This window comes from Anguilla rostrata, chromosome 6 (assembly GCF_018555375.3).
Source record: "Anguilla rostrata isolate EN2019 chromosome 6, ASM1855537v3, whole genome shotgun sequence".
Taxonomy (NCBI): domain Eukaryota; kingdom Metazoa; phylum Chordata; class Actinopteri; order Anguilliformes; family Anguillidae; genus Anguilla; species Anguilla rostrata.
In genome coordinates, this window is record NC_057938.1 from 23,913,630 (window position 1) to 23,985,718 (window position 72,089).

Below are 72,089 nucleotides of genomic sequence, written 5' to 3' on the forward strand. Positions count from 1 at the left end.
ATTATCAGTTACTCATAACAAACACAGTACAAAAATAAATGATATCTCAGCAAAAACACCTCTTCATTCAGATGGTAAAATTAAAAAAAAAACACAGGGCCAAGTTATAAGAAATTATTTAGGAAGCATTAATTTTGGAATAGAGTTTGTTTAATTTGTGCAAGCTAAGATAGCCAATATTGTTTGTAGTAACTTAGCCTCATTATGATGTCAAAACTTTTAACAGAATCACTTATAGACAATGTTTTATATGTGTGAGTAACTAGGCTGATGAACATGGCGAACCTTTTTTATACGGTACAATTTATGGGGGGGGGGGGGTTACAAGCTTAACTGTTTCCTATCTTCTGATAGGCTACATGTCACAATTGTGTCGGCTAAAAATGGTTGTAAGTTCCTGTTTGTCCTGTATGGCCTCGAAATTGTAATGGCCTATCTTTTTTTTTAAATTTTTTTTTAAATTAAATTATTTTATTTATTCACGTGAGAAAAAAAAAAAAAATCCAAGCTCCAACATTATATCCATGAATGCCTTTACCCTTGAATTTAAACTGGTGTGACCACGCGCAAATGTTGGGTAGTCGGGTTGCTTCGACGAGCCGCCGAGAGGTCCATAATATACCGAGTTCATGCCTGTACAAGAGAATCCGGGATCAGATTGCACTTTACTTACTGTCTTGGTATCGGCTACATACTGAAGGACGCTGCCAACAGTCTGGGACTGCCAAGAGAGTCAGTGAATCCGGGACGATATCTTATCCTTTCCTGTATCATTCAGAAATGGGGGATGCGATGCTGCATGTCGCTAACCTGAGCACAATGTTGTCGTGCATGGTGCTCAAACTTCCTCAAATATTTCTGCTTACGAAGCTTAAATCCACCAAAGGCGTCAGTCTGAGAGCCTTGCTTTTGGAGCTTACTGGGTAAGATATGTATGCAGTGTCCCTGCTCCGCCTACACACAATGACATCTAGTGCGTGATTTATCCTGATTTATAAAACTGAAACTCTATATTGCTGAGCTAATAACTGAAGCTGTAATCCATATTAAAACGAGATACGATTGTATTATACATTTTATAAATGGAATATTTTTTGATGCAGAGACAAATGTTTTACAGAACTTTTTTTATTTATGGTGACTTCATCTCTTTCTTCAGGGTTCGGTATCTAAATGTAAAAAAAAATAAAATAAATGTAGGTCATCTCATGCAAAAAAGCTGGAAAAATAGAGTAAACATGGATCCATTCACAGCTAATTTAACACATTATTATTATTATTATTATTAGTATTATTATTATTATTATTATTATTCGTAGTAGCCTACTGCAAGAACAATTATGCCAGGCTACTGGAACTTGGGAGCTTGATGTCTATATATTGAATATGCATATATCAGTAGGATGACAGTAGGATCTCTTGTACTTTCAGACAGAGCAAGGATGGCTTATTCAATCAATCATATTTCAAAGGTAGTGCATGATGTACTGCATAATTGTGCGGTATCCCCCCTGGTGGCCTGGACAAAATAAACGTGCCATCTTCAAACTGAATACGAGTCATGCCAGATCATATTTTTTAAAAATAAATATTTACTTCATCACACATAATGCCATCATTTAATTTTTTACATAAATAAATAAGTATTTCCTCTTTCGCAGTTTTACTTCTGCACATTCATTTCAAGAAAGTACTTTGCTTTTTGATTCTAGTTATCCTGTTGCAAGAGTACAATATGTACAGTGTGCACTTACTGATTCTATCAAAGACTTTTACAAAGACTTTTACATTAAAGGTAATACCAGTGTCAGCTATGCAGAAACACGAAGGAGGATGAAGTAGGAACAAGTTCAGTGACAGCCACTTTCAGCTTTTCAATGCGATTGGCACGGCAGGCATATCGGACTTGAATGCCTTGTCCTGATGTTTCTGTACTGTTACCAATATACCACATGGGTTTCTTATGATACTCATGTGGAATATCTTGTTGCATCTTTGATCTGCAAAAAGTTTTTTGTTTATTTTTTTAAATCCAAACTGGAGTCAGTTTAACAATCTGAAGTGGTTCTCTGTACTGTTCCACTTCCAAGTGAATTTAGTTTTTCCAAAAATGTGATGTGGCATTTCTGTCAAAATTGTGATTTTGTAAATAGAAATGTAATGGTTTTAGTACATTTTGGTTCTTGCAATGTCACATGCTACAGTGTTACCACAGTTACCAAAAAATACTGGCTAAATACTAAAAGGAAAACCATGGAAGCTTAATGGACCCACATAGTGTTATATTATCTGTATCAATTTGTGACCGAATTCTCTGTTTACATGTTTGCAAGGGCTGAGAGTCACTGTGATTTTATATTTTGAAAATTCCAAGGATCCACACTTAATGTGCTGTATAGGAATGCTTGGTAGATGGCATACTTGTCATTCCAGTATGATTTGTATCCCATACAATGCACAGACACAGATTAAACATTTCTTTTGAAGTTCTACTAAAGTAATTTGCTCTTTGATTCTGCCATCACTGATACAATATTCATGTCATAATTTTTAAAATTTATTTTAACCACAATGTGTTTGTTTTGTACTTCAGTATTCTACTTTTTTTTCTTCTTTCCTTATTGCGAAACACTGACCCTTGGGAGTCGGTGGTGGTTTGCATTGCTGTAGCTGCCTATTTTATGCTCAGTATAGCTCTGCAGCTGTGGCTGCCGTAGCAACTGTCATTCAAAACTGCAGTAGCATTCTGAGGGACCTCACATGGGCAATGGTTGGGGGAAGGGGCTGAAGGTTTGGTGTGATTGTGAAGGTCATTCTGAGGAGAAAGGCAGAGAGAGAGAGAGAGAGAGAGAGAGCAGCAGTGTTGCACAAAATGTAAAAATAAAAAAAACAATTAACCAATTTCCACACACAGCATCAGGTTGACTGACTCTAATGTAGTAAAGTACGGATTAATTAAATCCAAAAGATTATTTTGCATATAGAAATTGGATATAATCTGCTGTTCACTCGGAACAGTTTGTTCTGCTGGTTTATTAGAATGTAGGTAACCATTGAAAACTCGTGAAAATATGTCAGGATTCTTTCATTGTAATTAATGAAATACTCTTAATGTGTATATACTCTTAATTGTATAATTACTTAATGTGACTTAAAAAACATGTATGATCAAATTGTCAAAGACTCCAATTGAACACACAACCAGTCGTCAGGTTTTAGAGGGCCATGCAAGATGGAATCCAATGAGACAGACTTGCCAAAACTGAACAAACTCCCCATTTTGTGCATTCATATCACAAACACAGCTTTAATAAAGGAATCTCACTGGAAAATGTGAGCTATTGCTCCAGGCATTTGGGATGTCCAGAGCTAGTGGTTGTTCGTCTGTCTGTTTCAGGTACATTGTGTTTGTCACTTATCAGATGTCCTATGAATACCCGTTGCCCACCTACATGGAATACCCTGTTCTGATCTCCCAAGGTATGCCTCTGTTGAGTCAGGCATCGTATCAGTTATCCAGGAGTGTAGAGGAATGTGGAAGCAGGGTGGCAGTAGCCTACAGTGTCATACTGTACAAAACCACAGCTTTGTCCAAAATAATTCAATATGTTGCACTATAATTTTGCTCAGTACAATATTGAATTATTTTGGACAAAGCTGTGGTTTATAAATACAGCTTGTTATGAAAGTCAAGTACTTACTTTCTCTAAGCCCATTTTGAAACTAGCACTCTTTCCCGGGACCCTGATGTCCTTCCTACTTCTGCCCTTCCTCTTCTCTTGGCGATAACGTCAGCCGATCAGTGGGCATGTGCAACTTGCCTGGATATAGCCTGTTACAGTATAGAACTAACAAAATAAATTTTCTTGAATACTTCATGGTTCAGCTATGATGTTGGTGTTTATCCATAGGTTCAATTTAGAGATTTTTAAAAGCTGGGCATGCTGTGTGCCAGGTTTCTTGCATGTTGTTCAAACTGTTTTGGAAGGGATTTTTTTTTACTTTTTTTTTAAAATCCAGTAATCAGATACTTTCACTAAGCATTTAATAGACATAAATTATATGTATGGAAGGGTTTAGATATATAGATGAGGGACAAATTAAAGGAAAAACCTGAATAAATGAATGGAGAAGCATAACGAATGCAGATGTTTCCATACAGGTGTACTGCACGACACAATTAAGCAATTAACATTCTCATGCTCTGTGGCATGTATACAAATGTTGAGCGGGCCCAGTTGGCCTCGATTTTGGATCAAGATGGCAAGAGGAAAATATCTAAGTGACTTTGAAAGACGGTTTATTATTGGGACACAGATTGCAGGAGCTTCAGTCATGAAGACTGCTGAACTGGCAGGAATTTCAATACTAACAGTGATTAAAGTGACATCTGCATTTAGATTGAAGGCAAAGACATCAGTAAATAGGGTCAGAAATTGTGATCAAAAGCATGCATTCAATGACCATGATGCTCATGAATTAGTGCGATATGTAAAGAAAAACAAGAGAAACTCTTCCTCAGGTGAATGAAAATGTCAATGCAGGACGTGATCTGACTGTGTCAGCAAGAACAGTCCGTCGACAACTACATAGAGAGGGTTATTATAGCAGGGTTGCCATGCATAAACCCCTCATTACAAAGACAAAGTTGAGAGTTCAGTGGTGCAAAAATCATAGGAACTGGCCTACAGAGATGTGGAAAAAAAGTGATATGGTCAGATGAGTCATCCTTCATCATAATCTCAACAAATACATGTGTGGTGTACATCAAGAGAACAGTACATACCTGAATGGTTGACACCTACAGTGAGGGGGTCCGATGGCTCTGTCATGCTGTGGGGAGCATTTTCCTAGCATGGTTTGGGTCCACTTGTCTCCTTAGAGGGAAGGATCCCTGCAAATCAATACAAAGTTATTCTGAGTGATCACCTTTATCTTATGGTGAAACTTTTCTATCCTGATGAGAGTGGTTTTTTCCAGGGTAACAATGCCCCCTTCTACAGGTCACGAGGGGTCACTCAATGGCTTGATGAGTTTGAAAATGATGTTAATTATATGCTATAGCCTTCGCAGTTACCAGATCTCAACCCAATTGAACACTTATGGGAGATTTTGGACCGACGTGTTAGACAGCGCTCTCCTCCACCATCATTGAAATGCCAAATGAGGGAATATCTTTTGGAAGAAGGCTGTTCCATCCCTCCAGTATAGTTCCAGAGACATGTAGAATCTTTTCCATGGTGCATTTAAGCTGTTCTGCCAGCTTGTGGTGGTGCAACACCTTACTGAGACACTTTATGTTGGTTTTTCCTTTAATTTGTCTCCTGTCTGTCAATCAGACTCTTCAACAAAACTGGTTTCCTGCACCATTTTCCTTTATTTATTATCTCTGTGTGAAAGTTTCATGGTTATACATAATTATAGAGTAGACCAGGACTAGGAGACAGATAACTAAATAATTTGCATATTAATAAAAACTGTGGATGTGTACAATGACGTGGCTGTTTAACAACTGGCTAGAAATGAGACTGTAGCAATCCAGTAGTGCTGGGAGGAGGGAATTACTGGCTTAAAATGAAATCAAGATTCTGTAGTTTTGTAAGTTTTAATAGTGTGGGCTGTTATGTGCCATGTTTGTGACAGTGCGTCCTTAATTGGGACATGCTTGTGACAGTGTATGTAAAAATAATAATAATTTTATGACAGTGAGTTTTATTCTTTGTGTGCTGGTTTGTTTCAGACACCATACTTCTGTTTCTGATCCTGCACTACAACGGGAACCTGAGGCAGAGTGTGATCTACAGTACAATGTATCCTCTGAGAACAATGCTTCTGCAGCTACCACTCCAATCATTCGCACCTGCAGGCACTGCTCTGCCCAGTTAAAGCAGCACCACTGTAGGCACCACTTTAGCTTGGACCATATTTACACTATTTTTTAAATTTGTTTTTGGATCAGCCTTTGTAGCATGAAGATACGGGAACAACATGTGTCATGTTCTTTGGCTATGCATACAATTGCACAGTGGGTATGGGGGTATGATGTATGAGGACATTTAACATTGCTTTATTAAAATGTCATTTATCTTGTTTGGTAAGATTGTCAGTCGTATTGAATAATCCATTGCCAGGTAAGCTATTTTTTTTTTTTTTTTTAATCTTCATTGTCTCATGGTGTTTTTTCTGCTTTTCAGTTTTTCCAAATTTTGTTTTCTCAATCTTTTCAATGAGGTAAGATAGCTAAAACACAAAATAAATGCAAATTCAGTAAACCAATTCAATCATTTCAAAAGTAATGGTTACAGTTAAGAGGTATAATCCTCAATTGTCTGTATGTCATGATGCTCTCAAAGCTAGCTAACAAATATTGATACTTTATGATGCCAGAACAGATTAATGGATCTTTACATCATCAGTATACTTAGAATTTTGGCAAAGACAATCAAGACTAGCCTACTTTTATCCACAATTCTAATATTTTTTTAAAGAAAATTCTGCACAATTTTATGATGCAGAGAAAAATCACATCACTTGGATCACCCATCCGGACTGATCACATCTGCATCTCCCAATCTCAGACATGTTCCAGTGGTATGTGATGCTTGGTTACATTAAGTATGTGTGTACTGGTAACCATTTTAATAACAGAAAATGTTAGTTAAAAAAAGTTATTTAATGAATTAAAATATGCGTAACTCTTTTTAATAACAAAAAACGTTATTAAAAAAGTTATTTAAAAAATGAAAATATGCTAGGAAATAATGAAACTGTTGAGGCCTTTGACGCATATGCCCAGGTTTGTAGGGGGATGGCAGCTACTCACACGTCAGAAGTGGATCCTTGATTTGGCAATGGTAAGTCTGCACATAGCCTTTGTCTTCATCCTACACTGTTTCACACAGTTTCTGTAAATCTCTGTAAACCTAGCCTGCCCATGCAGGCCTCTCACGCTTTGATGTCAGCCTATTAGAGAAGTATATCCCCATATTTTGGGAGGTCTACGGAAATATCTGACTCTTGGATTAATGAATCACTGGAGAGTAGATAGTAAGTAGTAGTAATATCACTGACTGTACCATCTGAGGATCCTGTTTACTTTGGCAATGAGCATGGAGGTTAAATCCAGTGAACCGAAGCCTCGAGGCCCCATGTCCAAGTCAGGGATCTGCCAGCCACCTATCTGGGCCTTCATGGACAACCTGATAGTTACCTTGAGGTTGGTACCCAAAGGTAGATGGTTCCTGCAGGGGCTTGAGAGACTGATAGGGTGGGCTGTCTGCAACAACACGGAGGCTGCTGAGAAGGCCTCCAGATGGTTATGGTATCAGAAGATCAGATCCGTGCGAGGCTGCTACTAGGGTACAAGTCTAATCAACCTCGGCTGGGTCATTGGGTCATGGATGTCTGATGTTGAAAGACAAAGAACACTGAGTTTCCTCTGGTTACATCATAGGTTCCCCACCTCTAGGGCTACTGTTGCTCTTAACTCTGCGCTTGTCTTCTCATTGTAAGTCACGCTGGATAAGGGTGGCTGCTACATTGTTAGTCCCCACTTACATTGGACGTACTGGACACGGGGTAAACCTGGTGGTGATTGCACGACCTAGATGTTGGCAGGTACTCATTATTTTTACAGTACATGCAAAATAGGTTGTATAAAAGTGTGAACTCCTAATTTACATGCTGTGGAACTAGGTCTTTTATAAAATAACTAAGGCAAAGCCAAGAAGAAAACTGTCTTTCAGACAAATACATTTATTCTCTTAATAATTTATTTGCTCAAAATAAAGATATATGATTGTCCAAATGCAATAATTCAAACAAAAAGAAAAAGGAAGCCTGGATTGTAATTACTATGGTTGCCACCTGTTCCTTATAATATGGAATCACCTGTATTAAAGAATAAAATGTTATGCTATTTATTAAATCCAGAGGTGGAAAGTCCAGGGGTCAGAAAGTAAAAGTCCTGCCATTTATTTCTTCCACCCATTAACTCAGCCAGCTGATTCTACTAACTAGTTCTACCTCTTGGCTGAAGAATTGTGCTAATTAGCGAATCCAGATGGTTGGAGCAAAATACTGGGGAGGACGTTTACTTTCTGAACCTGGATTTTCCACCTCTGACTAAATCAAAAAGGGCTTTCTATTCGTAATTTTTCAACTCAACTCAAAAACACAGAGTTTGTAACAATAGTGAGAATAACATAATCATTAATAAATTCAAGCCAGTTTCAAGCTGCAAGCACTGCTCCACTGTGTGTGTTCGTCAGAAGCATGGATGTTGTCATTTTTTTTCTATCCTTAGACAGCAACCTTTCAAACATGTTTGTCCAAATTGCGTGGCTGCTTCCTTATTTTTCTGCATTGAAGTTGACAACCCTAACTGGCCCCTGAAGATGTATCTTTCCATCTTCCACAGATTTTCCAATTTATCAGATAATGTTAGTCCTTGCAAAGTAGAGTCTTTATCCTGGATCCCTTCTTCTTCAGAGTCTGTGCACCTTTATCAGTGCCGGCAGCAAGTTTTTGCAGCTGCAGTGTCTGTGGGAGTCCAAGGACTCTTCGCGCATCAGCGCTCTGTCCTGGACCATGTCAACCTACACCTGCATGGGTGAGTCTGGCGCCATCACACCTGCATTTCCAGCAACATGTCCCAGTAAAACTACACCAGTCCCAGCAGGTCTGTACACCAGGACTAGCATACACGGGTCCTCCTACACACAAACACACATGTACACCTTCTGCATGTTAATACATTTCCATTGCCCAGTATGCTTTCACCTGTCCCACCACACCTGTACACCTGCCCTAGCACACCTGAATCTCCCAGGACTCCAATATAGTTGTTTCAGCTCTGAGAGACCTGCACAGTCAGATGAAGTTGACCATATTTCTGTGTAGAGCACTCGTAATTGTACCAAGCTAGCCACACAACTGCCCTGAATTGGGCCTGACCTGTAATTTATTTTGCTTGTTTCAGCAAGGATTTTCACCACAGTTATGACAACAGGGGACCTGCAGGGTGAGTGCTGTAGTTGTGTGAGAATAAATTGATGTGATAGACTTACAGAGACCTGACAATGAAATATAATGACAAAGAGGCTCAGATGACTGACAACTAAATATTCTGGCTCTTAAAAGATAATAATGAGTGTATGTATATTGAATAGTAATTGATTTGTACTTTGTAAGCTATGGGCCAGGGCTACTGTCGGACGGGGGGGCGGGCGGGGTACCAGGGACCAGGTACACTGTCCCAAGCTAATATACCGTCGAATTTAACCAGGCATCGTAAAGACAGATTTACCTCTGACGAAAAAGACCTGCTGGAAATTCACCATTAAAATTCTGAATTAATTGTGTCATGTGGTGCACATTTATTTTCGTTTCTGTTTTTTAAAAGGTTTATTTTATTATATTTTTCACAATTAAATTTTTCTTAATTAGCCTTATAGTTTTCTAAATTACTTTGTTCAGTTGAGGTGAAATCAGCTGGGTTTCAATTGCTGAAAGTATGGAAACTTGACCACTGTAACTTATAAAAATTTTGTTAAAACATATTTGAATTAATCTTTATTGTTGGAATTGTATGGAGATGTAAAAATACACAGTGAATCCTGTAGCCATATTTGAAAAGCACTGCAATGCATTAGGATTATTTAAAATGTCCAGATAAATGCAGTATTCTCTGGACAAAGTGTTGGACTTCAATCAAACCATTCTGTCAGCTGTAACTAGAAGCAGGAGTGCTTATTCAAAATTGGGGTGTAAACCTAGACAGATAAAATGTTCTGTTAGCACTGAAACTGTAGTGTTTCAGTGTTTAACCATACTGCAACAGGCACTACTTTATCTGATTAGCTGTGTGTGCGTGTGTGTGTCTGGCTGCATTTTCTCTTGAACTTTGCGCATGCATGTGTGTTTGTTCAGGATCTTTGTGCGTGTGGGTCGGGGGGTGGGTGGTGGGGGCGTCGGGGTGGGGAATTCAGGACCTGTATGCAGGCCTACCGTCGCATGACTTGTTTATAGCCTTCCCAAGCATGTGCACTTCACACCCCTCCTCATGTCACTTCATTGGCTGCCTGTTACTGCTTGCGTCAAGTTTAAAGCCCCAACCAGATCTCTCAGCTCTGCAAATTTAGGACGACTGGCTGTCCCCTCCCTCCGTAGTCACCCCTCCCAGTCATGGTGCGTCTATCTGTCTGTACTGGCCCCTCAGTGGTGGAACAAATTACCCTGTGGTCAGGACAGCAAAATTGTTGTCTACCTTCAGATGCAGAATGAACACCCACCTGTTCAGACTGCATCGTGGTTCCACTCCCATTCCTAGCCCCTCACATTCCTAGCTTTTGTATTAGAAAAGGTTGCAGCATTTTTTTTTTTTTACGGTTTTAGGTATTTTTTCTTAGGCCTTGTTTGGAAATATTGTCTATGAAATCAGCAATTATATTTAGTTTCTTGCTTTTTATAACCTATGTGCATTAGCTTTTTAGTGTTACTGCATATATATTTGTTGTTAGCCAGGTCTGGCACTATTATATAAATCAAGTGAATTCTCTTCTATTCTTTCTCCTACATTGTAAGTCGCCCCGTATAAGAGCATCTGCTAAATGAAAGGAAATGTACGTCTGTGTGGATTCAGGGTCTATGTGTGTGTCTGTGTAGACACTGTGTTTCAGGATCTCTCTGTATGCGTGCAGCATGTATTAAAACTGTGTTCTGGCTCCTCACAGTTATGGCCCGGTTCATCGTCATGACAGCACTGAATGTGTGGGTGACCGCAACGGTGCTGTACTACAAGCAGGGCGGCAAGAAGCTGGACTAAGTCTCAAACTCCTTTCTACACTAAATCTTATACCCTTAAACCTTTTACATTGAGCCATAAAATCTTGGACTTTGTACTCTGAATGTCATACCTTAAACCAGGGCTATTCAACTGCAATAGCAAATGGGCCAAATAGGAAAATCACTGGGGGTTTGTGGGCATAATACTTTGTCAATTAAGGAAGAAAACGAGCCATGATTTGACTTGTAGTGCCTCTTCACGTTGTATTCTTTCATCACTGCAATGCATTCGTTGCACAATAAACACACTGGTTTATTACTCGTGGCGGCTGGAAAAGTAAATAAATACTTGTCAGTCCATTCGCTCTGGAATTAGCGATTTTCACAATCAACTTTACGTCTCTTTGACTTTGAGAAAGACATTTTGAAGCTTGTTGTTAGCTTAGCTAACGTGAGTTTCTCCGTGGCCCGCCAGCCCAGAATGCAACGTGATGCTTGACTGAGCAAATGCAGAGCAGGTGTAATCCTGTTGCAGCCAATCACAGCACATAGGTGCTTTAAAAAGACATAAGCAATACCATATTGGTTCAGATCATACAGTCTATGGTTCAGATGTCTCAAAGTAGCTCAGAGATATGTACCTTAGTTTTATTTATCATATCACACACATGCCAGCTTGATTTGCAGGCAGCCTCTTGCGGGCCATAGAAAAATTCAAAATGGCCGTATCCGGCCCGCGGGCCGCTAGTTGAATAGGCCTGCCTTTAACCTTCTACACTGAGTAATTAAAACTTGGACTTACTACTCTGAATGTCATACCTTAAACCTTCCACATTGAGTCATAAAACCTTGGACCTTCTACTCTGAATGTCATACCCTTAAACCTTCTACGCTGAGTCTCATAGCCCCCACCTTTCAACAGACTCACTTAATTCAGCAGGGTCTCACGGCAAAGCTAGTCACTGACCATAATATGCCTGCCATGCACTGCTCCTTGAAAATACCCAAAATGTCCAGAGCATTTCTTGAAGTGACCTTTGTTCATGTGTGTTTGTGAAACAAGATGGACTGAAATGGGTCTATAAGTGTCCTATATTGTAACAGCCTTGTTCCAGAGATGTTTTACAGGCTGGTAGGCATTTTGGTGTAGATTAATATTTCTTAGTGAAACATTTTATCTGAAACTTAAGAATATGTTCATTTTATATCCTTGTTATCTGAACTCCCACATGCAGAAATACAGTGGCCTCCAAAATGATTGGCACAGCAGAGGATGTCAGACCATGGTCTGGTGGTCTGAGATACCAGGGTTGGAGGTTGGATGGGGGGTTGCATGGAGAGGGAGGGGTGCAGGTTTACCTCATTTGGATTTGATACAGCATATGACTGTTTTTGTACATATCCACATCAATAAAGATACACAGCCTTGGATGACTCCTGTTGTACAGTGCTTTTTCCTTCCAACCAAAACACTGGAAATACACTATTTAAATTCATACAGACTGAACTGCTCCTCATGAGCTCATCATAAAAAGGAGCATGAAAAATTAGTGAAGAGAATATTTTAATCAGCTGAAGAGGAAACAGCAATTTATTTAATTCCCCATGCCATGTGTGAATGAGTAGCTCTGCACTAAAAAAAAAAAATAGTCCTTGAATTTACAAGTAAATCAGATGGACACATATTAATTCTGAATGAGAAATTCATTTTATTTTACTTAAAATGCATATTATAAATATTTTGCTAAATACTCAATTGCATACCTCCAAATGGTAATATTTCTCTTCACATCATGAAACTTCCTTAACATGAGGTTTTTCTGGAACTTTATAAAAGACACAATAGAAAGTCTTTGAAACCTCTTGAAATAATTGATAGATTAAAATATTGAACATTTCAGAATGTCACTAATATGTATATAGCAAGTAATGTTTAATAATTTGTAACATAGCTATGACAACTTGACAAGTCAAAAGTAGGTTCCATATATTTTTCACATTTGAACTTCCCTTCTTTTTTTAAACAACCACTTTTCAGGAACAGTTATATGACATATTCTTCATCTCAATCTAAGGCATGTATTATATACACAACCACACAAACTATACAAAGAAAAGAAACACTCTCACAATTATCTCAGAGCCAGTGCTGGCCAGTCCAGCAATGTGGCATCCTGCTCATTAACACAAAATGCAAACTTGTCACATGCTGCTCTGTCTGTTTTCTGGGGCACATTGACAACAGGGCAGTGAATAAAATCAGTATTCTGCAGCAAAATTAAAGACTGAAGATGAGCTCAGTCAACATCAACTTTCACTAAATAAATATCAAAATGTTTTGTGGCCATTGGTTCCTTTATGCTAATATCAACTCATTATGATACTCTATTTATTGACTAACGGGATTTCTCTCACTTTGGTAAGCAAATTGTAGCGGTGGTGAGGGACGTATGTAGCTGTGGCTATTAGCACAATGCGAATAAGTGCAGAGTAGATAGGATACACTCTGTGTGCGGAATACTCACAAACTCCCTCAAAGTAGTGGCTTCTGTGAAGTGCAGGCCAGTCCCTCATAGTAGTGTTCGCGTTTTTAAAAGCAGACTTTGCACATGGGGACCAGGTTTATCTTACGGTTCAAGGTGCCTCAGTTATATAATTTGGTGATCACTGTGGTCCTGGATCAGTTGAGTTGAGTCCCCCATTGGCTGCAGTCACCATGTGAGGGTGTCACTTGAATATTTCAGGGATATGGGTTCATGCAGAGGCTCTGATCCAGCATGGGTTGAAAGAAAAAAATATATAATATTTGTATTCAAATGTCTTTAAATCTTTGTGTTGAGTACAGCCAAGGATTTTTTTCTTGTGTGACTGGAAGAAAATCCATCACGGTCCAGGAGTTCCATCATTCCCTCAAGGCAAAGGAGGTCAACTGGAGGGAGGAAGAAAGAGTTATCATTCATAAACCCTGGGCTCACATACACTTACACACACACAGACACACGCGCACACACATGCAGTGAGAACAGATCAGATAAGTGGCGAGACTGAAGTAGGTCTATGACAACCAGCTGGAAGTACTCTTCAGCAGCAACCCTGTGGGCCAGACCCCACATTATCACCTCAAAATCTCACATCTAAACAAATACCAAGGAACAGTATGAATCCAGGCCTGTGAAGAGGCACATTCACGGAGGCAGATGTCCTGTGTGTAGTGAGGGCCCTACGTACTGACTGCACCTTTTCTTTCTGGGACCTAAACTGAGAGAGGAGTCATGGGATAGGCATTCCAAACTGGGAAAATGGGGAATAAAATATTTTTCAAAAAAAATATGCAAACTCTTTACAGGAGAGGAGACTGTAAGGCAAATGACCTTATACCAACGATTCCTGGTGCTGCAAATTCTGGCTTGCAATAGCTTGATGAATCACTGTGCTGCCACTTGAAGCAGCCATGGCTCTTTCGATTGGCTGATAAATTAATCACCATCTTATTTAAATCAACTGAATTTTTGGTAACTTTTAATGGGTCCATCAGAGCTGTTCATTTTGCAGCACTAAATAGTCCGCAGAAGAAACCTCAGCATCGTACAGAATACCGATCGAACCTCATTATGTCCAGATGGAACCTCAGCAATGTATGAAAGGAATTGCTGCATTATGCAGAGCTAATCGCTGCACAGCACTAAATACAGATTCACTGTATGGAGGCAATCTCTCCACTGTACATAATACGGACGAAACCTTAGCACCGTAAAGAATACAGCTTCTAATCTGTAGTCATATATATGTACATACACAATACTTCGTAGACTAGAATTATCGAGACTAACATTCACCTGAATTTGTTTGACAGTTGGCTTATGGCACCCTGACTTAAACCCATAGTACTGTTCACAGTTTCAACCGCATTTCACCTCCGAAATATAGTACATATCTAGAGTGCAATGTCTGATAGTCACAAAACATAAAATAAGATAAATTGTCTCCATTAGAAGTCGCAATGATAAAAAAATCAACCAAGCATGCGGAGCACAACACATGCAAACAACCTCCCTCCCCCCCCGACCACTGCACTCATTCCCATTTCCAAATTACCCTCTCACTTCTTCAGAAATCAAACACATCATCATCATCATCATCATCCAATGACCAATTCCAGTCCTTCAGGCCAAAGTCTAGCAACCTGAAACAGAGGGTTTCCCTGGAGTTATCCTTACAAATAAACACTCGGCAGTACTGCCACAGTCCAGCAGGGGCAGCAGAGTTATGTGGTTGAGTCAATTTATTTACCCAAAGCAAACTTGAATATGTTTAGGAATATTTTCAGTTCATGGCAAGACATGGGTCATCATCAGTCTCGAGTAGATCTCATAACATTGTGATTAAACTTGGAGCTCTGAGGCCAGGGTCCACATTCACAACTCCGATACTCTTTCTAAATATGAGCCAGGATTCTAATGCCTCTTTGGGGGTGATGTATCACTTTCCCCCCCTCCCTTCTCCCCTCACCTGGCCTTGCTGGATTGGTCATAGCGGGCATGCCGCCTGGTGCGTGGGCTGAGCTGCGCTGTCATGGAGATGTGGGGAGAGGCACGGGGAGAGGCACGCGGAGAGGCACGCGGCGAGGCTCGGGGTGAAGCGCGAGGCGAAGAATGGGGCGAGGGGCCCGTAAGCTGCTGGCCAGCCAGGGGCTTCTTGGGAATCCTCTTGAGCAGCTGGCTGATCCACTTCTGCTGCTCTTCCTGAGACTCAGCCAAGAGCAGCAGGTCCTTGGCCAGGGACATGTCATAGTTCACTAAGGGGAGGAACATTATGTCATTATGCTGTATGTACCCAAACGTCACACATATATGCACACTGATCTCAGCAGAACAATATGAACTCTGCTCAACACACCAATTCCTGCAAGGACAGATGACCTCTTGCCCTGCATAGTTCAACAATCTGTCCTCAACAAACCAATCTCTTTGGGACATACTGACCCCTGCATGGTATGATGGGCACGTCCTTCTTGTCCAGGTGTTCCTTGTGGCACTTGGTGTGGCAGCGGCGGCACTCCAGAGCGGGTGGGGGCTTGAACATGTTCCAGAGGGGTTTGGGGCAGGCTTCACAGGTGGAAGGGAAGTGGTAGAGAGTTGGGATAAACTCGTGGCCCTTGTGACAGATGCAGTTGGACTTGTCTACCATGAGGAGTGGCCCCAGGATGGACTCGTGGTCCTTCCTGCTCTCTCCCTCATTGGCGTACAGGATCTGTGCAGCAGGGACAGTGAGGGTGGTTAGGAGCGGTGTGGGGCAGTGTGGAGTGAGGTGGGGCAATGTGGAGACAGGTGTGAGGCAGTGAAGAGTGGTGTGGGGCAGTGAAGATGGGTGTGAGTCAGTAGACACAGGTGCGGGGCAGTGTGGACAGGTGTGGGGCAGTGGCGTGGGGCAGTGAGGAGTGAGGTGGGGTAGTGTGGAGACAGGTGTGGGGCAGTAGAGATAGGTGTGGGGCAGTGGGGGGTGGTGTGAGACAGTGGAGACAGGTGAGGGGCAGTGGAGAGTGGTATGAGGCAGTGAATATGGGTGTGAGGCAGTGGACACAGGTGAGGGGCAGTGGAGACAGGTGTGGGGGAGTGGTGTGGGGCAGTGGAGACAGGTGAGGGGCAGTGGGGAGTGATGTGGGACAGTAAGGAGCAGTCTGAGATTATTTCAGCATGTGTGTGTACAGTAATCACAGGGTGGGGTTGGGCAGTCCTGAGAAAGGATGCTTAGTATCACCTGGAAGATCCGCGGGATCTCTTTGGCATCTGCACGGTACACATCTGTCTGGGTGACTGGCCGTACATGGAACAGTTTACTGCAGAGAAAGGAAAATAGCAAACGAATAAGAGAGGAGGAGGGAGGATGACAAAGGAATGGTAAAGGAGGAAATTTAGGACAGGAGGAGGAGCAGAGAGAGAGAAGGAAAGAGGGAAACGCAGGAAGGAGAAAGAGAGGCAGAGCACGGTAAAGAGGGCTTTACTCACCTAATATCCAGGACCATAGACGGGTTTGACAGCTCTTTGTCCTGTTCACTGTTGTAGAACAAAATCTTCCTGCTGCTCACCACCACATACTGCAGGAGACATGGGCACACACGGTCAGATAATAATCAGCAACCAACCACCCTCCAGGAGAGAGAATATGCACAGCCACACAAACCAGTACACATTACGAGTTAGAGAGACCACACACATCACTCACACAAACCACTACACACTGTAGGAGAGACTGAAGACACCATTAATCACACAAACCACTACACACTGTAGGAGAGACTGAAGACACCATTAATCACACAAACCACTACACACTGTAGGAGAGACTGAAGACACCATTAATCACACAAACCACTACACACTGTAGGAGAGACTGAAGACACCATTAATCCACAAACCACTATACACTGTAGGAGAGACTGAAGACACCATTAATCACACAAACCACTACACACTGTAGGAGAGACTGAAGACACCATTAATCACACAAACCACTACACACTGTAGGAGAGACTGAAGACACCATTAATCACACAAACCACTACACACTGTAGGAGAGACTGAAGACACCATTAATCACACAAACCACTATACACTGTAGGAGAGATTGAAGACACCATTAATCACACCAACCACTACACACTGTAGGAGAGAGTGAACACACCATCGCTCACACAGACCACTACACACTGTAGGAGAGAGTGAACACACCATCACTCACACTAACCACTATACACTGTAGGAGAGAGTGAACACACCATCACTTACACTAACCACTATACACTCCAGGAGAGAGAACACCATCATTCACACACACAAACCACTGCACACTGCATGAGAGAGAGAACACACTCACTCACTCACACAAACCACTACACAATGCAGAAGAGTGAGAACACCATCATTCACACACACAAACCCTACACACTGTAGGAGTGAGGACACGTCATCACTCACACCAACCACTACAAACAGCAGGAGAGAGAGAACATACACTTGCACAAACCAGTACACACAATGGAAGAAAGGCATAACGCTGAGACAGTGAGTACTGAGCACATTTTGTCATACATGAAAGTACCAGCACTGTTCTGAAAAGCCAGCACTATCATGACTAAGGTCAAGCAGAAGTGTGATGGTGTTCTTATTAGACTAAGAGTCTTAAGCAGTACTCTTTAAACAGTATTGGAATGGAGTGTGTAGAGTGAGGTGAAAGCAGGGCACTGTCATGCATATAAGGGAGTCTCAGAGGGGCTCTGCATACCTTCCTGTCCCAGCCGAATCTCTTGATGCTGTTCCTCGTCGCTGGGAGAGATAGCCAGCCTTCCAATCGGGTCTCTGTGGTACAAACAGGAAACACACGGAGCATCACTGAAGTGGCTCATACACAGTCATTACACAGACAGATCAATGGCACACAAACACACATGCTGAAACACACACATTCATGCATGCACACAAATGCATCAAACACACACTCAAATGGTTCCTTAAGTGGATAACTCAAACCCAAAAATGGACAATTTCAATAACCAACCTGCCTCCTAGGTGGAGCCAGTCACCAAACATGTCTCAAGCTCTTTTTGGAGCTGAAATGCTATACAAGAGCAACAGCATGCGACATGATCCCTCATTCACAATAAAAAAATGTTCAATTCAAAGCCTGCATTTGGGACAATGAGATGAGAACATTCTCTTATCTTCTGCATTAGTCCACTACAGCAGGGTACGGGAGAAAGGGAAGGTCTGTATTAGTGCACTACGTCGGGGTATGGGAGTGAGGAAGGTTCTGTATTAGTGCACTGTGATAGGGTATGGGAGAGACAAAGGGTCTGAATTAGTGCACTACAACAGGGCATAGGAGAGAGGGACGGTCTGTGTTAGTGCACGACAGGGTAAGGGAGAGAGGGAAGGTCCACACAGGTCACCTTCGTTCTCTGGTTCTGAGGGACTGTAAGCGAGTGCTGGAGGAGGCTGCTCTGGCTCAGAATCTTCCTCCTCGGAGTCAGAGTGAAAGAAACGGGGGGCACGAGTGCGGACGGACTGGGAGGAGCGCTGGTACGTAAATGACATGGACTTGGAGGACTGGGAGTGGGTGATGCGCACTAGCGTCGTTCAGCAGAGAAAGAAACACAGAGGAAGAATTGAGAGGAATAGGAAGGGAAGAGACAGCGGGAAAAGAAAACATGGGGAAAAAGAGATGGGGAAGAAGGGAGAGCAGGGGATGAGGGGAAGGAGAGAACAAAGGAGAGAAACAGTGAAGAAAAAAATACAGTTTTTATCAGAAATGTAAGAAATTGGAAAAAAATAAAGAAAGCTTCAAACAGGAAGTAAGGAAAAGGCTTTGCATCAGTGCGCTGGGTGTCAGAGCACAGTCTGTTTCTGCGTTCAGACTGCAGCGTCCCGTCTTCAAAATGGACTGAGTGTTCAGCGTATGCACAGCATGTGTTCAGAGCACAGTGTATTTTCCATTTCAAAGTTAAGCCGATAGCACGCAGAGTGTTTTCAGCACAGACGGAGAGCAATCTGTGAAATCAACCTGAAGAGCTATTTGGCAATGTGTGCAGTGTTACTGAGGTAGGTGCCCCATTTGAGCATGATGTTACAGAGGTAGCGACACTGTGTGAGAGCTGAGCATGGTGGTACCAGGATGGGTGCCCTTTGGGATTAGTGAATATGCTGTTACCGTAGAAGATGTGAGCAAGACATTACCAGGGTATTTGCACTGTGTGACTGTGGTGTTACTGGGGCAGATTTCCTTTGTGAGTGAAGTGTTGCTAGGTAAATGCCCTGTGTGAATGTAAAGCACAGTGTTACTGGGGTAGGCGCCCTGTGTGAGTAAAGTGTTGCTAGGTAAATGCCCTGTGTGAATGTAAAGCACAGTGTTACTGGGGTAGGCACCCTGTGTGAGTAAAGTGTTGCTAGGTAAATGCCCTGTGTGAATGTAAAGCACAGTGTTACTGGGGTAGGTGCCCTGTGTTACTGGGGCAGGTGCCCTGTGTGAGTGAAAGTGTTGCTAGGTAAATGCCTTGTGTGAATGTAAAGCACAGTGTTACTGGGGTAGGCGCCCTGTGTGAGTAAAGTGTTGCTAGGTAAATGCCCTGCGTGAATGTAAAGCACAGTGTTACTGGGATAGGTGTCCTGTGTGAGTAAAGTGTTGCTAGGTAAATGCCTTGTGTGAATGTAAAGCACAGTGTTACTGGGGTAGGTGCCCTGTGTGAGTAAAGTGTTGCTAAGTAAATGCCCTGTGTGAATGTAAAGCACAGTGTTACTGGGGTAGGCGCCCTGTGTTACTGGGGCAGGTGCCCTGTGTGAGTGAAGTGTTGCTAGGTAAATGCCCTGTGTGAATGTAAAGCACAGTGTTACTGGGGTACGTGGACTGGGGTAGGTGTCCTGTGTGAGTAAAGTGTTGCTAGGTAAATGCCTTGTGTGAATGTAAAGCACAGTGTTACTGGGGTAGGCGCCCTGTGTTACTGGGGCAGGTGCCCTGTGTGAGTGAAGTGTAGCTAGGTAAATGCCCTGTGTGAATGTAAAGCGCAGTGTTACTGAGGTAGGTGGCCGTTGTTAGCGCAGTATTACCAGGGTAGCTCTCATCGGCCTCTGGGTCAGGCCCACTGCTGAAGCTGGTGGAGTCGAAGGAGTGTATGCTGAGGGAGGTCAGCTGGCAGCGGAGCTGCTCAATGTCACTGTCCTTGCTGTCCAGGGCCATCTGCAGCTCAACGCGCACCTGGCTTTCATCTGCTATCATCTGGAAACCGCGAACACAAACACATGCTAATCAAGACCCCGCGAAGGAAACAAACATCTATTTAATGACTGCAAAAGAGGATGAACGGGGCTTTATCCTTCAGTCACTGAACAAACAAGATACTATAGTGAGGTGTGGGGAAGCTACTGTGTGTGTGTGTGTGTGTGTGTGTGCGCGCACGCGTGTGTGTGTATGGTAGGCAGGTACAGGTATACTCTAAATGATTACACGTCATTGCTCTGCCTGCAGTGATTTGTGTTCTATGTTGGGTTACTTTGTGAATGTTGTGGTCTACGCTTGTGTGAATGGCATGGTCTGTGGTTGTGTTGCCGTGAATGTGATGGGCTGTGGTAGTATTAATGTGAATTTGACGTTTGTACTACTGTGAACGTGGTCCAGTGGTTGCGTTACTATGAGGTTGCAGTCACGTTTGCAGGTGGACGCAGACACCACTCACAGCCTGCATCTCGTTGATCTCTCTCTGATACTTTATGATGGTGCCGTTGAGCTTGTCCCTCTCCAGCTGGAGCTCCAGCTGAAGCTTTCTGTTCTCCTTCTGCTTCCGGCGCAAATCCATGTCGTTGCCATGGCGATGTCCACCACTGCTTACATTGTTACGGTTCATAATCTCTGCCAGTTTGTTGACTGCCTGCAGCATATCAAATGTGAAAGATTACATTAAGACATTCTGGTACTTTCTAACACTAAAACACATGCAGGTAATGGATACAGAACTTAAGTCCAATGACCATGATATGCACTTTTGTACGTCGCTTTGGATAAAAGCGTCTGCTAAATAAAGGTAATGTAATGTAACTCTGACTGGATTTAGTCAGTCCAATTAACAAGGTTGGATTCTAGAACAGATCTTTGGCAACATTTACACCACCTGGTAAGTTGCCAAATTCCAATTTTTTGCTCACATGTTGCACAGATCAGATATGTATTTTGAACCTGTAAATAGGAAAAAAAAACATACGGAATTGGATATGTTCAGATCCGTTCTGGGCCATATTCATATTTGGAAATGAATCCAATAGGAATCTGACACCTGCTAATGTGACTCATCTAAGTGCACAGATCGGAATTTCCCAATCACTGCGATTTGCGCGTTATTCAAAATGTGATATTCTCATACTTTCTTCATATTTGAATGAGGTGTAATGTAATTATATGCATAACCACTCCCCACTGGTAATGTTACATGTTAAAAGAAGCTAAATGGAGGATGAAAGTTCAGGCCAGTGAACACTGAGTTATTGTGCCTTTTAAACCCATAGGGCGAAGAATCGGAATAGGCCAAAATACTGGGGATGTTCTTTGCGGACCCAAGATGCTTTGGAAAGAATAGCTTGAATTATTATTTCTGTCTTTGTGTCGTTTTGTGTCCATTGCAGATGGTGATATGGCTGTGGTTGTTTACTTTTGTATCGGAAACCAAACCCTTTGCATGTTTGCATGCTGGTTGTTTCAAGCTTAAACCGCGTTAACGCAGGTTTCAGATTCTGGTCACCTTCAAAAGTAAATGTAAACAGGCGGATAAAAAATAGGATGCAGGCAAGAAATTGGAACAAGTCATCAAGGTCAGTGGTGTAAATGTAGCCTTTGTGTCTTGAAGGCTAACAACTCTTTCTGCAAATGGGTTGTGTCAGAGAGAGTTGTGTGATGATTGATTGATTTATTGTTTCCATGGGTAAGCACCTTTGGGTTAAACACAGATTATCTGAAATCAAGAGACACACTGTACATCCTGTATATTACACACACACTCATCATGAAAAAAACACACACGCGCACACACACACACACACATAGACATTCTCTACCTGATCATATAGACACATTTGACCAGCCTAAAACCGTCAAGCTCATAAGACGTGCACATGAATACAGACAAACGCACAGAAATCCATTCAGACAGAAACAGATAACCAGACGGGTGAGTTCTAACCTGAGTTTTCAGTGTTCTCTCATACTGCACCTGCTTCTCAAAGTTGGCCTTCATATTACTCTGTTCATCCATGGACTGCTTCAGCTCTGTGAACACAGCTCAGTTAACACAGAATATTTACACAAAGTTGCTAAACGTTTTAGCAACACAATGGTTCACGTGGAGACAGGCAATACAGGGGTTCAGTATCTAACCTGCATGGTGATTCTGCAGTTTAATGGGTGAGCAAGGAGAGGAAGTATGCAATTAAGGTCAGTAATGCCAAAGTGTCCGGTAACTACCATAATAATGTTCAAAAGAATATGTTTACAAACTCTTCTTTAGTTGTGTTGTTAAACTTAAAGGACAATTTTACCCATATTCAATTTTCTAGAATGTTATTCGTTGTCCTTTCTGTAGTATGAATGTTAAAGTATATATTTCTCCAGATGAAAGAATTATTGAAGGCAAATTCCTGTTTAGCTACTCAAACTACCATCTCCTTGAAAGGTCTGTTTATGGGGTGCTGAGGATGGGGTAGGCACATCTCACCAATGGTACCAATAACACATATTTCCTGAATATTTTAAATAAATATGGTGAAATGCTGTCAAAGTAAAAAAATAAATAAATAAATCAACAGATTAGAAATGAGAAAAATGTCTTTAGACTCTGGACTTGGAAGTATGTTGGGTCATTGGGTGCGCATGCATATTTGATTATTTCAAATTGAAAGAATCTTCCAGAACAGGATAACAGATACCATGACAGTACACAGAATACACTGCATTATTTTCTCAAGAGAAGTAATATGAGAGGACAGTGTGTGGGTAGAGTAAAGGAGGAGTAAAGAGAGGACAGTGTGTGGGTAGAGTGAAGGAGGAGTAAAGAGCGGATAGTGGGTGGGTAGAGTAAAGGAGGAGTAAAGAGAGGACAGTGGATGGGTAGAGTGAAGGAGGAGTAAAGAGAGGACAGTGGGTGGGTAGAGTGAAGGAGGAACAAAGAGAGGACAGTGGATGGGTAGAGTAAAGGAGGAGTAAAGAGAGGACGGTGGGTAGAGTAAAGGAAGAGTAGAGAGGCCAGTGGGTGGGTAGAGTAAAGGAGGAGTAAAGAGAGGACAGTGGATGGGTGGAGTAAAGGAGGAGTAAAGAGAGGACAGTGGATGGGTGGAGTAAAGGAGGAGTAAAGAGAGGACAGTGGGTGGGTAGAGTAAAGGAAGAGTAGAGAGGCCAGTGGATGGGTAGAGTAAAGGAGGAGTAAAGAGAGGACAGTGGGTGGGTAGAGTAAAGGAAGAGTAACGAGAGGACAGTGGGTGGGTAGAGTAAAGGAAGAGTAGAGAGGCCAGTGGGTGGGTAGAGTAAAGGGAGAGTAGAGAGGCCAGTGGGTGAGATGGGAATCAGGACACTCACGTTCCTGTGCCTCCCTCAGTGCATTATTCAGCTCCTCCTTCTCATTGGCTAGGTTGGCCACGTCACTTGTCAGGGTACGGTTAGACTCCTCCAGCTGCAGGGGGGCAAAAGAATACAGGTGACCCCCCAAGGCCGAAACCACAGCTACTGAGAATGGACCAGATTTATTTAACTCCTCAAACCAGCTCTGGCATAAAATGTATTGTATCCAAAAAAATTAAAATTGTTAAAGACATGGCACCTTGTGAGGGTTTGTTTACTTCATCTCCTCCCCACACATACTGATGATTTTATACCCCCCCCCCCCCCTTACTCAGGCAATAGTACTGTCCTCACCACACCCTACTCACAGAGGCGATGGTGTTGTCCTTCTCTTCGAGCTCCTGCTTGTGCTGGGCTTTCATCTCCTTGATCTCCAGCTCCTTCATGATCTTGTCTTTCTCCAGCTGGGAGTACTGCTCCTCGGCCACAGTGCGGGCCAGCTGCTCCGAGTCTGCCTTCGTCAGGCTCACCTCCAGGCGGCTCGCCAGAGAGTCCCTGCGGGGAGAGAACGGGGAGCCCAGCGTCACACGACGCGCAACGCTGCAGAGAGTCATCACGAATAACACGCAACAGCGCAAACCAGTGACACAAGGCTCACAACAGTGCAGTATGGGAATTCTTGGGCCTGCAGTGTAGTTTTGTTTTTTGTTTTTTTTAATTAGGCTGATAAAAAATATAGGCTAATATAGTTGACAGTTTCCTGAAGTACAGTATAATGCACTTAAGCACGGTTCCATTCCCTTCAATTATAGTTCTTCTGAGGTTTTAGGTGCACCTGACCTCTCATCCTGCAGGTCCTGCAGTCTTTGCCGTACGTCTTTAATCAGCTTGTTCTTCTCCTCACACTCCTCCTTCATTTCATGCACCTGTGTCTTATACAGGGTCTGAAGAAAAAGAAGAGACACACAGAGATCACCATACAGTACTGATAACCATGATGAGCCCAGCTCACCATACAATTCTGATATGCTGATGCTACGATCCAATACAGACTTGGGTCCTGTGGGGAAGCAGAGCCACACATACAGACAATATATTGTAATAGTGCATTGAAAGATATCTGACTATTAGTGTGTTAGATACAGTAATGAAATTTATCATTAAGGTCCATATGAGTAGTACAGTAGTTCCGTTGAGTAGTACTGTTGTAGTACTGTAGCAGTAATACTGTTGAGTAGTACTGCTGCAGTAGTATAGTAGTGATACAGTTGAGACAATGTGCTGTAACTGTAATAGTACTATTAAGCAGTAGTGCTGTAATACTGCTAATTAGCACTGTTTGAGAACATGAAATCAGTGGTATCCTTTGGGTTGAGTGTTACTGTAGTACAACTGAGTAGTTGTGTAGTACCACAGTATCTGTATTGCTGAGTAATAGCACTGCAGTACTGTAATAATCATACTGTAGTAATATCACTGTTGAGTAGAAGGTCTTGAACACCATGGTAAAATAGTGATAGAGCTGCTGATGAGATAGTAGTGCAGGTGAGAAATACCACTGTAATACCACAGAAGTAGTCACACTGTTGACCAGTTCTGTAGTAGCAGTACTGTAGCAATAGCAGTAGTAACAGTACTTGTAATTGTATTGTTGAGTAGTAGTAAATTAGAAATGGTAGTACTGTCAGTAGAACTGCAGTAGTACTTTTGTACTGTTGAATAGTTATTGTAGCACTGTTCAGCTGTAGCAGTGTAGTGGTAGTACTGTACCGAGAAATACTGCTCTGTCTGCAGCTGGTCTTGCAGTTCCTTCATCTGCCCAAATGCATCCTGCCGCTCTCTGTAAACAAACACACACACACAGTCAGACCCTCTGCCCTCCTGCTCGCATACATACACACAAACAAACACACACACACACACACACACACAGGCGCACACACACTTGAACACAAATCCTTCAGAAATGACATCATTCCTTCCGAACGTGGAGCGGATGTCACATAATGTGACAGGAGCTAGCACTTTGCACACAAACACACAGATGCTTGTCTCTGGCAGAGGGCTCTGTGGGTGTAGCCAGTGACAACAGGTCTCAGTGCTCGGTTACTCCTATAGCACCCAATTTACCCACTCACACGCAGGCATGCTTACTTCTGCAATTCCTGGTTCTTGTTTCCTAGGCTCTGTTTTAAGTCCAGCAGGTGGTTGACTTCCTGTTTCAGCTGTTTCTCAGACTTGCGTAGCGACGCCACTTCCTGGCCTTGATTGGCCAGCTCGCTCTGAATCAGGCTGCATTTCTGGGACTCCTGCTCCACCTTCACGCTCAGGGTCTTCACCTGCAAGAGGGAGGCAGGTGTGGGAGCCAAGTTACAGATAAAGGAAGGGGGAGATGGGAGAGGTGGAGGGGGACAGTCGCAGACACCCTCTTCCTCAAACGCACATGTGCACGCAGACACATGTACCAACAGGCACACACACAAACAGACACTTGCACAAACATACCCGCACAGACAGGCACCTGCACAAACAGACACTAACGCAAACAGGCACCCGTGCAAACAGGAATCCGCACAAACAGGCAATCGAAGTGTCCTTGAGCAAGACACCTAATCCCTAACTGCTCTGGTGAATGAGAGGCATCAATTGTAAAGCGCTTTGGATAAAAGCGCTATATAAATGCAGTCCATTACCATCACAATAGCACAAACCGACATGCGCACAAACAGGCAACCACACAAACGGGCACCCGCACAAACAGGCATCTGCACAAACAGGCACACACACAAACAGGCAACCACACGAACAGGCACTAACACAAACAGGCATCCGCACAAACAGGCACACACACAAACAGGCAACCACACAGAGCAGCAACCACAATAAGAGGCACCCGCACAAACAGGTACCCGCACAAACAGACACCTGCACAAACAGGCACCCACACAAACAGGCAACCACACGAACAGGCACTAACACAAACAGGCATCCGCACAAACAGGCACACACACAAACAGGCAACCACACAGAGCAGCAACCACAATAAGAGGCACCCGCACAAACAGGTACCCGCACAAACAGACACCTGCACAAACAGGCACCCACACAAACAGGCAACCACACAACAAGCACCGGCACAAACTGGCACCTGCATGAACAGACACCCACACAGAGCGGCACCCACACAAACCTCCTCAGCGAGTTTGTGCTTCTTCCTCTGCAGGTCCTCCAGTCCGCACTTGGCCTGCTTGTAATCAGAGCCCAGCAGGGAGTGCTCTTTCTCTAGCTCCAGCAGCCTGTTCTCCACCTGCAGCTTCACCGCACGCTCCTCCTGCAACTGTCGCTCCATCTCTGAGGGGCAGGGTGTGGAGTTGATAAGAACGAGGGTGCAGCGAAGGAGATATTCTGAAATGTTTGAATCTTTTGGCCTCATCTTAACTAAAAACAATAATTGCGGGCCTTTCCTGAGTGTAGTTCGGAATTACAAGATCTATGCGCCTCTGTTTCTTAAACCAAAGGGCTGAAGTAAGAGGCAATCCATTTATTTTCATAACAACGGGAAACACCAATACCCGTTTACTGACAGTGGAAACGTATTGGAAAGGATGCAATCTGCTACATTTATCCATCATTACACAGTTAACTATGTGTATGGAGGTGTGCGGATGTGTGTGTGATCGGTAGCCTGTTCCCACTAAACTAAAGGTCAGGCTGAGCCTCTCCCTCTCACCCTTGGCCTCCTCAGTGACCTGGTTGATCTGGTTGTTGATGAGGAGGCGGGCCTTTGTAGCCTTGTGCTCCGCCTCTTCCTGCTCCAGACTCTGCTGCAGGACCTTCAGCTTGTATGTAAAATCAATCTCCTGGCTACTCTTCTCCTGCGGGCGAAGCAAATGGTCAGTAGTAGTGGGAGGTGTGTGTGTGTGTGTTTGTGTGTGTGTGTGTGAGTCTGCATGTGTGTCTGTGTGTTATAGAGTGTGTTTGGAAGCAACTAAGGGTGTTATTGTGCAAGTTGAACCGTATATTCTTCTGCAGTCTTTCCTCTTCAGTTTAGTGATTATGTGATTGTGAGTATATAAGTTTGTCAGTGTACGAGGATTTGTACCTTCTCCAGATCCAACAGTCTCCCCTGTAGCTGTGTCCTCTCTAGCTCACTGTTGGATAGGGCGGACTTCACCTGCCTTGCTTCGGCTTCCAGATCAGCCAGACTCCCTGGAGAGAGAGCACAAGTGAGACTCTATTACACACCAACTGAACCACAGCAAGAGGGAGTAACTTGGTATGGAGGGAGGGAGGGATGGAGGGACATAAGGAAGTGTGAACGTGAAAGAAACAGAGTAGGCACAAGAGAGAAAAACTTAAAGGAGTAGCTGTTTTTTAAGAGTCTAGCTTTTAATACTAAAATTCAGTTGCCCGCCCATTCCTCTCTCAAACAGGACACAAAGGCTGACTGTGTTTGAGTAATTTCCTGATTGGCAACAGTCACATACACTCCTGTACATTCATCCTTGTTTTCTTTCCAGTGTTTCAGAATAACTACTTAATGTTTATTTTTATGGCGACTGACTCCACCCGAATAGGAAACGATGGCTCAACACACATGGTATAAAAACCTAGGCTGCTAAACAGTCACCAGCGCACCCTGCAGGTCAGTGATGGTCTGGCAGGCCTGGCCGCGCTCTCTCTTCTCCGTCTCCAGTGACGCCTGCAGACCGGTGAGCTCAGTCTCCAGCGCCAGCTTGCTGGCCTCCAGCTGGCTGCTTCTGTCCTCCAGCTCCTCCAGACGCAGCTCCAGGTGCTGAAGCTGCTTCAGCGTCTCCGCCTGAGCTTTCTTCAGGTGCGCCGTGCTCTCTGACTCTGCCCGCAGCAGCTCGTTGGCTTCCTCCAGCTGGACCGAGAGACAGCCAACAGGTGCTCAGATACATATATACAGAACAGCCAGCATTTTTAAACAGATTCCCACATATGCAACAGTCATCAGGTATTCAAACAGATACATATATATGGAACAGACAACAGGCATTCAAATAGATATACACACGTAACTGCCAATAGGTATTCAAACAGACACACATATGGAATAGTCAACAGGTCTTCAGAGATAAGAATATATTGTAGAACACAGGACACAGTAGCAAAAATTTCACACAGCCTAAATATCATACAAACACAGAAATGCTGAGACTAACAGATATAAATGCACCACCAGGGGTGATAGGCAGGTGTGTACACCCATTGCATTACATTTATTCATTCAGCAGATAGTCCTACACTTAGAATGAAAGAGGAAATGAGAGCATCCACTCGAGTTATGCGTAGCGACTCCCTTACGTGTCTCTGAAGATGAACGGTCTGCTCGTTAGGGACCTGGGGGTTCTGCTGCCTCTTCTTCATGTCCTCCAGTTGTTCACGCAGAGTGTTGACTGGAAAGAACAGGAATCGTCACATGTGGTAGGTATGGAGGCGCACACGTGTCTGGTTCTGTACTGCTGAGCAGGTGTACAGCTGCTCTAACGCTGTCATGACTGCGCCAATAGGTGTGCAACTGTGTGAACACAGGTTAGCAGTTACACAGGTGACCATGTGTGTGATTGTGTGAACACAGGTGAGCAGCTACACAGGTGACCATGTGTGTGATTGTGTGAATACAGGTGAGCAGCTACACAGGTGAAGAGGTGTGGGATTGTGTGAATACATGTGAGCAGCTATGCAGGAGTACATGCGTACAACTGTGAACACAGATCTGTCGGCATGTAGGCATATGGGTATACAGGTATGTGATTACAGGGACAAGTGTACATATGCATGGACACATTAATACAGGTGCGTAGGCATGCAGGAGTGGTTGCTGTGTTTGATTATAGGAGTAGATGTACAGGTGTGTGATTGTGTGAGTACATGTGTGCATATGTACAGATTCAGATTTATAGCTCAAACATTTACACAGGAGCAATGTCTATGCCAGCATGCAATCACCAAACAGCACAACGTGAATGTCACTGCGTGGCAGTTGGTACAAAGCTGTTTCCAATATGGTTCTGCAATTCGAATGGATGCACTTGCGCAGAGGTGTACAAAGCTCCGACTGAACTTTTCAACTTTAAAAGTGTTCAGAAGAAAAGATGTTCAGGTGCATGTAGGTGTACAGACTTAGAGATATGTATGTGTTCAGGTGTGTACAGATCTGTGGCTTCAGAGATGTGTTAAGTGTTCAGGTGTGTACAGATCTGTGGCTTCAGAGATGTGTTAAGTGTTCAGGTGTGTACATGTATGTAGGTTTAGAGATGTGTAAGTGTTCAGGTTGGTACAGTGTTCAGGTACACACACTCACCCTCTGTCTCCAGGCAGTGCTTTCTATTGGCCTCAGTGTCGGCCCTCCTCTGACTCTCTGCACTGCTGTGCTGAAGCAGAGCCTTCTCCTTCTCCAGCTCCAACAGAGCCTCCTCTACACTCCTCCTACTGTTTACCTGGAGAGAGAGACATTATCATGCACACTCACACACACTATACCTCTACACTCCTCCCACTGTTTACCTGGAGAGAGAGACATTATCACACACACTCACACACAACCTCAACACTCCTCCTACTGTTTACCTGGAGAGAGAGACATTATCACACACACTCACACACAACCTCAACACTGCTCCTACTGTTAGCCTGAAGAGAGAAGAGTCATTTATGACACTCCTACTATTATTACACTACCGCTACATTCCTAGAGACCCACACACATTCACACACACTACCTCTACCTCTGTTCTACTGATAACCAGGAGAGATAGATACACACACTCACGCACACTCACAAACCCTAACTCTACACTGCTCCTACTGTTAGCCTGAAGAAAGAAAAGTCATTTATAACACTCCTACTTTTATTAAACTACCGCTACATTTCTACTGTTAACCGGGAGAGAGACACTTATCCCACACACATTCACACACACTACCTCTGTACTACTACGGATAACCTGGAGAGATAGATACACACACACACACACACTCACAGACCCTAACTCTACACTGCTCCTACTGTCAACCTGGAGGGACAGACACTTATAAGACACTCGCACACCCAATCACACACATTACCTCTACACTGCCCCTACTGTTAATCTGGAGAAAAAGAATATAACTGTACCTTTCCCTAACTCTCTCAGTTACACACAAACAAACATGCAAATCATCATGATCAGATGTAAAGATTCACCTCAGCATCAAGGTCCTTGGTGAGTTTCTCAAGATGACTACAGGCAGCTCTAGAAGACAGATCATGGATTAAAGGTCAATACGACTGATGTGTCACCAACCGTTCTGCACAAATGAGGCTCACGCGCCTGTAGAGAACCCCTGCCTTACCTGAACTTCTGCTGGAGCTCCTGTTTGGCCTGCATCTCACTGCTGAGTCTCACTTCCCACTGCTTCAGTTCATCTGACTGGCAGAGGATTATGTCATTATTATATTACACTGCATTACGCTGTCATTATTATATTACAATGCAGAGGCCAGATTATTCTACTATATTCCTGCGGTTGAATTGCTCAGATGCATCACACGGCGGATATGCACCTCTCTTTTGATGGCCGTGCTTCGATCCTCCTCCACGTCGGTTGGACTTAGGTCACTTAGCAACCTGCAGCGAAGATGGAGCAAATCCTTCACTAATATGATCCAGTCTTCAGCTCTACAGGTACTCAGTTCCAAACCCTTCTGTCGTGCCAGGCAGAGTGTGTTAAACCAGAGCTGCAGTGCCCTTATACGCTATCTCAGCCTTCGGCATGTTATCACAAAGTGGGTCCTGTCCTTAACAGTGAAATCAGAGCTGGGCGATGCAAAGCCCTTCTTACAGTGAACCTTTTTCAGCCAAAAGACACACATTCTTCAGTGAAAAAATATTAAGTCATGGAGGCCCTGTCTCACATGGACTCAGGAGTGGAAGCAGGACAGCAGTGGAGGAATGCGAAACGTATGAAATGGTAACATGAATAAATTATTGATATGCAAATGATAATACTGCTAGAATGACAACCCAATAGTATTGGGTCTTCCATTTTCATAGTACAGTTAGTTCCCATGAACTTGCATTATTAAGGTCAGCACCAAAACCACACATTTAAACATTTTAAAACCCTTTAAATAAATTAAGCCAATGTAACGCAACACTGATATTGATGTAAAAGCTGTCAGCTAATTAAGTTGGAGAGCTAGAGCAGGAGAACCTTTACCACATACACTCACCGGCCACTTTATTATGTACACCTGTTGAACTGCTCGTTAATACAAATATCTAATCAGCCAATCACGTGGCAGCAACTCAGTGCATTTAGGCATGTAGACATGGTCAAGACGATCTGCTGAAGTTCAAACCAAGCATCAGAATGGGGAAGAAAGGTGATTTAAGTGACTTTGAACACGGCATTGTTCTGTTCTGTTGGTGCCAGATAGGCTGGTTTGAGTATTTCAGAAACTGCTGATCTACTGGGATTTTCATGCACAACCATCTCTAGGGTTTACAGAGAATGGTCCGAAGAAGAGAAAATATCCAGGGAGCGGTAATTCTCTGGGCGAAAATCCCTTGTTGATGGCAGAGGTCAGAGGAGAATGGCCAGACTGGTTTGAGCTGATAGAAAGGCAACAGTAACACAAATAACCACTTGTTACAACCGAGGTATTCAGAAAAGCATCTCTGAATGCACAACATGTCAAACCTTGAAGCAGATGGGCTACAGCAGCAGAAGCCAACCTGGTACTAGCAAGATGTACCTAATGGCCGGTGAGTGTATATGCACACACGCACACACAGTTCTGGTTCATATACACACATGCTCATTCACAAAGTCACACTCACGCCAGCTGACACACCAGCTCACACATGCACATGAGCATGCGAACACACTGCTCTTACTGGTCCTCCTTGAAGTAGGTAAAGCCCACGAAGGGCAGCTGGTTCCCCATGAAGGCTTTCGGCTGAGGAAACGTCTCTTCATCTCCCTCTCCATCCTCAAACTCTTCAAAGTTACTGGTGTCAATGTCACTGCTCAACTCCGGCACCACAGGGGCGACCGCTGGGGGTCAGAGGGGGGGGGGAGGGGAGGGGGAAGATGCATGAGGAAGAAGGATGGAATAAAGGGAGAATTGACAGAGGAAAGGGAAGAGAGGGAAAGAAGTAAAGAGGGAGAATGTGGATGAAAAATGGCAGGACCTTTCATTTCTGTGTAGAGCAACAGCAAGCAGGCATAACAGACTTTTGAGAGAGGCACACAAACTGTGCATGAGCTGGAAGGGACCAATACAGATTTACATTTTTAGTATGTGCATACGTGCAAGAGTGTGTCTGTTTACGTGTATGTATATGCACGTGTATGCCTGTGTGTGCATGCACCTGTGTTTGTGCACGTGCATGCGTGCGTGTGTGTGTGTGTGTGTGTGTGTGTAGGCGTGTAAGTACTTCTGGCACTATTGCAGAAACTGAGTGCTGAGACCTGCTACCAGGCCAATATTACTGGCTACACCCACAGAGCCCTCTGCTGGAGCCATGCCTCTCCTCTCTCCTACAGTACGGGCTTTGTGCCTCCCACACACTGGGCCTTTTACACATACTCCTCTAGCAGGAAAAACTGCGCCTTTCTTCCCTGATCCTTCCACAGACAGGAAGAGGTCCAGGCTGAAGCACATCCCACAAACACAAACACAGGCATGCACGCACACACGCGTACAAGCACACACACGCAAAGACATACCACACACACACATGCACTCCACAACACACACATACAAATAAAAAAACACGTAAACACACACACACACAAACACAAGCACAAACAGATGTGCGCGCGCACACACATAAATGTGCATACATAGACACACAAGCACAATTACAAACACACATCCAAATGAACACATGCATGCCACACATACACACACGCACGCACACACACAGACACAATCACAGACACAAAGACATACATGCTTACAAGAAATTCCAATACCAATGAGATAAAGTTAAAGAAATAGAAAAGATAAAGAAGAAGAAGAGTGCCTGAGAGAGAGGTTAAGGGACAGGGTGGCTGCTTGTGTAACAACAGCCAGCTGTTGCCACAGTGAGAGTGACTGTACCCCTCAATCCAGCCTGCAGGCCTTGGATGTCCCTGTCATTAGCCACGCTCAGGCGACCACACCACAGGCCCCGCCCCCACGGCAGGGCTTGAAGCACTCGCCTGTGGGCCCCAGAGCATTCCCAAAATGCCCCCACAGTCGCCAGAGAGACCCAAGCCTGGCCTCCACATCCATGCAGATTAGAGAGGTGCAGGATATTTCAGGAGCAAATGGGCAAACGTGCAGAGAGAGAGAGAATCGGCATTCTCCAGAGCTTAATGTGCGTGTGACAGCCATCTACCCTCCCCACCACACTGTGCTAGAAATGCTTTCTGGCAACGACCATCAGGACAGAATGGGAAGTGATGGCCATTTTGAGCCAACACGAACCATATCAAATGAAAACCGTTTCAAGTACAGAACATCAGTACATGAGAGCATGCACCGTGACAGTGCAAAGTGTCCACACATACATGTTCGTCTATTTATACTTACACTGCATACACACACACAAAGGCATACAAATATGCAGACATGTACATAAACAGCATACATGTGACTTTTCTGGCTTAACTCATACATATTAAGTCACAATTTTAAAGTGCCTTGATTAACTGAATGCTGAAAGCTTAAATTGTCTTCTTTTCCACAAGACGTTTTGCCAAAAACCACATGCCATGCTTACTAATCTGAAAGAATGAAACAGCTGGCCTGATGTTACATAAAACTTTTTTTTTTCTGTTCTGTTGTCCCAACTTGTTCAGTTTAGGGGTAACTATATATATATATATATATATATATATATATATTAAGCATTTTTAAAGCATGCTCTATAAGCAGATATATGTTGATAAGATGTAAGTATAGTACATCTGAACGCATTTTTCGAAAAAAAAATCCTCATACATTCTCAAAACATTTACAAACACACACACACACACACACACACGCGGCCACATACACAAGAACACACACATATATAAAAAAACACACATCATTCTTTTAACTGCAAAATAGCAGTAATGTTTTAAATCTTCCCATTTTCTGAGTGCGGAATCTTACTTTCTCGAATGGTGTCAAAAGTCCACTGTTCGTTCCTGAAGAAAGGATGTCGTTTGATGTCTTCCACAGAATTCCGCCCCAGCCGAACCTCCCTGTGCATGCCAGTGAACCACAATCAGAGCAATCAGAGGTGTGATCCAATCACTGACGTTTTCTTCAAACCATATTCCACTCCAGCATTCCTCCCTATTGACCTCAACCTAATGACCAAATGACGGCAACCTGCAAAAATGACTGCCCCTAAAAAGATTGTAAATGTCCAGCCCTGAACATCAACACCTTCCCCACTTGTGGCCAACACTCAGGGTTCAGCTTAAGGAGTACTGAATAAGAACCAGAGAGAACAGAGAGAGTATTAAGCATGAAGCTGACACAGAGACTGGAGTGAAACTCCTCCTCTCTTTACTTGTGCCCTCCTTCTTTCTCACTCCTCCCATAGTTCCGCTGGGGTGGGGTGGGGGCTTTGGGCAACAGGGGTAACTTTTTGAGGGAAGGAAGGAAAAAGTGACAGAGACAGTGAAAAACTGCACTCTCTTTTGTATCTATCTCTATTGCTCTCTTTCATTTTAATATTCAATATTTCATCTCATCTCGGTGGCCAGCTGGACCCACATATACTGTACAGGGGACGACATCTTAACCAATCACAGGAAAATGAAACAGATTTTTGTCTGAAGTGCTGGATGGTATAAACATGAACAAAATGAGTGTGACAAAAATGTTTGCAGCACAAGGTCACTGAAGCAGGAAAATTAAACTCACCTGTCTGCCAAGAAGGCACATATGAGATCTTTGGCTTCCTTGGAGATATTTGCGCCATCTGGGAAGTTGAGGGAGTTTTTATGATCCATGATCTTGCTGTATGTCCCCACCAGAGAGTCGTCATAAAATGGAGTGTCACCTGAGAAAGAAACCTGGGCTTTAGAGAAAGGAGTGTGCATGGTGACGGGACCTCAACACCACAGACAAAGAGGGCCTGTGAGCTCTTTCTCATACTCATCCACAGTCCAGGGCTAAAATCACATGACACACTTTTGTTTATTTTATGTATGTATGCAGCCATCCACAGTGCGTGGAAATAAATGGGGGGATTTAGAAATGGATGTCATTTGCAGGTCAGTGCTGATGTGGTTGGGCACTTGGGCAGTCCCTGGTAAATGATGCAGTTGCATGCGGTCACTTGGGCGGTCATGTGCGGTCCCTGGTATATGATGCAGTTGCATGCGGTCACTGGGGCGGTCCCTGGTAAATGATGCAGTTGCATGCGGCCACTTGGGCGGTCATGTGCGGTCCCTGGTATATGATGCAGTTGCATGCGGTCACTGGGGCGGTCCCTGGTAAATGATGCAGTTGCATGCGGTCACTTGGGCGGTCATGTGCTGTCCCTGGTAAATGATGTGGTTGTGTGTTGTGTGAGGTCAGCAGTGATACATGTAGGCAAGTGAGACCAGCAGTGACTGGGAAGCTCAAGTGAAATCTCCATGACTGATGTGGATGAGATACATACATATGGATGAGATATGATATGATATGGTAGACATTGGTAGCGATTAATGCATTCAAGAGGTATCAATAGTGATAAGTGCCATAGAAAGATATCAGCAGCTGGTAGATATCGGTAGTAATTCATGCGGTCACGAGATATCAGTAGTGATTAGTGTAGTAGAAAGCTATCTGTGGCTGGTAGACATCGGTTGTGATTAATGTGGTCAAGAGGTATCAGTAGTGATTAGTGTCGTAGAAAGATATCAGCAACTGATGCAGTCAGGGGGAGTCAGTACAGCACAAATGAACATGGTGACAATAGAGACAGTGTGGTTGCAGGGTGACAGTAGAGTCGTGGGTTGCTGGGGTCATTGCTGCTGACCACTGCATGGAAAATAGCAGATGTGTGTTATATAAGTCTGCATTCTAAGATGGCAGTTATAGCCTGATAAATATGAGCTGCAGCAATGGGTCTACACAGAGTGAGTTTTGTTACATTAGACAGATACCATACCACAATATTTTCCTATTTGGTTGCTTTGAGCACCAAAATAAAGCCCAACATCTTCATTCACAATTTACAGCCACATGTAGGTTGAAAAAGAAAAATACATAACTCAGATCAATATGACCAGAAGTCCTGTGAAGTTCACAGTTTCCCGTTTCTTTGACCCTCTCACATTATTTCTCCCCATCTACATCATACAATTCACCAAACATTGGTTTCCTCTACAACACACTCATCACATAATCCTGTCTTGTGACTCCCAATCAGTTTCAAAGAAGCATTTAGCCCTGTATACCCAAATCGCAATCTACCCCATATAACTTCCTCTTTCCTACAATTCCACTGCCCCACCTTTTTATTCACTGATTTGTGTATTTGGTAGTTTCCACTCCCTTTATTACTACTGTTCCATTGAGTATGACAATTTTCTCTCCCACATGACCTGATCATTGATTTGACTTCCCTTCGGCTTAGTGCTACTTGTATATCAATCCTCTGTCCCCTCCCAGCAATCTTAGCCACAGCATCCACATTCTCACTGAAGATGAAAATTACCTTTCACTCAGCATGAACAGGTACCCAGCAGAAACAAACCATCACTCCCATCCTCTCTCATCCCATCAACATCACCATTACCTCCACAAGCAAATCTCCCCTTGTTTGCTGGTTTCTGCCAAAACCATTCTCTTTATCAATTAAGGTTGTTGAAACTGTATTTAGGTTTTACTATAATTCTGTGATTAAACTTATTTTAACACAATGCAGGTTTGGCTGGTTGCCATTTGCTCTCACTTTTTCACACAGTTGCTTTGATGTTTCTATACTCACAGCAAATGGTACCTAACTGATTTCACCCCGCAGCTTGTAACAGCATCAATTAACAATTGAACTTTTTCCAATTGAAATATAGTACATACAGCACAGTAAATAATATGTTGGTCATGTGTTGGTCTGGCCAATTTAAATTCCTGGGATTCAAATATAGGATATTTAATTTTGTAGGGCATGATAGCTATTTAATGCCTAATATGGCAATAAATAACTTGTTGATTAAGCAACTCGTGTTAAGTTCCAATATAATGAGCAGCACTGCATTTATATAATGGCATGCTAGTTAGCTACATGTTTAGCCTGCTCAACTAGTTTGTAGAGACCAGTATGGAAGTGGTACAATTTTACCTAACCACATAGCCTGCTCGCTTTTCTAACTAAATAACCAGCTTGAACACAAGTTACATTTTGAGCCCCCTCTAAATCATTCAATATCAAAATTAACACATAACATTACAATAGCGCCATCAACCATTCCAATTCACTTTATGACACAATGCATAAGTCATTAGTGCAAGTAGCCTATTAAAATTCACCAATGCCAGCTGTGCTAAGTAGGAAGAGCAATATAGACAGACAAGAGAAAGTATAAGTAGGGGAAGGGCAACTTCGTATAGGGTATGTGTATGAAATGATAAACTGCCCCAGCCAACCACATCTATTGTGAGAAATCTGCAGCTACCGATCAGATTTCAGGAGGCCCAGGCCAGAAAAGTTTTCCAGACATTCTACCAGAGATTGAGAATCTGTAACTGTGACAGGACTCACCGAGTAGCATCTCGTAGAGGAAGACTCCCACAGACCACCAGTCACATTCACGCCCATAGTAAGCCTCACTCCCCTGTGACTGTAACACCTCGGGCGAGATGTAGTCAGGAGTTCCCACTGCTGTGTCACAACGTACTTTGCCTGTCTGCAAAAGGACAAACAGATAAGCATATTCAACACTTTGTTGTGTCAAATCATCATTCTGCCAGAACACTACCAGTGTCGCCAGAGGCAATTTATAAGTGTGATTCTTGCTGTCATTCTTTTTATGGAATGGGAAATTTTTGAGGTCTCGGAAAAGATTTATGGGATATCCTACCTAAAACAAAAGACATCAAATGATTCTTTCAAATTCATTTTAAACACAGCACCATTAAAGGATTAATTATTGAGAAGATATCTGGGGCATACTTTGATAAAACAGATGGGAAAAGTATGCTTTAAAATGCTGCATTCACAGGAAGCTGCCTAGTAATTCGGGGAAAAAACCATAGATATAAAGCAGACTGTTCAATGTCAGTTTGGTAAATAAAAAACTATTTATAGAGTGCTCAGGGATCAGAAGAGTCACAACACACTCTGTCCACCAGGTGGTGCATGCAGTTTGATGGGATTTTATGCGGGTCTGCAGTATGATAGTCCTGTATGTGGGTCTACAGTGTGATGGTCTGTTACATTGGTCTATGGGGTGATGGTCTGTTATGTGAGTCTACGGTGTTGATGGTTATCCATTAACCTCTGGTGGAGGTTTTTAAAGGAAAAACTATGTCACAGCAGGTTCACCAAAATTAAGCATAAACTAATGCTACGTTAGCCTGGCCAGGAGTGTGTGTTATTATGGACTGCAGTGTATGTTATCAAGGGCTGGAATGTGTGTTTTCCAGGCCTTGAGTGTGTGTTATTAAAAGTTGGAGTGTGTTATTAAGAGCTGGAGTGTGTGTTATAGCAAGGAGAGGAAGAGAGGCCTCCTTCTAATATTGACAACTAGTGTATGAGACCTAGCCCTCACAGAGTCCATTTTCATGCAGGTGCCAAAATCAGCTAGCTTCAGGTGTCCACGTTGGTCCAGCAGCATGTTGTCGGGCTTGATGTCACGGTGGATGAAGCCCAGTGAGTGGATGGTGTCGAGAGCCAGCACCACCTCTGCGGTGTAGAACTGCGCCCACGTCTCCACAATGTCATACGTGCTGATGAGCGTGACTAGGTCTCCGCCTGGCATGTACTCCATTACCATGTACAGGTGCAGGTCATCTTGGAAGGCGCAGCACAACTATAAAGGAGGAAGGGAATGTGACTTCACTACTATTATTACATTACATTCCATTACATCACAATACCTTTCTTATCCAGGTTCTTATCCAGAGTGACTTGCAAAAGTGGAGAACACTGATGTTAGTCTCAGTAGTACAAAAGTGCAATATCACAACCAAACCATAGAAGGCCCATTTATAATCAATGAGAGCAACGTTAGTTGAACAAGCCTTAGTTAAATACGAAACATAAATACCACTACACAGCTAACCTATCTTTACACAGATATGCCCATGACATTACTATCCAGGAAGTACAGCCAAAAAAGGAAAAGCAGAAAGAGGGTTAGGGGAGCCATTGCATAGTTTCAAAAGGTGGGGTTTAAGTCTGTGTTGGAAGATAGATAGGGTTTCTTCAGTCCTGACCAGTGGGAAGCTAATTCTACCACCAGGGGGCCAAAACAGACAGGAGACATGACCAGGAAGTACAGACATGCAGAAGGCAGGGAACGGGTGCCCAGAGGTTGTAGAAGAATATAACAATGCAACTACATAGCACACATAACCAAGATTCCACACAGTTCTGGGCTGTGCAGACATGTACTGCAGGACAGAGTAAAAATATAGCACAGCTACTGTACAGGCAGTGGTTTTACAGACAGCTACATACACAATTGTTATGTTAAATATTTCTCTACACCTGAACTGAAAAAGGAGAACTGCAGCTTGTTTGTCCAAGCCCACCAAACTCAGTGACGAGCAGCATGGTCCCTTCGTGAGTAAGTGTGAGTTTTTACCTGAACAATCCAGGGGCTTTCACTGAATGCCATGATATCTCTCTCTTCCCAATAGAAGGCCGACTCTGAGCGCTTGATCATCTCAAATTTACTGAGCTGCTTCATGGCATAGACCCTCTGAGAGGCTCTGTGACGCACCTGCACAAAAAAAACACAGTACAAAAAAAAACAGTCACTCTGCAGATGGGAAATGGAGTTTTCACTTTAAATCAGGGGAGATTTAAGACGTTTCTCACCAGCTGCACCTCGCCAAAGGCCCCCCTGCCAATCACCTTCACCCGGTCAAAGTCTTCCAGGCCCACCTGCAGCTCTTTCATGTTTCCCATAACTTTTTCATCTACAGGAACACACATTGTCACTCATCTACAGAAACACACACTCTATACTGTAGGTCTACAGGTCATACTCTCATCTACAAGAATACAGAGTCACACTCTCATCTACAAGAAACACAGGGTCATGATCTCATTTACAGAACACTTGCAATGTTTTACTCTCATCTACAGAAAGGCATGCAGGGTCACACTGATCAACAGGAACACATAGGATCATACCCTCATCTACAGGAGATCTCACAGGGTCACAAAGTGGCATACAGGGATACAGAGGGTCAGACAGGCAGAGAGAGATCATTCATTACATGGCAGAGTATAAAAAATTTAGAAATACTAGAAAATAGCAGTATGTTCAACTTCGGACCTGCCAGCTTCTTCCATATATCACTTACATCTGTTTAAAAAGGCTGCAATGTTTTTGTTTTTCCGTAGCACAGGGTAGTTCAAATCTAAAACCAAAGCATTCATGGAATCCTGAAAATGGAGAAGAAACTTACTTCAGAAAAACAGCATGAATAAAAACAGAAACATTCCATAAAGAAATTCCAAAGAGACATGCTATGCATCACATTATAAAGACATGATATGTACCACACTAGAGACATGATGTGAATCACACTATAGAGACATAATATGGACTACACCACAGAGACATGATATGTACCACACAGGAGACATGATATGAATCACACTACAGAGGCATGATATGGACCACACTAGAGACATGACATGTACCACACTAGAGACATAATATGGACCACACTATAGAGACATAACATGGACTACACCACAGAGACATGATATGGACCACACCATAGAGACATGATATGGACCACACCACAGAGACATGACACGGACCACACTATAAACACATGATATGGAACACACCACAGAGACATGATATGGACCACACCATAGAGACATGATTTGGACCAGACGACAGAGACATGATACGGATCGCACCGTAGAGACAAGATATGGATCACAATACAGAGACATGATATGGATCACACCATAGTGACAAGATAGGGATCAAACCGTAGAGGCAAGATATGGATCACACAGTAGAGACGAGATACGGATCACACCATAGAGACAAGATAGGGCTCACATCTTAGAGACATGATATGGATCACACTGTAGAGACACGGTATGTATCACATAGACACAGCATGGCCCACGTCATATCTAGACACAGTATGGACCACAGCAACATGGCATGGACCACAGCTTCGTGGTAACATCAATAATTTCTCATAACCCTATCCTAATGCCATGTAATGTATGAATGAAAAGCCCATATCTGCTACACAGGAGAGGCACAGGGGACATCCAGAATCAATAGAACCCCGCCACCCCCCACCCCCCATCCCATAAACAAAAGCCCAGAATCACAGTTATCTTGAATCGTTTCATGAAATGCATAACTCTGTTGTGAATGATATGGATCTTTTTTTTTTGTATTGGTGTATCGGATTATATTCATTTATAAGATGCTTATCCAGAGCGGTTTACAATATAGGAAAAACATAAGCGCATTCACCTGAACTCCCACTCCCCTGGAGGCAGGGTCATATCCAGATCATGTGATGGGGTGTGAAATCATCATCATACAGGTTTCTCTACCTCCATGGCTCAGGCCTCAAAAAGAGAGATAAATCCAGGCCCAGTTCTACTCCCTCAAACTGTACTGAAATTTGCCTAATAAACCACTTTAGAAAATGCGTACACTTCTTTGTATTTGGTTCCTGTTTCATGAAATATACAGACAGAAAACATAGCCAAAACAAACTGATCTACTATATAGCCTTTACAAATATAACTTACCAATCATGGGTTTTAAATATAAAAATAAATATATAATAAATACATAACAGGGTTCAAGGCACAGTGGGACAGTGTTCAGTATTAGGGCTGGGAGATTCAGAGAGTAGCCTGGGGCCATGTCCAGTCACCAAACTGTGCTGTCATTATACTGAGGAGTGGCAAGGCTGGTGGGACCAGGTATAAAAGGGGTAATTTGACTACAGTACTGAGGGAGGTGATCTCATTGTGGGTGAAAATGCTATTCCTCTTAGCAATTCAGGTACAGAACAGTCCTAATGCTTTGAATATGCAAAAGCTGTCTTCCCTGATGCAGACGTGTGGAAATAGCAGCACAGTTCAGGAGCTATATCAGGACAGACGCGTCACTGCACATCAACCTTTCTGGACTCGGAGAGGGGTAATACGAGCCCCTCCATGGGACCCAGACACAAGCAGGTTTCGAAACAGCACTGAGCTGTGCTAGCAGTGTTACTGAGGGGGTAGGGGGGAGGGGAGAGTATTAGGAACCTCTCTATTGGATCCAGGCAAACAGGTTTCGAAACAGCACTGAGTTTGTGTTAGCTACTGAGCTGTGTTCATTGCGGGTCGGGTACAGTCACACAGGGTAATAGGAACCCCTCTATTGGATCCAGGCAAACAGCTTTCGAAACAGTACGTTTGTGTTAGCCACTGTGCTGTGTTCATTGGGGGTGGGGTACAGACACACAAGGTAAAAGGAACCCCTTTATTGGATCCAGGCAAACAGTTTTCGAAACAGTACGTTTGTGTTAGCCAAACAGGAAATGAGATGAGTATGTGGAGATGAGCCTCAGTCAAAAGCCACAATTAAACATTAAAATCAGCTTGGAGTCAGTAAATTCTCTTCATGAGTGTGCATGTGCAAGTGCATGTATGTCTGAGTGTTTGCAAGTTTGGTTGTGTGTGTATGCATGTGCACGTGTAGGTGCTTGCCTGTGCATTATATTGGTATGTGTGATGTTGGCTTAAAATATGTGTATATCGGTTCATTTGATTTCATGAGTAAGTACATCCAGTAACATTTCACCAATGAAGAATAGGCTTATATGCTGGAGATGGAATGTTTGCCTTTTCTCTAAAATATTTCTGCAGACTTTAAAATGCATGAACGGAGGAAAGTGGGGTGGGGTTAACCAAAGGTCAAACAAATGAGTCAAGATCATGTGGGAGGAGAAATACATACCACTGCCATCTATCTACACCCCCCCGCGCTCCATAAAGACATTCATATCTATAAATACAGGCTGACTCTGCCTTCAAAGACACAAGCACATGCACACTTTACACATAATGTGCTATGAATATAAAAAAGACACTTGCCATGGAATAGCACAAGTTCTAAGCTACATGTCCTCAAAGAGAGACTTGCCCACAGATACACTCAAATCTATAAAACTGTTTTGTGTGTGAGAGTGTATGTGTGAGTGTGTGTCTGTGTGTACGCATGAGTGCGTGTTTTCAGTCAGCTTGAAACTAAAAAAGAAACATTGAAAACTTGAATGGACACTACAATTCAAGTGGGACAGAAAGCAAGTCAGATATCCAAAACCGCAGCTGCTCAGAGACATTATCAAACCACTAAAATAAGATGCATCACAGTCCTCCAATAAACCAGCTGTTAGTGTATTTGAAACTAAGTTCAGTGATTCAATGGCAGTGTCTTTCAATTTTGGGGGTTGAAAATAATGTTTTTCATAGCATAACTATCAAAAACTTTTACAAACTAAAGCATTTGCTTGTATTGATCCACTTCTTGTAACAGTTAAATGTTCAGGTTGTGTTTAAATAACTGTCTTCCAAGATGTTCACCCAATCACGCATTCACAAAAGGGCAGGAGCAGGTGCAGGGTAGCCTCAGAGTGGGGGAGCAGTGGACCCAGGTTCTTACACCAAAAAGGCCAGCTCTGCGAATTACAAACTAAAGATGGGGTGCTTAACAACAGGACATCTAAAGCACCATTAAATATGTCATATTACCTTTAACATAATGAAGATATGCTTCATATGGAAATGCGTCTTCACATTTTACTAACATTTAGCGTTGTTTACTTGGATGTTATATACATGTAACATTTTTTTTTTGTTCATTTATGTTTATGCACTTGTCTGTTGAATGTGTTTTAGGTGTGTTTTTACATGTGCATGCAGGTCTCTCTTGAAAAAGAGATCTCGATCTCAATGAGACTAATCGTTTAAATAAAGGAAAATTAATGAACAAAATGCTTCAAATTTTACTAAAGCATAAACATGTATATACCAGTTGGTAAATTTTATAAAATAAAATTATAAATTTATAAAAATAAATTTATAGCAATAAAATAAGTGTATGGAAACTTACATATTTAAAAAATATTTTATACCTGACCCCAGTCTGCATATTACATAAGTGAATATTTTTTTCCCCCATCATTGGAGGCATGTTAAACCATCGTTTCCGAGCTTTCTGAAAGTGCCTTCGATCTACTTGAATAAGGGTGACTCAGATTTTTCAGCACAGGTCCCCAAATTGCATAAGGACCTCTCCTAACACATAATAGTTATTTTGAAAACACTAAATTGAAATGATCTAAACTTGTTGTGTGATTATACGCAAACATGTTTGAGGCAAGCTGTTTAATATATTTAATAATTACACTCATGTGCATGTATAGCATCTATGTTGCATACATTTATCTGGGCCATTCTAGGAGGGGTTCGTTTTGAGTTAGTTTGGGGGGAGGGAGATTTAATGTACAGATATAGTAAAATATGCCCTTGGATGTCCAGTTTTAGATGTAGACAGACTGTTAATCATCCCAGTGTCTCATTCACAGAGAATGAATGACTTGCCTCGAAACTATTCCAAGCTGTGAATAATAAACATAACTTAGAATAACAATGTAGCAAAACGGCCAATTTAATGCTAGTCGCATTGAATGTAAACCTTGACATGGCCAATGTATTTCAAGATATTCCTACTTACTCATAAGAGGGCAAGTGAGTCAATGTCCACTTTTAGTAGGCTGCCGGATCATACAGACTCGGCAGCCTTTTCAGCCTGTCCATCAGACAGAATGCCAAGCCGAGAGATATTTACAAATACGCGAACTTACAAGTAAACTTTCCATGTTCATCGCGGATCGTGGATCCTTGATCATGGCTTCCAGTTTTTCCAGCCGGCTCTCAAGCCTCCTCTCCGCTCCGGACGGCATTTTTACCTCTTGAGTCTCGTCCACCGATACAATCCTAATCAAAAGAATCACAATGGCATTCAGGAAGTGTGAGGGTTTTTTTGTATTTTGACAATACAAAAAAATCTGACACCGCACTCCAAAATTTCCTGGAACGTGGTGGCTATATATTTAACTGTGGACAGATTTAAAATGGGCTATAGCCTATATCTAGAATGTAGCCCAAACGATGAGGCTTAGACACGATGGCTGTTCGTTAGCCTATAAGTGACCTTTCGCAGGTAGACTGTTTAGTATTGAAGAGGACAGGCTGGGTGTTTATGTCCTCCCTCTCTTCTCCCTCCTTTTGAACGCTCCGGTGTCCTGTACTTGATTTCAAATCTTCATGTTCCAACAAACGCACACACTTCAATATTAAGTCTTCTATTTTATCCCAAACGAACAGCCGGTAATTCCAAAGGTACCCAGAAAAAGGATGAAGCGTGACAGTTCATGTTTTTTTTTTCCAACACCTGTCTTTCAGCGTCGTCTTTCCAATAGGCTACCTGTTGCTTATTGCCAAAATTTTATTCCTCAGCGCTATGCGTAGCCTGTCTAGCAAACGACTTCCTGAAGTCAACCCTCGTTACTGCTTTCAATGCGCCTCATCAAGCATGCCGTATCCACAAATATTTTTTTTTCTTTTCCTGATTGCCTTATCTCATTCATCTCTTCGTCGTCACTTCCCTGCAACCAACAGTGGACAACTTTCAAAGAGTTACGTCTGGATATAAATAACCAATGACACGTAACTCCCAGTTAAAAGCAACACCAGAGCTTACAATACTCATTGTCCAAACGCGCAGCCTGCGACGGCAGCAGTGTAATTGACTGTAGTAGCCTGCTCACAGTGATTTAAGATGTCAGAAATATTTTACTTGAATAATTTCAGAATTGCATTATAACCCGCAAACTATTATGCGGGATTCCAGCTTGTGTGGTGAGCTGTATAATTTCGTAAGACGTGGGCCAATAGACTATTCGTTCAAAGCGAATAGGCTACTTTCCGCATCAGCTCAACCTGAACAACATACTATAACGGGTTGTGCTCATTATTGAGTTAGCTTATGTTGTCATGAAGTAACTGAATGCTCGTTTTCGGATTTCTTAAAGTGTAAACGTAGTATTATTTTGGGGTGCCAATAGCGCAAAGCTCCTTCATGTGTCAAATATAAAACAATGGAGTGTGAAGTAACGCGGTGGGGTGGGGGCTTGGGGCTTTGTTTGTAGAATACCTTAAGACAACAACATTGTAGAGTGCATTGAGATATTTACTGTATTAATCTATAAATGTATTTTATCCTGGAAACTCTTTTCTTCATCTGACCTTTTTTAAATCTGAAAAAATATAGATTTCTTATTTTATCATTTTACTTTCTGTATGATGCAACCACTTCATACCCTGGCAGTTTGCAACAACATTCATATAGTAGGTGCATGTGCCATTGTAGTCCTGATTTTCAGCCAGTTCTGGAGCTGGATTTAAGTGGCTAATCAGCAATAGACACATCTTAAGAGTAAATGACAAAGTCATTTAAATGTAAATTTTAGATTTACATTTTTAAAATAATCAAAACCTCAATAGCAATTTTAATTTTAGACTGCACAATTAGGGCTACCAGTTTGTCTCCCCTTGTTTTCTTACATTGCACTTCAATCTTCCACCAGCTAGAGGTGATGATCACCTCTTTATCAAACCCCTTCTCAAACAATTAATCCATTTGCGCCACCTCAATTATCTAAGTTGATAAAGTAATTGGCAATAATTAAACACAGATTATGATTGACAGCAATGTTGCCTAGTTACATTAGATATATTTAGCCTAGTAACACTCACATTAACTTCAGTTAATTTGCTCACTACCATGGACATGCTGCAGTATTTTTCAATGTTTTACAGGGCAGGGGCATAGGAGTGAGTTTGAAATTGGGGGGACACATTTGCTCCCCAGCCCCTACCCCTGTAATAAATATAATTGTTGGTGGAATAGTTTATTGGGGTCAACTATGGGTATTAATGATGCAGACGCATACTAGCCTCATCCATTCTCACCTGCAAGAGCTGGCTTTGTGGTTTCTTTGTTGTTCTGTATGTACGTGAGATATCTCCTAGTCAGTAATATGCTAACAGGGGGTCATGAGAATGAAATAGTCCCATTAAATCAACTTAAACCGTATTTTATCCTCTTATAATGAAATGCATAAATTAAATACATCACAAATGTTATACTTTTAGACACAGACTACATGTGGCTTACACATAGTGTGTGGTGACGATGAGGCATTAGCCAACTGAACAATTTTTAAGAGCTATATACCTATACATATGTGTAGCAATGAAAACAATCAAGACTTTAAGTAGAATCAGGTGTCTTAGTGCTGGGCTGAAAAAAAAAACATGCTGCCCTTCTCAGATAAGATTGGACACCCCTGCTTTATAAGAATGTTTTTTTTTTCTTTTCTTCTAACTGCAGTGATACTTAATCCTGGTGCTGGGAGAGCCATGGAGTTTGTTGGTTTTTGCTTTTTCCCAAGATCAGCGACCAATTCATACCCAAGGAGAAACCAGGAGACCTGTGTTAACTGTGTAATCAACTGCTTTGCAGTAATTGATAAGTCGCGGTGCTACTGAAATTCTGAGAAACAATGAAAGCCAGCAGACCTTGTGGCTCTCCATGACCAGGGGTGGGGACCACTGGCTGAAAGATGTGCTATTTTTTAGCATTTGAACTTCCATACATGTTCACTTTCCTTCCTGACTTTCCCCATATTAGATCTCCTAATTGTATTTATAAGTATCTCACTTAGAAAATAAATGGTACAATTAGTCGCTTGACTGTGCCATTTGAGTGCCTATGGGGACACCTGGAGGATAACCACCAAAATATTATTTAAAATCCCTGCAGGTCACATAAAAACTGGTGGGCCTACTCATTAGTTCTAAAATATGATTCTGCTCAGCATTTAAGCTAATGTCTTTGAATTTCTATGATTTAAGAACTTTGTGTGTTTACACATCTAAAAGGAAATTTACATTAGATACATACATTTGGTGATTTAGATTTCTAAATGTGCACAAAGAAAACACGATCTATACATCTGTAAAAAAAAATATTTTCCAAAACTTTATTGGCATACCAAATTATTGGTATCAAAAAGATGCCAAGTTGCAAGTAAACTCATGAATATTTTTTCATAGAATCTGAACAAGCCATGTTTCAAAGCAATGGTACCCATGTTTTCCTACATCTGTGTATGTAACTTTGTGCTATGTTTGTAAATTATGCCATCTAACTTTTCATTTGGTTTCTTAAAATGTTCTGTAGCTTCAAAGGCACAAAACCCTAAGTCTAAAGCCGCGTTTCCACCAAAATTACCCGGAACTTTCAGTCCCAGGAACTACTTTACCAGGAACTAAAAGGTTCCTTCAGCCAATGGTTGTCTGCGTTTCCACCGGGGTCTAAAGTCCCGCGAAGATTAGGCAAATTAGCCCACTGACGTATGAAAAAGCGGCGTTGTCGTCGGTCCATCTGTCATGATTTCTTCTGTAACCCCATACTACCACCGAAGTAGCCTACATTATTTTCTAATAACCGGGACAGCCCGGAGGGGTTTATTCCACTTATATACAACGGGTTACCAACAATGACTATATATGGTTACTTTTGTATTTATTGATTTTTATCGATTTAATCACACGTATTGAAATATTCTTCTGCAGCCGTTTGGGCATATTTTACCGCTGTCAAGCAAAACTGTCGTTGGTAGTTGAACTTGGACCGTTATGCAACAAATAGGATATAACAGGCCAATAGTCAGATTGTAACTGTTTCATATATCCTCTCAAACACATTCATTATGTTTTTATGCGAACATTCGCTTTCATGTCTTGACATCCGAAGCGACAGAATGCATTCACATTTCCAATATAGGCTAACTGGCAACAACAGCAGAAAACATGCACACGTTGTAAACAATTTGCTGTTTGATTACTTTCTCATCGTCAATTCCATATAGGCTAATCGCAAAATGACAAGAATAGAACGAAAACTCGGACTTGCGTGAAAATTTAAATTAGTGGTGGTACAGCCACCGTTTGTTTTCCTTCGAAGTTACTGCTAGCCGAGCAGCGAAGTGTGCCCTCCAGATGCGAACCATGCACCATAAATTAGTCCATAGTCTTCCTGGTCTTTTTGTGGAATTGAAGAATGGCAGAGTAAAATTACGGCAGTCTGAAAAAGCTAAAGGTACGATTACTAGTATTAACCTGTTATTTTACCCTGACAAAAAGTGCGGAAGGTGATTTCCAGTTTGCTTTTACTGTATCACCAATGTGAATTACGCAGAACTACCGCATACCTCACATAACTGTATCAAACGTTTTGAGTCAATTACAACGGGCTAAGAAAATCCGGAAAAAAATATTCAGCAACCAAATTAATCCGTTTGAATGTTTTAGTACGTAATATGCTGTCCCAGCACGAATGCTTAGCATTTTATAAAACGAATACTAAAGCAAGAAAAGAACAGAAGAGCACATGTTATAATTCCAAGACGTTGGCAGGCTATAACCAAAAGTAGGCTACTGCGCCGCATAACATACAAGTTTGATTTGAAGTTATTATGAAAATAAATTGGTTTGCGCCTGCATATTTTCAAACATGGCGCCTGAAAATAGACACACAAAAAATCCCGTGAGTACTCGACCAATCAGAAATGTTCAGCGCTGCAAGCTCCACCCAAAAGGTTCCTGTACTTTCGGAAAGTACTACCCCCTGAGCAGGAACCTTTTGGGGGGTAAAACAAAGCCCCCAGAACTAAATTTAGACCCTAGTTCCTGCGGTGGAAACGCACTGAGTTCCTCAAAAGGTTCCTAGTTCCGGGGTATAGTTCCTGCGGTGGAAACGCGGCTTAAGTGTGCTTGAAATGGCAGACTGCATGAAAAGATCCCAAGTCACACTTTTCAAAGTATCAAAAAGTGTGGTGCATGCCCTGCAAAGGTGTGACTTGACAGGTGGCATTCCTGCCTTCCCAATATTTTTGTTTGTTTGTTTGTTTGCTTTCTGCCAACGCTATGGGAACTAAGCACCTCCCCTAATTTGTTGCTATAAAAAGTATTTTGGCTGTTGCAATCTGTCAAACCTGACAGTATAATTGAAACCATGGGTATGATTTACATAAAAGACATGGGCTGAATTAAAGAGAATGGGCGAAACAGCTACACTGTGTTTATATACAGTTACAAAACTTACTGCAATGTATACTTCCTGGGGTGTTACAAAACAGGATTACTGAGTCACCTGGATAACTGCACCTGGATAACTGAGTATAACCCAGGAGAACAGCTCTTTTTGCTTCAGTCCATGTTCCAGATTTGGGAGGGTTCTGGTTTTTACTGAGTGCAGTTACCCAGCTGACTCAGTAATCCTGTATTGTGATACAGGCCCCTGGATAAGGGTTACCAAGCACTCTAGGCATTTTAAGCTCTAGATTATTTTTTCCCTAAAACAGCTGATCTAGGATCAGCTAATACATACATAATTCTGAAGTCAGCCGCCATGCGAAGACTCTGAATTTATCTACTGTAGGTGCTTCAGAGTAGGATCCCTTTGCCAAATAATGCTTCCATATGGGGTCACTCGTTAGAGGGTTGATTTAAGTCCCAATGTGTCACACTGTTAAGAATGTGTTTGTTATTGTGGAAGAACAGATATGTGCTGCAATTATTCCGTTAAATAAAAGCAACATGTATAGAAGAAGCATTCTTCTGAAGACATGCATCAGCTCAATGAGGTAAAAAAAACCAACAATAGCTAAAGTGCTAATTTCAATATTGAAATATGTAAGCAAATTGAATCTATCCAAATATATGTAGGTTGCATTGATGAGTAAGTTTCTTCAGACAAATAACCAATTAAATTCCCAAGTCAGATTGAGAAATATGAGAGCTGCCTGTATGTCTGGGCCTTTTGATCCGCTGGGAGGGTCACCAGTTTGTTCTGCTTGTTTTTCCAAATGTATATCAGTTCTGCAACAGCAAGAGGTCAATAGACTTTTTGTCAAGGTAGGTGTCTAACAATTATCCCAACTGCACCACCACAATCATCTATGTTAATAAATTAATTACCAATAATTAAGTGCAGATGATAATTGCCAGATGATTACAAGAGATGCTAAGATGTTAATGCATTTGGATTATTTAGGACCATTGATGTGCAGCAGTATTCTGTGAAATAAGAAAGATTATACAACATCTTTCTCTGAGAACAACGGTGTCAATTTTTTTCCCCCAGCACTACAACACCTTATTTAACTAATCATGGTCTTCAATCAAGATCTTGATAAGAAGAATCAGGTGCCTTAGTGCTGGACTAAAACAACAACCTGCACTTTTCAGATAAGATTGGACATCACTGGCATAGGATAACATAACAGATTGACACTACTTGTTTTCTATTCCATAAAACAGTGATAGCCAACCGTGTTCCAGGAGCTCTATCCTCCTGTAGGTATTAACTCTAACGCTAACAAGGCACACCTCAGTCAACAGCTACAGATCTTTTTGAGTTGCTAATTAATAGAGTCAGCAACTTATGGCTGAATTATGGCTGAAAAGAAAACCAACAGGATGGTAGATCTCCAGGAACGGGGTTGGTTACCACTGCCATACAATAGTTTATTTGTAAATTTAAACAAAGCTAAGACCGGTTTTATTCTCCTCTAGTGGCAATGGTGTGTGAGTATGCTTGTACAGTGTGGCACATTGCAGACACTATAAATCATGAAAATTATTGTTATAAATCATAAGATTTACATCCATGTCAAATTTGAGGAGTAACTTCATTTTCTATAGTGCAGATGAAGTGCCCATGGAGACACCAGGAGCATAACAATTGAAATACATGTTTAAATTCCTGCAGGTCACATCATAGATACAAACTGGTGGTCCTATGCATTACTTGCCAATGCAAGGGTGGACTGTGCCTCTTCCCCAAGGGGGAGAAGAGAAAACTGCTCCGTGAAACTTTCCTGTTTTTTCAGTTCTGTCAAGGACTGCTAGTGGCAAGTGTTAAGCTTCAAGTTTTCAGTTTGCCCTGGAGCCTGCAGATTGGTTCTCAGGAGAATATCAGGCATGAAGCCTCTTAAAACATTTTTCATTGTGCTCTCTCCACAAGGTGTCATAAAAATTCAAATGCAGTCAGATATGATTGCAGAATTCTGACTTCATGTTCTGACATGCAATGCTGACATTTCCTGGTTGCATCGGCCCTGGTTAAATGAATGTCTAACTCAACTTTCAAATGCTGCTTTAATGCAGAATCATGTGTGATGTGTGGTAGCGGCTAAACTCATGACTACTGTGCCTTCCAGTACGATTTGCCTGCCATCTTATGTCCTTCTACCAGCTACCCACTGGAACACCTGAACTACACTGACACCAAGTTTTTGGAGTTTTTATGAATAGGGCCTGGAGAAACTCTTGCATTGTTATCCTTCACTACGTGCAGTCCACCACCAAGGCATTGATTGGGTCCATTTAAAGCCACATGTGAAACAATCAACTAATAGCAGCAATCATCTGTCATTCGCTGAGTTATCACTTGATCAGACACAGAAAGGCTGACATTGCAACGTTTTTGTCAGTGGGCATTTGTGAGCATCATGTGCAAATCTGATTTCTTAAGAAAATGTGAGCAACCTGCTCTATTGTGCTGCTAAACATATTCTAACATTCTAAAATTCTGTTTGCAGAGGAGGAATATATCTAAACAGGGATACCTGGGAATGGCACACGTTTAAACAAAGGTAAATAGTACAGTCCTCTTAATTATGTAGTAAAATATATACCTCTTTCTACATCGAAAGAATTCTGCGATCTAAACTGCAAAATGTGCTAAATAAATTAAATCCGGTAGTATGCAATGTGTCAGTAGGTGACTGGTTTATTCTGTTATCCACTGGTCGCATAACATTTGTGTGTCCAGGGGGCATAAGAGGCAGTGGGGACAGGCGGAATATGCTCAATTACAAGGACTATTTTAGCACCAAAATTAAAGGCTGTTTTACAAAAACAGAATTAGTCCCTATATGTAAAATTAGCCACATGTACGATTGCCACAAGGGAGTAGCTACTGGAACACCTGAAGGCTAACTGCTGAAATTCAGGTTGACAGCCCACATGGTCACATGCTTGGGAATAACTCCAGACACTGATTAATTTGTAATGAAGAACTTTTTTTGAGTAGGCATGAGCTGCTTTTCGAGTAGTTGACTAGTTTCATGAAAAACTGAATTTTGGGCCTGCTTGGCGGCTCATCCTGTTAAAGCACTGTTCAGTATGTATGAATGAGTTTTCATTGTCTTGTATAGAACCCGGACTGTTCCAATGCTAACTGTGGCCAGCAGCCCAAATGGTTCACAGTTGGCTGTCTTCATGGCATCTCACCATACACCAGCAACCCCTGCTGATCAATTGGGTGCCCACAACTTTGCCTGCTGAGCTACGTGACCTGTATGCCTAAAACTTGTCTTGGAAAAAAGGAAACATGATGCAATAATAACTTTAGCTATCGGCCCATCAATATCCCAGAGGTGCCTGTGAGTGTAGTTTTAAGTTAGTTTTCTTGCTCTCTATTTTGACAGTTGCACATCACCAGTTGCCCATACAACTTTCTACCATAAGTTAAAAATGGTTAAATTTAACATTAAAAAAATATATATATTTCCCAAATCTATGTATAGTCATTACATATCAAGTCTGGCCAGAGACTCCTTACAGTACGTTAAAGGATCCCCAGGGGTCTGTGCACCCCTGTTGAAAACCCAGGCCTTATATGGTCATCTTCAAAAATAGAGAAGGTTCTCGGAGGAAAGGAGTGGCAATCCCTCCTTTCCTCAATCCCTCAATGCAAAAACATCCATTCTGCATTTCCATCAGGGATGCACATCAGCATGTCCGTCATTTGCTGGTGCTCTGTCTGCAACTAGTTATTAACTCGCACTAGTCCACACTTTACACACTTTAGTACATTATCACATTACGTTTTGGGTTTGTTCCATTCTGACAAGGCATTGAAAGAATCTTGCATTACACACATTTACGCATGTGAAATCCAAGTATAAGAGTTTAGCAAAAATATAGATTCAATGACCAATACAAGTGACTTGGAATTTCTATCCCACATATATACTAATCAGGAATTTTGTAAATTCAGGTAACCTATGACCCCATATTTTTTAATATTTTTAATAATAAAAACAGAAGCTAACAGAACAGTAGCTAACAAAAAGGAACGTATATTTATTATGTTATGTCAGTATGATTGACCTCAGGATGTCTAGCTAAATCAAACAACCTAGTAGCTGGCTAATGCTAGCTAGCTAGGCATCAATGCTAATTCTTGCTAATTAGTGACATTATGACGAACAATAAATAATATTCTCACCTAACCATTCATTTCAGTTTATTTACATAATTTCGTGTTATTAAATAAATAATTCACTGACTATTTACAGATTTATTTGTCTCCCAGGGGCTTCTTGCTCCAAACGATGTAACTTTACATTTTTACCTGTTTTTTTTTTTTTTGTTGTTGTTCTCAACACCAAATAATTGCTTTCCCCATAAATTCTAGGAACATATATAGGCTATAACATATATACAGGATTATGTACCTCTTGATGCACATACATAAATAACAATTTCCCAGTGCCAAAAATGGATCAATTTTCCTCAACAAGATTCCAGGGGAATTAATCTCACATATTTGTTGAGGCAGTGTTGAGCGCTACATTTATTGGTCAAAATAAATAAATAAATAATTTTTGTAGGAAGGTTGGACGTATTACCGAGGGGGACGCGGCGCCTTCCCTTATTTCACCCTGGTAATCTGATGTCTAAATTTGTTAAAATTCCGGTTTCTCGATAAACAGAAACATTGTCGTTTAAGAGTATGCACGCGTCAGAAGCATTTTAGAACGTTAGAGGTCGCTGTAAGGCAGAACATGCTTTCGTCGTCATTTGCACAACGGTAGTTGTCTTAATTGGTTTGGATTTATCTTTTTTTATTTCAGATTTTTAAGCGCTGCGCGGATGATTCATGCATGGAATAAATTGTTATCCGACCGTCTCCACTCCACTGCATGCATCTGAACTCTTGTTCTTTAAGCGCACAAACAGCTAGCCTATAAACTGAATGAAACTCATTAAAATTTGAGTTGACTGAATTTTAAGTCACTGCAGAAATCCCTTTCTGAGAAGAAATAAAAGCCAGGTAGTCTAGGTGTTAATTTTTCGTTACAAGTTTACAAGGAGCCTAAATGAATATAAACAATTCCCATTTTTTATATTTAAAATAAATATAGAAATTACCCTCGCGACTCATATTTGAATGATTTAGGCCATTTCAGAATAAATATTTTTTATGTCGTGTCTCCACGGTGCAATCGTCTTGTGGAAGTTCATGATGTGATTGGGAGTTACCTTGATAATATTTGCTGATTTCGGAGGCAGGTGTTTAGAGTGACGCGATTCTGAGCGACGTCAGAACTGTCGGTCATTGATGCTGGTATAAAATCCGTCCAGACTCCAGTCCGACTTTACCTGATCAGAAGGAGCGACGTGTGCAACGCAGTAACTGGGTTTTAAAGGTGGATTAGCTGTGCTTTAGCCAAAACAAGAAGAAAAAAAAAAAATGAATAAATTTGCAGCTGCTTGCTTCGGAGTGATGGTGCTCGCCATTTGTTTACGGACCCAGGTATGAATAAGATACTTGCTAGCGCTATTTTGGTAAATTTATTTTGCAATATGAGCTTGGTAGTTACCTGAATCATTTCTCCTAATAGCATTAAACGAATTTATTAAACGATTTTCTGTTACACTATCACTTCCAGAGGTGATGCAGCACATTGTTGTACTGGTTTTTATTTTTATTTATTTTTTTCTTTTTAACTAAGTTGTTACCTGACTTCGCCGACCGTTTCCGTCCCTTTTAGATAACTAGCTCAAGTAGGAAACGTGATTAAATTAGGCGAAATCAATGTTCATTCATTTCGCACTGACCGCCCATATTTTGCGTGGTATTCTAATCACTTGGGCAGAACAGGCACATGAGTAACTTTGCCTCCAGCCTGCTGGTGTCAATCATTGGCGAATTCACGACGCAAGTGGTAGGAATCATTTCAAAGCCGTTCAACAGCTATGCGTCTCGCTATTATCACTTCGGGCGTCGTTAAATAAGTTTGACCAAATATTGCGCCGTTCTGTTTATTACTCTTTCGCTAATGCGCACAGCCCGCAAATGAATTATTCACACTCCGTATACCTTACTGTCTTCCCCAGCTATACAGTTACTTTCTATACCACTCTGTGGGGAAACCTGAGAAGTACGTTTGGAACTTCATCCATTTCTGTTCCCATTCTGAGTCTAGGATATCATCATTCTGGGGCGGGGTTCGTAGCACATGCATTCAAGCAATTGTACTAAATGTACCTCTAACGAATTTATCTGGATTCTTGGGGGAAATTGATTGCATTCCGTTTTCCGAATACCCAGCAAAGTCTGCCTATGATGTATACCTTTTTTTTTTTTTTTTTTTTTTTTTTTTTTTTTTTTGTGCACGTTCCATAAATGATCCGAATTGGTAACTCGTGCATTTAAGAGCGTTGACAGCAAGCGCATCTGGCCTGCCACACCCATTGCGCTCGTTCTATTGCATGTGAATATTGGGATAATGTTGACTCCACCCCAGACATCTCTTGGGCTGCGGTTGGTGGCGAATTGGATTTATTTATTGATGGGCCCGTTTCGATTTTGTTTTCATAAATGGGTTAAGCTCAAGTCAAATTAAGTGTTATTTGACCAGAAAATGGTCAGTCTACTTTTTGGATTCACACAGCATAATTTACTTGCTGCCAGGTGGTGGTTTAATACATTTTCAGAATATTTGGGAGCACTCTGGCTCTAGGATTGATCAGCACTTGCAACTTGTATTCCATGTTTGTACTTTGAAGCCAAGCTGTTTGCTTCGACTCCTGGCTGCTTCAATGTTGACGCAATTTAAAAATGAAGGTACCACTAAAGGCTGAAACCTTAATCAGGTATGGGTTCCCACCCAGCTAGATTCAGATTTATAAATTTTGGCTTCTGGATCTTACCTTGGTTAGTGCCATTGTCCATTTTCTTTCCTATGATTTATTTTAAGGTACATAGAGCATTGCATGTTTGTGAATGGCAGTGTCCTTTCTAAGGCAAGACTTTCATTTTACAGGCCTGTCATGTACTGCAAGGGAGACGTTAAGCTTATGTACCTACATACCCCCACCTTAGTGGTACAACCTTTGTGTTCAAATGAAATGACGCACACTGCATTGGTATTATGCACCCTTGTGCTGTCCTGGAATAGTTTGTTATCCACACTCAATTAGCATGTGTTCTGCCTAGCTTCACACTTTTTCTCTTTGGCTGGCACCCAGGTGGACTCTCAGAATACTACAGCTGCCACCCCAGCGGCCAACCAGACCACCGCCAGCACGAGTGTCAATGTAACCACAATGGCCACCAACACCTTTAGCAGCGCAGCGAACGTCACCACTCCAAGCAGGGCAGACCCCGCCCTACAGCCTGCCATCTTTTTCATCCTCATTGCCATGGCAACCTCCCTCCTCCAGTGCTGCTGAGTCCTCCCCAATGTTGCGCCTCCCATCCTGCACTGAAGAGACTGTAATCAAGACTACCCTCCAGCAGCCAAGATGGAAACCATGTAATGCAAAGAGCATGTTATTCCTCATGAGGTGCTGTAGGTTGTCTTGAATGGGTAAAGGGGTCCTTTTTCTACCAGGGTTGCAAACTGAAGCTCCTTTGCAGAGGATGTTTGTGTCCATGCTAATCCATCTGAATTTCTCTTCTCCCATGTGCCCTTCCCTCAACAAGGCTGTTTCCATAGGCAATGCCAACTCGAATCCTCCATTCAGCATATACTAGAATTCAAGAGACTGGGGATATAAAACTGCTTTGTTCTGTAATATTACAATTAAGGGCAACTGCTGTACAGAGTATGTATGATTGGTGTAACAGGAAGTTCAAAATTTTTAGCTACCTAGATTTCGCTGTACAAGCAAAGGTTAATTTTTAATAACTCAACCCCAGACTAAAAGATTTACTGTGGTATGGTTTCTAATTTTTCCTCCATTTTCATGGAATGTTTGACTTAGAATTTTGTAATGTTTGTTAACTTTCTTTTACTGCATGTCTGTTGCAAATTGGATACTGGATTTATTCAATATTTTATGGTCCTTTAGGGGTTGCACCTAGCATTGTGCTGTTGGCATACCTGGAACAATTCAAACCATACTACAGTGAAGTGGTTTGTAATTTCAATTTTGCCCATAGTTTTTGTATAAATTGTTTAATAAATGTGTGTTAGTTGAAATGAGATCAGGGAGTAAATCTCAATGTACAATAAACAATGGAAACTACACTGCTGTACTGCTTCTAATTCTCAAATACCCATGGCACTTTATAGAATCCAATTTGTATTTTCTTTGGTCAGACTAGGACAGTTTTCATAAGCATTTGTGCACCAACTGCCAGACAATGGATTCCTTGGACTGTGGCATGCTTGCAACAGGTGTGCTTAATGTATGTTCTTTGTAGCATTCAAGTCCCTGTAGGTATTTTGGGAATTGTTTCAGGTTTCCTGATTAATTTCTCCCCAGATAAGATCAAGAGGATGGCATGTCTTGTTGGTTAACCACCTAAACATTTCTGTGTTGTGATTTGGACCAGAATAAGTTATGCTTTCATCCCTAGCACCGCTATAGGTGCAATTGAGAGAACCGCTCTACTTCCATCAATGGAGTGATCAGAGTAGGTGGCATGGGAGTTTTTGTAATTGCTAAAACTAAATTTAATATTGTGTAAAACCGCATTGTAAGTGAGTCAGTTGTTGGCTGCTGTCAGGCTTTGTAACACAGCCAGGATTTTTCCTGCATTTGAAATGTTTTTCAGTTGGGCCATCAAAATATAGGATGCCTGAGGGTGGACTGAAACGAAATGGGGAACTACCTGTGAGACTTAAATGGTTTGAAATTATTGGTATAATTTGTAAATGTTGCTGGATGTCGAGTAAAGTAAACCGCTTTCAAGTTTAGTGCCATGCTACATAACCCACTTATGCTTCAGCTCATGGACAAATTTTGGCTGGCTGCCATTTGTGAAAAGACTCCACTGTTCCAAGTGATCTGTATTTGGAGATAATGGCTCTCGCTGTTTGGAGGCCCAGAGCCTTGGAAATGGTTTTGTAACCCTTTCCAGACACTTCTTTTTTTCTTTATCTCTTCTAGAATTTGACTGTTTGTAGAAACTGTGGTGACTCACTCTGGCAAGGATCAGTATGAGAGGTTTAGATTCAACAGGGCTGGCTGCAATCGAGCTCAGCTGTGTTCAATCAGCCAAATCTATTTAATTGGTTGAGTAACAAAGGGGGAAATTATTTTTTGACGTGAGTGTCTCGTCAAATGAAATGGGCTTTAAGTGTTTTTTTTCTCAGTTTCCCTTTTTCTAATACATTTTGCCTAAAGATCTGAAACCATTCAGTGTGACAAATGCAACAACAGAGGAAATTGGGAAGAGAAATGTTTTCAGGGCACTGTACATGCAACCTTAGACATGTTAAATGAACTACAGTAAAATCCACTTAATTGCATAAAAGGATGAAATCGAGTGCTGAGAACCAAAAAGTGGCACTCAGATTTTCAACCAAAACCACCTACCATCATAAATGTCTATTGTTTTCTGTCTTTATAGGGTAATTGTTGGTATTTATGCCACATCTGCTGACAATGTAAATTTATAGATCATAATGCAATGTTATTAGACATAATTCCACAAAAATATCCAAAATATGCACTAATGGTTTTTGCAGATATGCAATCTCTCTAATGGAGTGAATGGGAAACAGTTTGGTATTTGGCAGTTCTATTCTGTTTTTGCCTATCTGTTCAGATTGAACAGAGAAATAAAATTCTGGAAAGCCTTTAATGTTGTGTAGGGTACAAGAAACAGTGAATGTATAAAATAATTTTAACTATAGTAAGCTAGCATTTGTGTGGATTCATTAAGTTAAAAATAAATGAATATTGTCCCCTAAATTTTGAGTGACAAAAGTGAAACGCATTTCAAGACAACTCCAAATGCCTCTTGCTTTCAATGTGTAAATCCTTCAGTATAGGCTACAATCCCTCCCTTCCAATTCTGGCACTATATGTAACCCCTAAATACATTTTAAATATGCTTTTTTTATGGCCTACATCTCAGTGTGTTGTGGTGGTCTCTTGAAGTCCAGAACTTTGCATTCTATAGTAAACAAAATAGAGGGAGATGATGCGTCAAGTTGATGATGGCTTCATTGACTTTCATTGGCAGTACTCTGGTCCTTATGCTGACAAACACCAATAACACTCCAAAAGCAATCAAAAGCCTAGAATGAAGATTACAGTAGATACTGAAAGTTCTCTTATACTTGCACTAAAAAAAGCAACTGAACACACCTGACCAATAATCAGAAACACCTGTGAAACCATTTGTACCAAAAATACCTGGGCAATCAGAAAAATGGGACATTAGTTATTTTTAGAACCACATTTCTTTAATACCATGCAATTCTGTTTTAAATTGAGAACAGAATGAGACTTACTGGCTGAAGTGCGAGCCTACCTGCATCACTTATGAATGAATAAAATTAATAACAGGACAAATTATGTGTTATGTATGAACCATCCATACAGTAATAACATAATTAATTCATCCTCTTTTAACATGTAGACCTCATGACTTCTGTGCAGCTGTTACATAGATACTTGAATTAAGTGAATTGTTCATGGCATGGATCGTTCAACATGGTGCTAGACGCATTCCTCAGTGATTTTGGTCCATGCTGACTTGATAGCATCATGTAGCTCCGGCAGATTTTTAGAATGCATTAATACTGCAAACCTTATGTTCCACCTCATCCCAAAGGTGCTTAATTAGTCCAACCCACCTTATCCAGCTATACCTTACTGTTTGTATTTTTTTAATGAACCCTTTTCTCCCTTTATTTTGCAGGTCTTGAGGCATGCATCTTGACAGCTGCACTTTTATTATTCTAACTTTGCATATCTCTCACTCTAGTGCTGCTTGCTTACCATGTGAAATGCACTTGGTAAGTGACTTTGAAAAAAGAAAAAAGAAATTTCCCAACCCCTTAAATGGTGATCAAGCTGAATGGGAAAAGTTAATTATTATCATTATCCTGGAACAGAAAATTACTCTCAATTGTACTTGGTGATAGCATTTTCTTTACTTCACAAAACCTTACCAAAATTCAAGGAATATGTATACATTGATAAGGAGATCATAAGAAGCTGATGACTTAAAGAAGCTTAAAGAAACTCCTAAAGTTTAATCCCAAAGCTTCACTGAAATGCTGTTCTTGTTATGTTCAAAAATAGTACTGAATTCAATTTAGTAATATCAATCTAATAAGGTAAGATGTATGCCTAGATGTAAATTCCTTTGTCCTTGTATTTGATTGATGAGTGATGAGTTTTGTGATCATGGGATGTGCGACAGAAAATGTTTTAGTTTTGCTGTGAAGAAATTCCTCATTCCCAATCCATCTGCCTAACTCCTCCATTTCGTTCTTTTGTTCTTGGTATTAAAATCCACCCCCCCCCCCACACCCCACCTTCTCCTTGGCCCCAAGGCTCATTCCAGCAGGTGCCTTGCTATGGCAAAACCTTCAAGGCAAATGAAACACTTGTTAAAATACTTTTGAAATCCATTAAGCCAGTTTTTCAACTATTCTAAACTCACAATGTGGGAATTGTCCAGTGGTTATGTGCTGTCTTGCCATTTATTCATTATTCAAGAAAATGTCTGCAGTTCTATGAGTAATTACTGTTGACAGGGATCCTTAAACCAAAAACTGGCTGGCATATATCCCTGACGTAGAACCTGACAGCAGGGAAAATACAAATGTTCCCATGCAAGGCAAAAAAACATAAACAAATGTGAATGCATTGTGTCACTATGAGAGGATTTGGACGATGTGGAACTGTCTTTTCAGTATTGCTGAGGCAATTCAATGTTCAATTCAAGGCAATTCACATCTAATTGTTTCCTCTGACTTTCAATGGTTAACTCTTGATCTTTCAAACATTATAAGTTAATTGGAAAATTTAACTTGAATTTTTTATAAGTGCTGTTAACTGGGTCGTATCTAACTGATTCACATGTATATAATCTTGGATTTTAGTACATGTATTTTACCTTGAATGTGCTTCTAACTTACTGCATTACAGGCATTTTTACTGTGGTCACTCTGCCTCTATGCTCTGGTGAGTTCATCTCAGTATGTGTCAAAAGTTTGGGGTTCAATATATGTGTAAAGGGGGCTTTCTGTCCAAAAGCTTGCATCACCAACACTACTTGTTCAATTCTCTATCCCTCTATAATTCTCTAAACCATTATCATAGATTAAAATAAACATTCCTTATAGTCTGGAAGGAATCACCATGTATTGGCACATGACCTGCTGTTATTGATATGAATGTTTTTGAAAGCTAAGCACTTGTTAGAAGAAGATGGCAGTGTGTTTTTCCGTGGTGTCCAATAGCAAGTCCACTGTTCATGAATAATCCAGCACAGACCTTGTCCACTAACAGATATTTATGCCCCACCTGTGCAGCTGCCAGCCTGTTGCCTAGCGCCAGGAACAGAAGCAAACCCGTGCTCGTTAATATGGGACTGCGGCAGGGGTCAGCAACGGGGGAACGTGCGAGAGCTGAAACACTTGCTTGTTCCTCTGACAGCGCCGTCATTAAAAATCAAAGGATTTTTCAAGGACGAGTCAGCTCCGAAGGGAGGTCTCATCATCAAAGGCATGAGAAAGATAGCTGAGGGCTGGAGAACAAACAGCATCAGTTCCAGAAAGCGGCCGCATTCACTGCTATATAGAGATACTGGTAATTGTAGTTTTCCCAAACGTAAGCCCTAAACTGAGAGTCCTTTGAGAATAGAAGCAACTGGGCAAGCAAACTAGCGCTTCTTTATCATCCCCATCCCTCATCTGTCCACGGCGTGTTTGCTTAATAACAAAGCTTAACAGCTAAGCTTGGTAAGGCAGCGCTCCATGGAGTCACTCCATGCTGGTGTTTTCAGGAAAATGCACAGAACAATGGGCTATTTGATTAGTACTCTGAGGGCCATTCTGCAGCGCAAGGATCCACATACCGCAAGTTTTTGTAGAGATAAGAGGGCAAGAGCACAGTCCATATCTGGTTTCAAAGACCCCACTGCAACGTGGAAACAGAATCATAGAACACCAAAATGTGCACCACCGATCCTGAAAATGCGTCCATTTCATAAAACCCCACAGATTCCAATAACGTCTTTGATTTTTGTGTATTTTTCTGCAAGTCATTTCTGCTTACTTTTCAATCAGTTTTGTCAGGGACGTATCAGTGGAAGTATGAGAAGTTGTGCTCAGTCAAGATAAAACTTAATTTCAGTGTGTGTTTTGAGATTTTATGATGGATGAGCTACAGTTATCTGAATATTAGAGGAGCCTAAAGACAACAGTAAAAGGGTGTGCTTGAGCCACACTCTGATATGTCTGGAGCCACTGGAGCCAAATCCACTGACCTCTGGATTGACCGCTGTCAACCATGAAGAGATCTTTAAATCCAAGCCCATAGTGATCAAACATTATATTCTGAAATCTAAAAAATACACAATAATTATAAAAAATATATAAAAACGTATAACATATTGTATTTTTGCAGTATATGTATATATTTATATTTATATTTTAAATCTTGCTGTATATTGGTATCAGTATGTAATGGGTTTGAAAAAAAGCTGAGCGTTAAAACCACCTTAACGACTTACCTGGTTTCAGCATTCCACATCTGTAAAATTGTGGTGACAGCATGCATGTTTCCACAAGTCAGTCAGACTTGTCCTGTACACTTAATTACTAACTGTTCCCCAACCTAAGCAGAATGTCGTTGTCTATTGTGCTCGGGTTAAAAAAAGGAAAAAAAAAAACTGACATATCAACTAACTGAGCAATTGTGAATGGCATGTCTACTGTATATCACTCAAAATGGTGCCCCAGGAAAAAAAACATCACATTATTACCTCGGGATAGTAGAGGATCGCAGACACCACATGATCAGTCTTGTGAAGAAGCACTTGGTCTTATTGAAAATTTGTTGATGGAATTTATTTTTTTTTCAACCAGAACTGAGTTTTAATTTTTAACTTCTTTGATGTTTGTATGTTTTTTTTTTTTTTTTCAAAGGGTGCCGCTAGAAAGAACAAACAGATTTTTTAGGTTGCTTTATGGTATTAAATTGTCATCTATGCATACAACTCATGACAATTAATGAAGTTTATTATGATGATTTTCTCTCAGCTTTTTAAATGGAAGGACCAGATCCCAAACCACTGGTGAGAAATCTATCAGCCAGCCAGGTTGGTTGATTACCTTTTAGAGTCACATGAATGACACTCATAGACATGAATGATACATAGGCCGTAGGGATACCATATTTGGCAACACTCAAATAATATGTTCTCTCCAAATGTTTACTCCGCCCAAATTTGGCTAATATTATTCAGATTGGAATCTTTTCTTCCCACAGCTTTAATGAGAATCGCTCAGACGTGAGCACCAAGTTTCTCAAGTAGACACACGCACACACACACACACCTGCAGAGAGACGGGGAGCAGAGGTGGACAATCCAGGGGTCAGAAAGTAAAAGTCCTGCCATGTATTTCATCTACCCCTGAACTCAGCCAGCTGATTTAGCTCTACCTCCTGGCTGAAGAATGGTGCTTATTAGCAAATCCAAGTGACTGGACCAAAATCCTGAGATGAACTTTTACTTTCTGAACCTGAATTATCCACCTCTGATGGCAAGTAGCAGTTTCCCTTAACACTAGATAGAGTAGGCCAGAGCATCTCCATGGGGCTTAGGGGTTTTTAAAATTGAAATTACTCCATAATTAATGCCATAAATGCAAGACTTTCGAGACTTTCCTAAGTATTTGGGCTTAAAATAACTGCACTTTTAAAGTGAGAAAAATAAATTGACTCATTGACTCAATTTGTGCCATTTTCTTCACAAAACCCTCTGCCAGACAATAGACCACTTGGTGCGAATTTGCCGCTGTTTACGCTATTTAACAATCGAATGACCTTTGATAGGAATTTCCTAACAGGCAGTTCATGATTTCAGTATTAAATGTCCGTGAGGTTGAGGAACCAAATAGATTTCAAATACAGACTCAGAGATTTTGGGCACATCTGGTCCTAATTAAGCCATACACAACCTGCAATAGTCCTGTCATTTTCTGTTCCAGGTAATGAATAATTTTCACGAGATAAATATAAAGTTGTATTATATTAATTAATTTGAAAGCCACACCCTACAGTCTTAACTGTCATCCAGGCAATGTATGGCCATGGATAGCCTAGCTCAGTGCAGTGTGTTTGATGTGTATTCAGGTTTTTTTTTTTTTTCTTCATTAATCACTCTAGCTCAGTAACCAAACACTGATTCACTCATAAAATAGGCAACAGTAAAATAATTAAAAGCAAAACTTCATATGAAATCCAGAACATATAGGCCCCACCTCAATTCCAAGTCCCCCATTTCTGTTCCTGGCCATGTTTTTTCATGGACAGGAATCATTCTGCTGCACACAGAGGTTTGTGGGCCCTAGGGAGACCTTGATATCACCATGGTGGCAGCCCAAGGCACCATGGTGATATCAAGGAGATAGTGGTGTCCTTCTCAGCTATGTGGCCAGACATGACATCCTCCCTGGACTGGGGCCTTACCAGTAAGAGATGTAGACATTCACCACTCCTCAAACAATATTTTCTTCCATTGTCCCGGTCATAAAAATGTAAATGTTTTGAAATCTGCATATTTATAGGAAGAAGGAAAGATATTTAACATGTCCCAAGCATTTGTGGAATTAAAAATAACTAAATTGGAGACATTCTATCAGTACATTGTAATGATCGAAAACACAGTTCAGATAAATCTAGACATTTAATTTGCTGAGAATTTGTCCAGGTGGGAGTGGCCTATGACATAATGGCTTTTAAGTCAGGTGTGGCCAAAACCTGCAAAACTGAATAGGATTATCTGACTGTCCATTTGGAACGTATGCATCATATTTCAATACAAATCCTTCCAAGACTGGTTGAATGGTGGATGAATGAGTTGCTGCATACTGAGGAAAATAAATCCCCCTATCAGTGTCATTGACTCCTTTGTGCTCTGAAAACTATCTTGAGCACAGTGCTGCACTAACCACACACAGCTGTAGTTCACTGAAATGTCAAAATGCTTTAAGCTTGCAAAGGTACTGTCTGCAAAAGATTCATAAAATCTTAGTGCTAGGGAGTACCAATCAACAGCCCACTTCACCTCTTTATTCTTAAAAAAAAAAGCCAACAACAATGTTGCTTTAAAGTGTAAAAAGTTTTTTGTTTTTACAACACATTGATTTGAATATTCCCTTCAATACATTGTTTTCAGAAAGGACAACCTCAAAAGTGTTAGGAATTATTTTTGCACCTATTCATTTGCATGTCTTTCTATCTTTTTGCATGGTTATCATTTTAAAATGATTTATTGACTGAAAAAGAAGACTGTGGAACATCAATGTTTTGTCTTAAAATCATGTGTAGTTACATTATCTGAAGGCATTTAGGCATTTGCTTAAAGATGTATTTTAGAAATTTAGAAATTAATATATAAAATAAATACATTGTTGGTCAAGCTCCTTGAGGTGAATCTTGCTTACCTTATTAGATGTACAGCTGATTTAAATCACAAGAATTCAGGTGTTCTTCAACACTGTATTGACTAAAATGATTCTCTGCCACACTACTATTTAGCCCATGTAATGACGTGGATTGACTTGGGATAGGACGCTGATTAATTACATGCATGAACCCAGTATGTTATGGGAAACATTGCCACCGAAGAAGGCACAGGTAAGTGGAGATCTGAACATATGATAAAGAATCTATCCCATGATCCAGGTGCGAACATAATGACAGCTCATGTTGCCACTGCTTCGACTGCCCTGTGTGTTTGCTAAGAGCTCAGTGACCCAGCTTTATAATGTTCAGCATTGTATACAGGATCTGGGAGATCCTGACAAAACCCACCCAAATTTATGTTACACAGCAAAAGCACCTCAGCCAAGTTAATCCAAACTGAACCATTTTTTCAGTGTTTCACAGGATTTGTCCCGAAAGGATGCACTGAGTGTGCTGGGTTTTGTATACCAACGTCTGTGTCTGTGGATGTGGTGTGCATCTATTGGCTGGGGGAAGATGGAAGAGTTTGGGGGGGGGGGGGTAAAGAGTGGAGGAGAGGTAAGCATTTCTGTCATACTGCATAAACCCGATACTCATTGTTGATGAATTGACTCAGATTCAAATTACTCCCTGATAAGCCAAATCTCAAATTTCAGATCACAAAGAACATTTACTCTGGATGAGACTAAACAACTGATGATGTTCGTATCTGTAGCTAGAGGAAAGGTTTGAAATGGGGGAGAGAAATGTTTTATTATAGCATACAGAACTATTAGGATAAAAATTATAAACAGTGCAAATTATATACAGTAATATATATATATATATTTGTTGTATTGGCTCTGTACTTTAGCATATTGGATTTAAAATGAAACAATGAATCAGGTTATGTGCAGACTGTCAGCTTTAATTTTATGGTATTTACATCCATATTGGGTGATCTAATTAAAGCTCTTTCTATACATACTGTATAAAAAGTAATTGGACAGATTGACATAATATTGAAATAAAATCATGTTTAGTACTTGGTTGCAAATTCTTTGCATTAGATGACTGGCTATGAAACCCATAGACATCACCATGCAATGAGTGTCTTCCCTGGTGGTGCTCTGCCAGGCCTGGTTTATTTAAGGGTCTTTTAGCCTTCAGTCTTATTGCCAGCAAGTGAACCATTTGTCCAGTGGGATTCAGGTTGCGTGATCGACTTAGCCAGTCAAGAACATTACACTCTTTGGCCCTGAAAAACCCATTGGTTGCTCTGTCAGTATGTTTTGGGTCGTTGTTCTGCTGCTAGGTGAAGCACAGTCCGGTTCATTTTGTGGTCAGATCTGAGCAAATAAGATGTTTCTGTACACTTCAGAATGAATCCTACTGCTGTTATCAGCAGTCACATTATCAATAAAGGCAAGCAAGCCAGTTCCAGTGGCATTCATACATGTCCAAGCCATAACATTACTTCCACCATGTTTCATAGATGATGTAGTATATAGTTCTTTTCTTTCTCCGCAGTTTCCTCTTACTCTTCTTATCTGTCCATAAGACTTTGCTCCAGAACCATATAGTTTAGGTACTTATCTATCCTGGCCGTTCTTTTATTGAGGCTTGCCAGTGGTTTTCATCTTGTAGTGAACCCTGTGATGCTATGTAGGTGTAGTTTTCTCTTCATGGTGGTCTGGTAATCTTTGACACGTCTGTGTCTACATCCTGGGGAGTTCTCTTGATCTGTTCGACAGTGAAAATGGGTTTTTCTTCCCAATCAAAAGTATTCTTTGGTCATCCACTACAGTAGTCTTCCAGGTCGTTTGATATTGCTGACCATGCTGGTGCATTCTTGCTTCTCAACAAGGTACTAAACAGTTGATTTTGACACACCCAATAATTCGGCTGTGTCTCTGATTGATTTACTATGATTTTTCAACCTCAGAATGGTCTGCTGTACTGCCATTGGGACTTTTTTGGTCCTTTTGTTGAACAACAACAGCAACAACTCCAAATACAACTGCCACATTTAGATTCATCTTTACACTTTTTTTTTTAGTTTTCTTTTGCATAATCTAATGATGCAATGACACACAGTTGGTCAAGAAATGGCTAATAAATATAAAAAGGGCTGTAATTGCTACACAGATCACCCAATATGGATGTAAATACCTTCAATTAAAGCTATCCCTCTAAATTTTAACCACATTTTCATTTTTTTTTTTCAAATCCAATGTGCTGAAATACAGAGCCAAAACAATGCAAATTGTGTCACTGTCTAAACTACATTACTGTAGAATAACCAGCGACAGTAGATTAGCATTTCTTTTAGCATTTCTTTCTCCTCTCCCTTTGCTCTGGTTTTGTCCTCCCTTAATCTCTTCCCTCTCATCCTCATTTCCAAACTTTAATATTGTTGACCTATGAGATAGCCAGCCTTGCAGCCCCTTGTCTTCCCCGTGTGGCATTTTGCAGTGAAGTGCAGATGAGAGAATCTCTTCTCTCCTGGGTGATGTACATCAAATCGTCTGTGCCCATGAAACCAGGGCTGGATCAAATGAGCAAACCTCTCCTCTTCTCAGCAAGCCACTTATCAAGTATCTGAACTTTCTGATGATCCACAGTTTCACTCAGTTTCTAAATATCACAATTTTTAAATGGAAAAGGGTATTCACTATATTTCTCAGGCTGTTCCTCTGAAAATAGACATATTTCTCAGGGTGTTGTGTTGCCAGTATACTGTATATCAGGAATGATAATTAGGAAGATGATTGTTCCCAAGCTAATACATGATTCTGTTTTTTGGAAAACACGCAAATGGAGCCAGGAGGTGTTATTAATGCAGTGGAGCACAAGGCGGTCACTGATGTCATCACTTCAGGGACACAATAAGCTGCTGCTGGCACACCTGCACTGTACATGCTGTACCCATTAAACCTGCTTCCCGTTGGCCATCCCACCCCTTGTCTCTGTCTTCACATTAGCAGTCAGCAGGATACATAAATCCGATAGCTTAGCCTCGTGTATATGTTTTTCCTGTTTCCTCTTTGAATAGAGAGAGGTCAATGCCATGTTTTTTTTGTGAACTGCATTTGTTATTCTGCTGTCTACAGGAAAGTAAGACAGATTAATTAGCTGTTCATCATTTCCTTCTGGAAGTCTGCAGTTAAAAATCAGCATTTTCAAGAGTTATCATTGAAAGTTTAGCATTTGAATATTATGCTCAAGTATTAAAGTCAGCATCTGATATATTCAGCTTATGAATGTTAACTCTGGGAACAGATTTTGGAAGTTGAAGTTAAAGTGAGCCCAACTGCTAAAGCCAGGCTGTCTCAGGGAAGACTGGCGTGGGCATGTCAGGCTGAAGATGGCGTGAGCGTGTCACACTGAGGCTGGCATGGGCACACCGGACATGCAGACGCACGCTCATGCATGTGTCAGACTGTTGTGATTTACATGCGTCACATGTTCATGTGCTGAGTGCGCTGTTCAGAATTTTAGGAATCCATTCCAAGGAGCATGGCCTGCTTTTAGTCTGTAAAAGACACCCGGTCCGCCACACCTCCTTGCCCTTTCTGAAGATGTGTCCTAGGTCTTATACATCTTCAGTATTTATTCTCCATGTTTTCTGTCAGTTATTCATACTGTTGTGGGCAATAGCTGTGAATACAATCACATAAAATGAATACTGAAATGTTGTATTTTCTTTGAGAAAGGGCATGTGTTTTTGTAGTCTTTGTTTTACTTTTGGTGGGGGGGGCGAGTATTTGTATTTTCTGTTATAAGCTGCATACGTATTAGTCATTTGTTGTATTTCTGTAAAGTGATTGGATGTGCAAGTAGGACACCAGAATCAGGTGGGACTTAAAGCTGTGGAAACCTAAAGCCTCACCTGCTGAGCAAACAGAAGGCTCATATAGGTGGGTCTCTATGTAGGGACAATGCTAGTCATGGGTCACTGCACACAGGGTGTACTGTGTGGCTTTTGGGAAGAGGCGGTCAGTGTGGTGTTTTGTGTGTGTGTGCGTGTGTGTGTGTGTGTGTTGGGAGGGAAGGGAGAGGGGAGGGTAGGGGGCAGTTGTTTTGAGGCGGTAGGATAAGGTCACAACCCTACAGCTGGCCCCTATGCCAAGTTCAGGCAAAAGAATGTGTCCCTTCCAT

The 72,089-nt window shown here is 41.5% G+C and overlaps 2 protein-coding genes and 2 long non-coding RNA genes across 7 annotated transcripts; 3 read left to right on the plus strand and 1 right to left on the minus strand.

The window, feature by feature from the left end:
* Nucleotides 1-416: 416 nt before the first annotated feature.
* Nucleotides 417-11,684, plus strand: LOC135256872 (solute carrier family 66 member 3-like). The gene is made up of 7 exons (XM_064339110.1): nt 417-923; nt 3,398-3,480; nt 5,741-5,810; nt 6,797-6,854; nt 8,491-8,611; nt 8,981-9,022; nt 10,734-11,684. The coding sequence occupies exons 1-7, from the start codon at nt 529-531 to the stop codon at nt 10,823-10,825; spliced, it is 861 nt and encodes a 286-aa protein (XP_064195180.1). The 5' UTR covers nt 417-528; the 3' UTR covers nt 10,826-11,684.
* Nucleotides 11,685-12,470: 786 nt separating this feature from the next.
* Nucleotides 12,471-46,860, minus strand: LOC135256874 (rho-associated protein kinase 2-like). Of its 3 annotated transcripts, XM_064339111.1 has the most exons (35): nt 46,291-46,860; nt 45,941-46,073; nt 41,396-41,477; nt 40,905-41,005; nt 40,669-40,806; nt 39,631-39,891; nt 38,622-38,766; nt 35,792-35,930; nt 35,030-35,121; nt 32,778-32,937; nt 31,442-31,505; nt 31,231-31,307; nt 31,082-31,130; nt 30,200-30,335; nt 29,200-29,291; nt 28,510-28,756; nt 27,974-28,080; nt 27,602-27,746; nt 27,062-27,222; nt 26,026-26,210; nt 25,642-25,711; nt 24,712-24,815; nt 24,240-24,426; nt 23,890-23,983; nt 22,502-22,587; nt 21,008-21,199; nt 20,382-20,550; nt 18,731-18,907; nt 18,067-18,140; nt 16,791-16,879; nt 16,543-16,621; nt 15,768-16,035; nt 15,295-15,580; nt 14,881-14,968; nt 12,471-13,714 (listed from the first exon to the last, which is right to left on the minus strand). In XM_064339111.1, exons 2-34 carry the CDS (start codon nt 46,037-46,039, stop codon nt 14,893-14,895), a joined length of 4,431 nt encoding a protein of 1,476 aa, XP_064195181.1. In that variant the 5' UTR covers nt 46,040-46,073; nt 46,291-46,860; the 3' UTR covers nt 12,471-13,714; nt 14,881-14,892. The 3 variants fall into 3 exon arrangements, with proteins under 3 accessions (XP_064195181.1, XP_064195182.1, XP_064195183.1); XM_064339112.1 differs by lacking the exon at nt 14,881-14,968 and having other exon boundaries at nt 46,291-46,858; XM_064339113.1 differs by lacking the exon at nt 18,731-18,907 and having other exon boundaries at nt 46,291-46,857.
* Nucleotides 46,861-52,387: 5,527 nt separating this feature from the next.
* On the plus strand, nt 52,388-55,130 carry LOC135257976 (uncharacterized). Of its 2 annotated transcripts, none has more exons than XR_010330830.1 (3): nt 52,388-52,789; nt 53,810-53,863; nt 54,428-55,130. It is a non-coding gene; the product is annotated as an uncharacterized LOC135257976 (long non-coding RNA). The 2 variants fall into 2 exon arrangements; XR_010330829.1 differs by having other exon boundaries at nt 52,390-52,707.
* Nucleotides 55,131-56,412: 1,282 nt separating this feature from the next.
* LOC135256875 (uncharacterized) lies at nt 56,413-59,534 on the plus strand. Its single transcript, XR_010330537.1, has 2 exons — nt 56,413-56,814; nt 58,533-59,534. It is a non-coding gene; the product is annotated as an uncharacterized LOC135256875 (long non-coding RNA).
* The last annotated feature ends 12,555 nt before the right edge of the window (nt 59,535-72,089 follow it).

What these genes read in the sequence shown, in the direction of transcription:
- LOC135256872 (XM_064339110.1), top strand. Translation starts at nt 529, where the DNA reads ATGCCTTTACCCTTGAATTTAAACTGGTGTGACCACGCGCAAATGTTG. An exon ending in CCCTGTTCTGATCTCCCAAG is followed by an intron (nt 3,481 to 5,740) that starts GTATGCCTCTGT and finishes GGTTTGTTTCAG; the next exon opens with ACACCATACTTCTGTTTCTG. An exon ending in GTCAACCTACACCTGCATGG is followed by an intron (nt 8,612 to 8,980) that starts GTGAGTCTGGCG and finishes TGCTTGTTTCAG; the next exon opens with CAAGGATTTTCACCACAGTT.
- LOC135256874 (XM_064339111.1), bottom strand. Translation starts at nt 46,039, where the DNA reads ATGCCGTCCGGAGCGGAGAGGAGGCTTGAGAGCCGGCTGGAAAAACTG. An exon ending in CTCAGAACCAGAGAACGAAG is followed by an intron (nt 18,141 to 18,730) that starts GTGACCTGTGTG and finishes TTTGTACCACAG; the next exon opens with AGACCCGATTGGAAGGCTGG. An exon ending in GATTCGGCTGGGACAGGAAG is followed by an intron (nt 16,880 to 18,066) that starts GTATGCAGAGCC and finishes TGTCTCCTGCAG; the next exon opens with TATGTGGTGGTGAGCAGCAG.